The following is a 72,089-nucleotide window of genomic DNA, read 5'->3' as shown; positions in this document are numbered from 1 at the left end:
AAAGAACCAAAAATTGTTTACTTTGCAGGCAAATCCAATGATAAATAGCAATTTAATATCTGCTATGCGCATAAGCTATATTTACTTTAAAAGCATGGGTACTAGCAAATTTTCATACTAAGATACAGGGTTTAGGAATGAAGTTAAAGACACAGTACTATTTAATGCAAAGTTTTTTTGAAAGCTGCTAAGAAAAGAATATTCAAAATTCCTTTAGAAGTTCATCATCTTCTCATTTATTTTCATGAATAAAGTTTGTTCTTTAATATTTTATTTGAAGCTTGTTTCACACTTTTGTTTCTCAGGCTAGAGATCAAGGAGTTCAAGGAGAGGGTCACACACAAATTTGGTCTCTGAATCACAGAATCGCAGAGAGCTCTCAGTCTGAGCTTCTGTCCATGGCCACAAAGAGTTGCAGACTGGTGAGCAATGCAGGTTGAGAAAGCTCCATGAACACTGTCTGCAGAGATAATTTGTGGTATTTCAATTTCATTGCAGATATAAGATATGGAAATAATGGAAGAGAGAAAGAAAGAGAGAGAGGACAGAGAGAGAGACTGAGAGAGAGAGAGAGAGAGAGCAGCATAGGAACACCTACCCTCTGGGCTTAGTATATGCTTGCATAGGTCACAGTTTGACTTCAGGAATGTGATGGGAATGACAGCCATAACTTCTTTGGCACAGGATTAGGGTAGCTGCCTAATAAAGCATCAGGAGATTGACATGTAGCTAGCAGCCTCTCCAGGGCCCTGTGGTGAGCAGTATATACAGTTTGTGTGTAATGGTGTGCATACCTTGCAGTGGATAACCAATGGCAATAAAAGGGTGGCACTGTGTCAGTGAATGCAAGAACATCTCGGGGCAGCATAGGCAAGGAAAGGAGAAAACATGGACAACAGAACCCTGAACATGGATGGCTCATTTCTGCGTTGAAGGTAAAGCAATCATTGAAGACAAACTCACTCGTGCCAATCACAACGATATTTTTCAAGGAAAAAAAAATACATGCATGATGTGTGAAATCCCAAGGAACAAACAAGGGTCCTGAATATAACATTTCCCAAAAGGGTACAAAATTTACAAGATATAATCAGGATAATGAAATACAATCTCCAGCCCTCAGCCATTCACAGTAACAAACTCAGACATCACTGTGTGATTTCTCGTTTTAAAGAAGAATCGACACAGGGTATCAATGAAAGGAATATTTTGCTTAAGGTAAAAATCTTTCTAAACAAATAGCCTTTACGTACAACAAGTAGAAAAGCCATAAAAAACTGTTGCTAATTTATAACTTGGATCGGCAGGCATTCTTTTTTTTATAGTATCTGTCTCTAAATTGCACTTTCTAATTTCAGATAATCCTCATTAGCATCCTTCCCAGAGGAAACTCTTTGAACACAGTCATTAGTTTTTCCATATGTTTTCACCTTATAAATCTTCATGAAACCAGCAAATCACGCTCTTCCCTATTCTCCCACCCTTAGCTTCTGTCTGCCTCTATGTACCATGCTGACCTCTGTGCTGATCTGATTTTATTAAAACTGCAGACTCTTTCATGAGATGAAGAAAAATGCATAAGGAGAAGACACGCATTTTTCCTACCTCTAAACTCACCTCATCATATAGGAGCATCAACAGATTAGAATGGCTATCATAAAAAAGATGAAATGTAACCAGTGTTAGCAAGGATGTGGAGAAAAGGGAACCCTTGCATACTGCACTACTGGTGAGAATGTAAATTCATGCAGGCATTATGGGAAAAATAGAGTTACCACATGATCCAGCAATTCTACTTCTGGGTATGTATCCAACGGAACTGAAATCAGTATGTTGAAGAGATATCTGCATGCTCACGTGCATTGCAGCATCATTCACAATAGCCGAGATATAGAAACAAACTAAGTATCCATCAATGGATGAATAGATAAAGAAAATGTGGCATATGTACACAATGGAATACTGAGGGGGGAATCCTGTCCTTTGCAACAACATGGATGAACCTGGGGGACATTATGCTAAGTAAAACAAGCCAAGCACAAAAAGACAAATAGTCCTAGATCTCACTTGTAAATGGAATCCAAAAAAGCCAAACTCATGAAGTAGAGCTTAGAATAGTGGTTACTGGGGCTGGAGTGATGGGGCTGGGGATGGGGAGGGTGGATGGAGAAAGGAGAGGCGTTGGTTAAAGGATACAACGTTTCAGTTAGATAAGAGGAATAAATTTTCATAATGGAGTGACATGGTGACTATAGTTAATTATAACATATGTCAAATTCACTAAAAGAGTAGATTTTAAATGTTCTTACCACAAAGAAATGGGTAATTATGTGAGGTGATAAATATGTTAATTAGCTTGCTTTACTTTTCCACAGTGTCTACCTATATTGTAATACCACATTGTACTCCATAAGTATGTAGGATTACCATTTGTTGATTAAAAATAAAATAAATAAATTGGAAAGGATTATGGAGAAGATAAGAACACTGTCTCAGTGAGAACACATAATGACTAGGAAGTGTCTTTATTAGGATCTACAGAAAAAGAAAAGTCACTCACAAAACATCTCATCAGATTTTTGTAGATATCCTGGTTTCTACTTACTTTTGCTTGAAAGGAAACAAATCTCTCCAAGTATTTGAGAGTTTAAATAAATTTGGTCTTCTGTTGGAGATTTGTTTTTCCTCTAGTCATAGTTTCTATTATGGAAAGATTAATTGTTCTTATTATAAACTTTGGTGATAATAAGACTCTTAATTTTGGAATGAAACATGGTTATGATGTCTTTGTAAAATCAGTTTTAATTGGAGACCATGTTTGCTGTTGTCAGAGCTATTTAGTTGGCCTGTGTCGTAGTATAATAGTTATGATCATTTTATATAATTCTTTCTTGTCCTTCCAAGGCTAATTTCAAGTTGCTTTGTATCTCTGAAAGCACATAGATTAATTTTCTTTGGCATCATAGTTAATCAATAAATGTTTGTTAATTGACACTGGCCTATGAATGCATTTATTAGTAATATTTCATTACTTTATTGACTACTTATTATTGTACTAGGTGCTTAAGGCATTGTACTAGGTGCTTAAGATTTACAATTTCATTAAGAATCTCATAACCTAGCTAAGAAGGAGAGGGAATTAAATAAAATAATTAAAAATTACTGCTTTAGCTCTGAACCAGCATTGTGATGTACTTAATAGATATTACATCATCCTGCCAATATCCACAGGAGGGGAGGTGGGAGGTGTATTATTCAGAGCCAAAAGGGAGGAAACTGAGGCTCAGGGAGTTCAAGTAATAGGCCAATGCTATACAGTGAGTAAGAAGTGTTTCTGGGAATTCAACTCAGGTCTGCGTTCCCCACAGCCTCTAAAGTATGCTGCTGAAGGAATTCCATCAGTAACTCACAAGCTAGAGAGAAATGAAGGAGAAATCAACTTCTCCACTGGGATTATGGAAGAGACACCATTTGAGAGCAGTCTAGATTGAAGAGTTTAGTAGAGGTTTATCAAACATTCTTGATCCCACAGCACAGTGTGTTTGAGAAGCCACAACTCAGTTTCATACACGGGCATGTGAACAGAAAGGCCTGCAGGATCTGGTGATAAAGATTCTTACCCGATATGCTATAACATTTGTACTTCATCCTCCAGGCTGTGAAGAGTCACCGGTGAACAATGTAATCAGATGGTGTTTTAAAAATGTGTTATATGAATCAGTGTAGTGGCTAGGATTCCTTTTAAGAGGACATCAGGGTGTGATCAAGGTGTGAAACAAAGTGGGAGCAATTGATAGGGAGACTGGATGATAATACAAAAAAGATTAAAACTTAGAGTAATGGAACTGAATGGATGATCGGCCGAGTGGAGTGTGGAAAGGTAGAGGTGTGCTCTTAGCTTCTGACTTGGGCATCTCAGCATGATGTAAAGTCATTATTCTAAAGATGGAAGACAGAAGGGAAATGCTAATTTATCGCAGGCAGTGGCACATCTTGAGCCTCATTAAGAGGCTCTGACAACTGATAGATTACCTTCTTTGTAGTGTGTTCAACATGAAGCTTAGGTTGGTATGCACTTTAGAAAGTATTTGTGATGCTTCATTATACATATGAGGTTGAGGTTAGGAAGAAATTTAAACATGGTTACTGAATTCTAGTTCATAAATCCATTCACTTACCTATAAGCAACTTGGACTGTGGGAAGCACCATAGCAACCTGGGAATAGAATGATGCTATAACGTATGCTGAGGGAGCCTAATCAGTCACCTTTCTGCCCACTTCCTCATCTCTGTGTACCAAATATTGATGAATAGAAATAAAGATCCAATTGGATCAAAATGTTAGTATCATTAATGATAAAACTGGATTAAGAATGCAAGGGAAAATCCTATCTCTCTTCTTCTAAAGCCTTGGAACCAGCAGCATCTCAGATTGCCTTCTCCACTGCTGGGGGAAGAGCACGACTCTGACTTCAGCCAGCTTGTTGCCAGGCAACCCAGGGAGAGCTGCGGGAATCAGCCAGCAGGATGCCCTGCTTGGCTGTCTTCAGAACACAGTGTACATTGATTTAATATCAAGGACACACTTCACTCTCAGCCAAAACTGCATTCTCTAATCTATTTCTCATCACAAATTGTCTAGTCACAGCATTCAATATAGCCCAAAAGAAAAAACAGTAAAATGAACATTCACAAGTGTTAAAATATGCCAAATAATATAATGCCAACAAAAACTGCACACAAATATAAATTCTAAGTATGAATTTTTCGTATTAAATTTTCAGAAAGTAAATACAAATATGAAATATCCTTTTGTCGCATATTAAAGTCCAAAGAATTACAAGTCCAACATTTCTCCCTCCACAATTTTATATTCATGTTACTCTAAGGCTGAGTGCCTTATTTGAGGCCACAGGTCCTTCTTCTGTGGCTAACCTCTAGGCTTTCTCTTCATGAAATAGGGTGCTAACCTCTAGGCTTTCTCTTCATGAAATAGGGTGGGGCTCCTTTTAGTACTTCCAAATTTGAATGCTCCAACTCAAAGGCTGTTTGTTAGTTTCCGCTTTCCCAAGTGGAAATATATAATTTCACAATACCAACCTAATATCTAAAATAGTAAAAAACAATAAAAAAATTCCTAGCCATGTAGTAACATTTCAAGCAAAATAATATTCCCAGGACCCAGTACGTGGTATAATTTCAACCAACGGCTACTGCAAAAATTATATGAGAGAACTAGTGGTCTGGAAGTTAGGAGTGTAACTTCTAGAGACAATATGAGAGAAAGGAGAAAAATCTTGATGTCATCCTGTCCGGATACTAGTCAGTCTGTGCAGGTTGCCTGGAACCCATAAACAGTGAGTCTGGATTTAGAATTCAACTGCCCGTAATATCTTATTGAGAGATTCATATGGTATTAGCCTGCCATATCCTGGGAAATAATTTACCTATAGATACTTCTTTCTCTCTTTGGTAAATAAATGTCAAGTATTCCTGTTTTTATGAAATATTTAGATATTTACAGCGGTGACATCATAGTCTCCAAGTTTTACTGAAGGCTCCCTTCTTCCTTTGATGTGAGTTTCTTAAAGGTAGGGCCCGTGTTCATTTTATTCACCTCTGTACTCGAAGATCCTAACTATGGTACAGAGTATGTCAACAAATAAGTGCTGAATAATAACATGCAATTCAGTATATGCTTAACCTATTAATTTCCAGTCCTTTTGAGCCTTGTGTTTCTGACACACCAATTATAAAGGAAGTACAGTTATTCTAACTCATAATCAGGGGACCCTACATTTATAACTCTGCAAGCCATGTTTATGGTTTTGTATTCTCTCCAGACAAAATCTCCTTCATTCTACAGAGGTGATTTGCTCTACGCTCAGTTGTATCACACCCTCTTCAGTGCTCATCTCCTACAAATGTCCAAAAACTGTTTAGGGGTCTGCCATTTAACTTATTGCCCACTTAAGTGAGTTTTAGACAAGGTTATTTCGTATCATGTGCTGAAGGTGATAATTTACAGAAAACCTTGAAAGTAAGATTTTAATGAACAAGTAAATCACGTTTTAAAAATGTTCTGGGCCGGGCGCGGTGGCTCACGCCTGTAATCCCAGCACTTTGGGAGACCGAGGCGGGCAGATCACGAGGTCAGGAGATCGAGAGCATCCTGGCCAACATGGTGAAACCCCATCTCTACTAAAAATACAAAAAACTTAGCCGGGCGTGGTGGTGGGCGCCTGCAGTCCCAGCTACTCGGGTGGCTGAGGCAGGAGAATGGCGTTAACCCGGGAGGCGGAGCTTGCAGTGAGCCGAGATTGCGCCACTGCCCTCCAGCCTGGGCGACAGAGCGAGACTCCGTCTCAAAACAAAACAAAACAACAAAAAAAAGTTTTCTATTCCCAGTGCACTTGACTTAGGCCTTTTGACTAGTATAGAGTGCAAGGCAATTATGTTTTGTAGAAACTGAAATTTTTAAACAGCTTTGGGTGATGTAAAGGTATAGATTGAAATAAAGTCCTGATTGAGATGGACATTGGAATTCTTGATGTGATTTCCCAAGAACTCTGGGAAACGGATTCATTTTCTAATTCTGCAGCACCTAATTCAGAAATGTTTTCATAGCAAATGCTGTAGACTGCAGAGACTGAAAGCAGTGGTTTAGGACTTTGTGACGGCGTGAGTTTACTGTGCACTCTATTCTGTAATCATATTGTGTACTTGTATAATGCTGAGATTGACGAGGTATAACTGCTTCTGGCTGAGGTATTTGGCAACACGTACGTACAGGAATGGTCAAGCCATATATTCTAATGTACAGTCTGAGGGGAGTGAATGATGTTTCCAGATACTCTAATGTAAACTTATTCATTCCTCTATTCTCATGAACAGCCCTGTGTTCAATGGTGAGATTTGGGTCCAGGGAACTTGCATCTCCTGTCTTGAAAAATGTTGGTGATCTCTCTATAATACCGTGTCTCTTCTTAAATAAATCCTGTTATTTGCTTGACTGTCGTTATTGCCTAGTATTTAATATTTAATATTTACAACTGGCGGGTACCAAACAAGTGAAAGAGGAATTTTTTTTATCTGTTGGCTGATTTACAAAGGCTTCCTAACCCCCCTCCCTCCCAGGCTTCCCATAGGCCATTTCTTCCTCTGTCTATGCTTCCATTTTTCCAACGATGTAAGTGATTCTACAGTTATGAGACAGCCATATGGAATCACAGAATTAGTATTTCAGCGTTGGAAGGTAACTTGAAAGTCATCTATTTTAGTGGAAGGATGTCCCTTTAATATTTTTTACATCTCCTCTCTTGAAAAGGGATATTCCTCCTCCGATGAGAGATAATATCCTAGTATAATCATCTTCTCCCATGATTCCAGCCGACAGAGCAAAAAGATTGGTATCACGTGGTTTATTCAATTAGTTACAGTGTCATTTTGATATAAATAGAGGGAGAGATAGAGATCTTCTTTATAGTAGAAAACCAATGACCAAATGTGGTAAGAATAATTAATTTGGAAAGTTATTATTTGGCAATTATAATAATAATTCAGACAAGAATCATCTATGGACGCTAAAACCAGCAGATAAAATTGAGAAGTAATAGGATACGTACATAATTGCAAAGTTTCCATCCCTCCAAAAAATCATTATTAATTAGGAAGGTAAAATAACAACTTTGTGCTTGAGTAGTCTGACAGACACTACCTTATCCAAACGATAAAAATTAACCTCACTAGTAATGGAACAAATTCACAGCAAGCAGCTCCTGATATAATATACTAGAAAGAACACAGCGTCATTTCGGAGTTGGTTCTGTCAAAAGCGTATTACCTGAATCTAATCAGGAGGAAACATTAGACAAACTCAAACTGATGTATGTTGTACAAAGTACCCATCTTAAAATATTCAAAAACAGTAATGTCCTGGAATACAAAGGACTCAGGAACTATTCCAGATTTAAAAAAAAGATAAATAACATTATGCAATATATAATCCTGGACATTTTGTGCTATAAAAACATTATTAGAATAATTGGGGAAAGCTAAAGAATACCTGTAGATTAGATGATAGTATTGTATTCATATTCATTTCCTGGTTTTGATAACTATATTATAGTTATATAAGGGGACACCCTTTGTTTTAGGAAATAACCTTTAAGTAAGATATGGGGAAAAGGATCACATGATTGCAACTCACACACACACACATACACACACACACATAATATTGGAGGAAGGGGTAGAGAGAGAATGAGAGAGAGAAGGAATAAAACAAATACAATATGCTGATAACATTGGGAATCTGAGTAACAAATATACATGGACTATATTACCTTTTCAGCTTTTCTGTAAGTCTGAAATTGTTTAAATTTTTAAAAGTCAATTTGATGAAACGTGTAGGAATACTTTAACAGAAAAACTAGAAATTATTCCTTTTGTGTTAAATTTTTTATTTTTAAAAACTTTCAGTGTTTTATATTAGAATAAATAAATATTCTGACTCAACAAATACATTCTTACAATAAAATATTTATTTTTATTTAGTATATTTATTGCTGTTATGACTTGTGCAAAGATTAATTAAACTTATGTTGCATCAAGGTTATTCATAAATTTCTCACTTGGCATTATAAGTTTGTGAAGTAAAATGAGAACTGAACCGAAAATCAGAAGACCTGGATTCTACTTTTGGTTCTTCCATTAACTAAAGAAATTTCTGAATCCAGGTGCTTCACCTGTAAACCTGAGCCTTGGATGGAAAGTGAAGTAACTGGGAGAGAAGAGCTGGAATGACATTTTAATGCACATTAGAGGAAACTGTCAGGGAAAAATTCAAAGAGATTTTCTAAGCCATTGTAACTTTACAAGTGATTATTATTTTTTAGTATTGCCATCTGTTTCTTTGTAGTGACAAGTGGCAACATGCTTAAAACAGAAGTGTGTATGTGTTCATGTGTGCATGTTAAAAGACAGAAGAGTGGAGGTTGTGAAACATATGGCTGTTTCAGCACTTGCCTGCCAAAAAGAGAAGACCAGGAAAGAAAACATGGATATTAAAGACAGGAGTGACTGTTATGTGTCTTGGTTAACAGAACATTGAAAATTACAACAACTTTGCTGTAATGGATAGTTACTACCTGTTTTGATGTCTATATTAGAGAGATAAAAGGAAATAAAGCCATTATTTGCATTTTATCTTTTAACATTTGACATGTTTAATATTACAATCCAACTATTACTTATCTGGAAGGAACGTCAGTGTTACAAAGACTTCTTGAAATTGAATAAATAAGTCTATTTTATTTCTAGATAGAGTAACTATCTAGATTATAAATAAAATAAGTCTATTTTATTTCTAGATAGAGTAACTGACTACCTGATTGCTTGTGAGGTACACTTATGGTTATCTCATCTTAGAGGCTCTTACATAGCACATCACAAATCACCGGTCACCAATGTGCCTTCACTGGGGCTCATTTAATATCTTTTAATAGCTCACTGCAGGCTCAGTGTGGTGACTTATAGTTTCCACTTGGAGAACTGATGTTCAATCACCTGTGTTGATAGGAATTGAAGGTAAGAGGGGGAAGGTAATAATCATTCCATTATGAAGTACTATTTTAGCTCTAAATACAGCTTTCTTTCTATTTACTTTTCTCTTTCTTTCTTTCTTTCTTTCTTTCTTTCCTTCCTTCCTTTCTTTTTTCTCCCTTTCTTTCTTTCTCTTTCTTTTCTTTCCTTTTTCTTTCCCTCCCTCCTTTCTTTCTTTCCCTTTCTTCCTTCCTTCTTTTCTTTCTTTCTTTCTTTCTTTCTTTCTTTCTTTCTCTCTCTCTCTCTCTCTCTCTCTCTTTCTTTCTTTCTTTCTTTCTCCCTCTCTCTCCCTCTCCTCTCTCCCTCTCTTCCTTCCTTCCTTCCTCCTTCCATCTTTCTTTTTGTCTATCCTTTGCTTCTTTACAAAAAGGACTTCATGTAGCTTAAAAGAAAAGGCAGACAACTTGGAAGTAAAATATAAAAAGAAACAGAAAACAAAATCAGGAAAAGAGAAACTTTCATTATAAAATGTAACATTATTTCCATAAGCAAAATTTACCTACTTTTTCCCCAGCATTATGGAACACAGAGATTAGAAGAAAAATAAGGTATACAGATTGTATTATGAGAAAAAAAGAAATGTACTCTTTCTCAGGTGGACAAATTTATTATTGCTACCTGAATTTCAATGAAAATTCTAATATGGGCTTTCTATGACAGACACAGAAATACATCTACCTTCCTTTTTAAATTAAATTTAATTTTTTTTTGAGAAAACAGTACACATAACCTTCCAGGGATTTAATAATACAAGGAAAATATATATATTCCAAAGGAATCCGTATGATAGAAAAATCTTGAAATCACACAAGACTGAATACTAGAAGGATTACCTTAAACAGTACTTAAGTTACTTTGAGTTTTAATATTGATTGGCAGAAAATTAAATATTATAATCTGCAGTAAAGTAGGATTTTCTGATTTCTTTCATTCCTTTATATATATATATATGTATATATATATATATATAAATGCACTTTTAACAGGGACTATGATAGGAGAAAGCAAATGTGTTCTCTTAACTCTTTCAAAGGTTTAAAGAACAAAGAAATGTTTGGAGTGAAGGTGTGTGTCAGTGGTGTTAACAGAATCCTTACTACAAAAGAATTGAGCCCATGGAGGTTGCAGTGAGCTATTATTGCACCACTGCAATCCAGACTGGGTTACAGAGCAAGACCCTGTCAAAAAAGAAAAAGAAAGAAAGAAAGAAAAGAAACAAAGGAAAGAAAGAGAGAGGGAGAGAGAAGGAAAGAAAGAAAGAAAGAAAGAAAGAAAGAAAGAAAGAAAGAAAGAAAGAAAGAAAAGAAAGGTGCAATGTCTGCTAAATTACTCTATTAATTATGTTTAATTATAGGCCGGGCTTAGTGGCTCATGCCTGTAATCCCAGCACTTTGGAAGGCCGAGGCGGGCAGATCACTTGAGGCCAGGAGTTTGAGACCAGCTTGGCCAACATGGTGAAACCCTGGCCCTACTAAAAATACAAAAATTAGCCAGGTGTGGTCCCAGCTACTCGGGAGGCTGAGGCAGGAGAATCACTTGAGCCCGGGAGGCAGAGGTTGCCATGAGCCAAGATCACACAACTGCACTCCAGCCTGGAGTGCAGCAATTACACATTATTCCTTATTACTATCTTTAAGCCCTCCAAAAGTCAAAAAAATTTAATTCTAAAGTATAGGGAAATATACCAACAGACAGATATTTTAAAAGAGCGAGATTAAGTAGTAGATTGATTCAGAGTACATTTCATTTCAACATGCCTTGGCAGCAGCAGATGGGAAATTTTCTTAGGGTGTGGACAATCAAACTTTAAAATGAAATCAAAGTCTTAAATCCAGCAAAGCTTTAAATGTTCTCATTTATTTCCCAGAGCAAAGCTTTTCTTGGGAAATACATTCCTCAGGGCTGATTTTACATCCTTATTCCTAAGGCTATAGATTAGTGGATTCAACATTGGGGTTACCAGATTATTCAATATCTGAATTATGGCACCAAGCAAGGCACTGGGATTGGGTTGTAGATAGATAATGATGACTGGCCCATAAGCACAACGGATTGCAGTGAGGTGAGCGCTGCAGGTGGAGAAGGCTCGCTCCCTGCCCTCTGCTGAGCGGATTTTTGATATGGAAATCCCAGTGCAAGTATAGGAAACAAGGATGAGAAAAAAGCAAATGAGAGACAAAAGACCAACATTTGTAAAACCTATCCTCCGGGCTAAGGATGTGTCCTTACAGGCTAGGGGTAACACTGAAGGAATATCACAGAAGTAATAGCCCACCTTGTTAGAGCCACAGTAAGGTAACTGGAAGGTGAGGGACGTTAGGATCATGGCATGGACACAGCCACCCATCCAGGTCCCTGTGGCCAACATAAAGCACACCCTGTGGTTCATGATGACCGTGTATCTCAAAGGAAAACATATGGCAACAAAGCGGTCACAGGCCATCACTGTGTAGAGGAGACACTTAGTACAGCCTAGGAAATGGTAGAAGAAAAGCTGGGACACGCAGCCTGCATATGAGATAGCATGGCTGTTCCCTGAAAGGTAGAACAGTATCTTGGGGGCAGTTGTCGAAGAGAAACCCAGGTCAAAGATGGAGAGGTTTCCCAAGAAAAAATACATAGGAGTGTGAAGTCGAGTGGAGGAGATGATAGCTGTAAGAATAAGCACGTTTCCCAAGAGGGTGCATAAATAAAATGAGGAGAACAGGAATAAAAGGGCTGTCTCTAGGCTCTCTGTCTCAGGGATTCCCAGAAGGATGAATTCAGTCACCATTGTGTGATTTCTCATTCTTGGGGAGGAATCAACTCTTGGGTGTCTGTGAAAAGAAATATGTAGTTAAATTTAATATGCATGTAAATTACCTGCGTTTAGATCAATGAAATGGAAAAGAAGCAAGAGATCTAGATAGTTACAGAGGAATGCTTCCTGGTAGAATCATCTTGATCTGCCTGCTTTGCTCTGTACTGGATGTCATTCTGCAGTGGTTTCTTTTCTTGTTTATAACTTTTTATTTTTACAGATTTAAGAGGCACAAGTGGATTTTTGTTACATGGATACATTTTGTTACATGGATATATTGCCAAGTACTGAAGCCTGGGTTTATAGCATACTCATCACCCAAATGGTGTACATTGCACCCAATAGGTAATTTTTCTTTCCTCACCACCCCTTCCCACCCAAATCGACTTTTAGTTATTCCACTCTGTACGTCCACTTGTGCCCATTGTTTAGCTCCCACTTATAAGTTAGAAGACTGCAGTGCAGTTTCTAATTGCAGATGCCTCTCATTTAATAATTTTACCAAGAAGCCTTGCACAACTAGTCTTGTAGCTGCCATTCTTCATATTTACCATTAAATAGCATAAATTATATATGCTCTAAAAGGGCAAATGTAAATACTTAATGTCTTCATAACAAACAAGGTCTCATCCAAATTTCTTACATTCATCTGAGAAAATTTTATTACAGTAATTCTCCAAAAGTTATTTATAATTCTGTAAGACATATACAAAATATAAAGTATCTTTCCCTCATTGTCTCCCTGGCCATGAGGGTCAACAGTGAGCAATTATTCAAAAGAAGGATCTCAGATAGCTCTTAATGAACAGAAAATTGCAATAACAAGTTCCTTATCCTCTGCAGTCACGTGAATTCAGTGCACGTGAGTAATCGGTAGACTTCATTTCTGTCTCCAAAGTCTGTAATTGTCTAACCAGACCCAAGTTAAGCCACATCCTAATTTTGTGGCAGCAGAAGGTACAGGGGTAGCAGTAGTAAAGACTCCTTTCCAAGTTTCATACTTTAAAAAAATCTAATATATTTTTCTACTTGTTTTAATTTTTTTGACGGTGAGATCTATAAATTATAGATCAACCCATATATTCTATTACCTAAGATGATTCCCTTTCTCTCTCTTTCTTTCTCTCTCTCTCTCTCTCTCGTTTTTCCTGGAGATTGTGAAGGGAGGACGACAGTGAAAGCCAAGATAAAAAGTGAACGGCAAAATGTGTGCACTTACGTGGCAAACAGGGAACATAATTGGCTGCTGCTTGTTGTCTTCCTTTCCTTCCCCAGCAGAAGGAAGGTTTGTGCCTAAATCCCCATCAGCCTAGAGTCTACAAGTAGGTGACTTGAATTCTTTTTTTTTCAATCACTTTCAAATAGAATGCCACAAATCTAAATATGCATCAGCTGCCTTACAGTAATTTCCTGTCTAACTCTAGGAACTGCAATCATTCCTCAAAACAGGACATTTTAAATAACCTTGGTCTTCCCTGGGGTATTAATCCCTCAACTCAAGGAACTTTTTAAGCAAGGGAGCAGTTAACTACTTGGTATAATTACACCTTAGAAATGAATGAGAGAAGAGAAGAGAGAGAGAGGGAGAGAGCGAGAAGGAGAGAGAGAGCCTGATTATTATCATTTCCTTTGTAAAATATACTTCTGTGGAAGAATATTTTTAAACATTCCTTTGACACATATATCCACGTATTTATTGTGTATTTTTATATTTACTGCTTTTCATGTGTATATACTATTTTTTTATAAATAAATTATACCTTATTTTCCTATATAGTATTGACAGAATTGACTATTGCAAGCAACAGTAACTGGGGTAGCTTAGAGGACTAAAGAAACTAAGGGAAAACTAGGCCCAGGAAGGGTGGGAAGTAGGCAGCTGGAGGAACCTTAGCTGTTAGAATTCATGGAGCAGCCTCAGGGTGCCGCCATCAGCTGGTTCTACCTCAGCTGCCTTTGCTTCTGTGTGCCTCACCCCAAGATTCGAATCTGACTTCCTTGGCTGAGTCACATGCCTATCTCTGTGAGCAGGGTACAGGCTACGGTGGGATGGAGATGGGCAGTTCTCCAGCGGGGAGTAAAAGGGGCTACTGCCAGAAGAAAGACGGAATAAATATGCTGGGGGTTCAAACATAATGATAAGCTATCACTTGAAGTATCTGTCCTTATACTACCTGACATCTATTAAAGCTTCTGAGTTAAATACTTTCCATACTCAATACCTATTAGGGGTTGAGGTGGAATACAAACTTCCTCATTGAATACATTCTTTCATTTGTTTATTTATATGTACATTTACCTTAACAAATGTCGAGTGCCAATCACCTGTCAGCATTGATTATTTGCCAGGAGAGAGAAAGGTTGGGGGTGGGTGAGGTGGGTTAGACATTGTCTGTTTGCTCAAAAAACATATAATCTATCTGGAAGAAAAGTCTATTTTACAGTTTTACTTAAACCTCAAAATTCTGGTGAAGTCCTCTACAGATGAGGAAAGTAAAGGTCAAAGAAGTTATCACTTTCTTAACTTGGAGGGAGTTTAGATTTGGTGTCTTCTTTAGGATTTTGGCTATAAAGTTTCAGTGTTTAAGGAATGTTTAGGTAGTTGCACTATTCCAAATACATCTGGAATTTTTATATGAAAAGAAAACTGTTTTGCTGCACATCTAGCAAATGATAAAAGAGTAGAAAATTCAATAATTCTGCCATTCTATTTATCTTTGATTATTTTTAATGTTTTGAAACATGACTAAATAGAAAAAATATTTTGTACAAAAAAAAGAGGAAATAAACTTTTAACTAGCAAGTAACATCTCATGAAATTTACTGGTCTGGTAAAAAATGTATTCAGGGAAGTCAAATGCCATGGACTATTTTAGATCTTCAAATAGAATGTTTTAGAATAAAAATGGCATGTGCTAAATTAATGGGATGGTCACAGCAAAAACACTCATGTTCTACGTTCCCAAAGGTCAAATGTTCTCAGTGACAATGCCTGTTACAGAAGAAATAGTGATCAGATCACGGCAGGAAAGACTTCAATACAGTAACTAAAATGTTTTCTGGTCAGTCGCGGTGGCTCACACTTGTAATCCGAGCACTTTGGGAGGCCAAGGAGGGTGGATTACCTGAGGTCAGGAGTTCAAGACCAGCCTGGCCAACATGGTGAAACCCTGTCTCTACTAAAAATACAAAAAGTAGCTGAGTGTAATGGCGCGTGTCTGTAATCCCAGCTACATGGGAAGCTGGGGCAGGAGAATTGCTTGCACCAGGGAGGTGGAGGTTGCAGTGAGCAAAGATGGCACCATTGCACTCCAGCCTGGGCAACAAGAGAGAAACTGTCTAAAAAAAAAACAACAACAACAACAAAAAACCCCACAAGTTTTCTTATTACTGCTTACAGTTCAATTATCATAAGTAACAAAAGTATCATTGCAAGTTGTATTTTGTCTGCATTTTAAAGCAAAGGTTCAATGTTTGATCAATTTTCGTGTTAAAAGTGGATTCTATATGTGTCTTGAGTATGTTAAATATTTATATTTAATAAAATTTAGCTTTATTTTAATTGACAAATAAAACTGGTATATACTTATGGTGTACAACATGATGGTTTGAAATATGTATACATTGTGGAATGGTTGAATCAAGCTAATTAACATGTATTACCTCACATACTTTTTTTGTGGTAAGAACACTTAAAATCGATTCCCTTAGCAACTTTTAAGTATACATTATTAACTATAATCACCATGTTGTACATTAGATATCTTGAACTTATTCCTTTGGTTTAACTGAAATTTTGTATCTTTCACCAACATCTGCCCCATTGCACCTGATAACTATTATATCTTTCAACTCTTCTGTTTCTATGAATTTCGCTTTTTTAGTGTCCACATACAAGTGAGATCATGTGGTATTTGTCTTTCTGTACCTGGCTTATTTCACTTCTCATAATATCCTTCAGTTTCATCTACACTGTCACAAATGACAGGATTTCCTTCTTCTTAAAGGCTGAATCGGCCAGGCACGGTGGCTCACACCTGTAATCCCAGCACTTTGGGAGGCCAAGGTGGGTGGATCACGAGGTCAGGAGATCGAGACCATCCTGGCCAACATGGTGAAACCCCGTCTTTACTAAAAATACAAAAATTAGCCGGGCATGTTGGCGTGTGCCTGTAGTTCCAGCTACTCGGGAGGCTAGGGGAGGAGAATTGCTTGAACCCGGGAGGCAGAGGTTGCAGTGAGCCGAGATCATGCCACTGCATACCAGCCTGGGCGACAGAGTGAGACTCTGTCTCAAAAAAAAAAAAAAAAAAAAAGAAAGGCTGAATCATATTTCGTTATGTAGATATACCACAATTTCTGTATTTATTCATCCACTCATAGGCACTTAGAGATTGAAAGATTGGCTATTGTGAATAGTGCTGCAATGAAAGTGAGCAAGCAGATATCACTTCAATATACTGATTGCAAAGAAATACAAAATTTTAATTTTTGTTTCATTTAATTTTACACAGCAAAACCATGTACTCAGGATTTCAATTTTCTTCAACAGATGAAAGTTACGTTAGGAAAGTTATCATGCAAAAAAAATTATCCAGTAGGAAATTTAATTTTAGAAAAAACTAATATTCACAAAGCCTTGCAATGTATATAGCACTGTGCACAATAGTAAAGGTCATATAGACAACTAAATGATAACATGGTGTACTTGACCTAGGCTTTCAATATGGGACAGAGAAAGGGTAAATATTACAGAGAACTAGTGGGGGAAACCATCCTTCTTCCCTTCTCTCCTGGCTTCAGCTTCCCCCTGTGACAGGTGGAATAAATCAGGTAGCTCTTGGGCCACAGGTCCTGCTGTCTCCAATTCAGCCTAGAAAGAAGAGTCTCCACTTGGGCTTGGATTAAGCCACATTTTCCACTCAATTTCTGAGAGAACTTCATGATTGGGAATATTGAGATCTTGCTGACCTTTTCATTCTCCATTTGCTGGTGATTTCAATTTTCATTCTTTGTGAGTGAGAGCCTAGAAGTTAAGTAGAAGTTTGAGACCTCAAACTCGTGAATAGTCATTCCGGTAAGAAATAGGATCAATACTGTAGAAGAAAAGTATTAAAACTGCTAGAAAACACTAGAGGTAGACAATAATAAATTTGTAGGGTTGCTGACCTGCTTGGTTTGTGATTTTTCTCTAAAAGAGCATAACAGGGTGGGTGTGTGAATGGAACAGGCAGGTGAGCTCACTGAAGACTGGGCAGGAAGACATGATGGAGGGAAGGATTTTAGTAATTTAGAACTAATTATAATAATGTTTAAGACATCTGAAACAGATAAGAAGCTAAGCAAAGGCAAAGGCAAGAAAAGGCTACAAGAGGAGAAAAGTTTACGTGAACAAATTAGAGATTTTATTGAGGTCATTTTAGCCTTTATTAGGTCAAAAATTTATTAGAGCTACCATTATACACAAAAACAGCCATGTTCTGGTGAACAGGAACTAGCCATGGTCTCTGTCCTCAATGAACTTACAGTCTAGTAGAAAAAGAGAGGCATTGGTCAAATAATCCTACATATATAAATGATAATTATTTAAGGTGGTAAGGGCTAGGAAGAAGTGCTGCAGATTGAAAAGCTATCATGGTAGAGTATTTGTGTCCTATTCATGTTCCTCTTTCATATCAGTAAATTAAATATGTATTCACATCATGATTTATATGGCTAGCCAATGTTCCTTGAAGGTAGAAGAGGACTTCCCTGAGAAAATGTTATCCCAGCTGAGATCTGAAAGCGAAAACCTTTCTAGGCGGGGGTAATAGCATGTGCAAAGCCTTCATTGGAAAGATGTAAAGTATATTTGAAGAACTTGAGGAGAGAGAGGAAAAAAATTGAGATAAAGCTTGAGAGGCAGAAAAGCGAATGATGACTAAAGGCCCTGCTCTTTAGAGATTGCGGTCTCTACGTTAGGAGGCTTAAGAAAATGTAAGACAGTTTTAAGCAGCATTGAGTTTCAGTACATTGTGGAAGACAGAATGTGAAAGATAATTCTAGCTACAGTCAGGAGAGCAGTTGTGGGGAGCAAGAGCACCTTCAGGGCGACAAATAAGGAAGATCACTGGGCTATAGAATTTTGAGATATTTGGTCAGGAAAAAAAGAGGAAAGATAGTCACTAGGGCAAAGAAATGCTGTGGGGAATGTATGTGGATTAAGGCCCTGCTTTAGCCTCGTGTGACAATGTCAGAACAAAGCTTCATTTTCTGCTTACGTTTCTATACCTGAATGTGCAGTACGAACCATACTTTAATTATCAGGTAAAGCCCCACACAGGTATCTTCTGGGAATATCCAGAGGATTAGAACCAACAGAGGATACTAACAAGATAAGAATGAGCATAATCGCACCCCACTCTGTGGGATTAGAATATTTTATTACAAATGAGTTTTCTCTCAGATGAGCTTTCATGCATCTGAGAGATTGAAAGGAAAAAAAAAAAGTTGGGGTAAGTTTTTTTTTGAAGGGGGTGTGGAAGGCCAAATGTTTATTTCTGAAGTTTCATCAAATTTGCTGTATTGTGCATAGCTGCATGAAGATCTGAGATTCCCATTTACATCCACAAAGTAATTGTGTGGCTTAAAGAAAATCATCTAACATCCCTAAATCTCATTTCATCTTCTGTAAAATGATCTCACAGAACTCATATGTAAATTACATTAGATAATATATAAAAAGCAATTACGCAGTGCCTGGTGAGGAATAAGGACTCAATGAATGGTAGCTTATAATTATTACTCTAGGCAGATCTTCTGAAAAGCTACCTTAGACCACACTTCTCAAACTCTTTCTCTGCCCACACCAAATGGAGGTATAAAAAATAAAGAAACAGTGATTTGAGAGGGTTCAACTACAGTAGACGTAGTTACAGGAAAAAGGAGATAACTAACAAGCCACAGAATGTGCAAAAACTGCATAAGCAACTTTTAAAAAAAAAATGCAGGCCAGGTGTGGTAGCTCACGTCTGTAAGCCCAATACTTTGAAAGGCCAATATGAGAGGATCCCTTTAGCCCAGGAGTTTGAGACCAGCCTGGGGGCAACATGATGAGATTTCATTTCTAAAAGAAATTTCAAAAATTAGCTGAGTGTGGGGTGCACACCTATAGTCCCAGATACTCTGGAGGCTGAGGTGGGAGGATCTCTTCATTGGGGAAGTCCAGGCTATAGTGAACCATGATTGCACCACTGCACTCCAGCCTGGGTAACAGAGCAAGATTCTGTCTCAGAAAAAGAAAATTGTGGTAAAATACACAAAGGATAAAATTTAACATCTTAACCATTTTGAAATATATAGTACAGTAGTGTTAAGTATATTTACATTATTGCTGGACTATTTATCTCCTATACTTTTTCGTCTTCCAAACTGAAACTCTATAACCATTAAACAACTTCTCCATTTCCTTCCAACATCTGTGGCTCCTGGGAACCAACATTCTAGTTTCTTTTTCCATGAATGTGACTACCCTAGATACCTCATATTACTGGATTTAAACAGTCTTTTTGTGACTGGCTTATTTCACTTAGCATAATGTCCTTGAGGCTTATCCATGTTGTGGCACATGTCAGAACTTCCTTTGTTTTTAAGGCTGGATAATGTTTTGTTTTGTGTATATACCACATTTAGTGCATCCATTCATTGAATGAATACTGGGTTACTTTCAATTCTTGCCTATTGTGATTAATGCTGCTAGGAACGTGGGTGTACAAATGTGTCTTCAAGACCCTGCTTTTATTTCTTTTGTGTATATACCAAGAGCTGGAGTTGCTGGATCATATGGTAATTCTATTTTTACTCTTTTAAGAAAATACAATACGGTTTTCCATACCATCTGTACCATTTTACATTCTCGACATTAGTGTACAAGGGGTCCAGTTTATCACATCATAGCCAAAGCTTATTACTATTGTAATTTTTAAAATAGTAGCCATCCTTATTGAAGTGATATGTCATTGTGGTTTTAATTTGCATTTCCTTAATGCTCAGTGGTACTGAACATCTTTCCATATACTTATTTGCCATTCGTGTCTCTTCTTTGGATAAATGCCTATTTAAGTCCCTTACCCATTTTTCAATCAGTTTATTTGGTTTTGTTGCTGTTGTTGTTAATGAGGTAAGATTTTTAAAAGTGATTGTGTGTGTCTGTGTGTGTTTATGTATGTGTGCACATGTGTTTTAAATAAAAGCTCATGTTGTGTGCTTTTAGATACAGGAAAGATTTAAATGGTTAAAGTTTCTGTTTTCAGTGCCAGTCATTGCAAGACTAATTTAGAAACAGCCAAAAAGTTGGTCATTCAGATTTTGTTTTTTATATATCATCAGTTTTACCTAAACATGAATATATATTTAAATTCAGACATAATATTATTCTGTATCTTAATTATTTCACACGTTCCTCCATATCGATAAATATACAATTGCATCACAATTTGAATGGGTAAAGAGGTATCCATTCATTCATTCAGCAAACCTACACTGGAAGCTTACTATGTCACTGGGCTATGTCCTATGGATACAATGGTGAGCAAGACACACATAATCCCTACTTTTATGAAACTTTCCATTGTCTAGAAAAGAAATCTATTATAGAAGTATCAGTGTGTTGAACACCTGTCCCTAAACACTATTCAGGCTTTACCAGATATCATGACATGTAGATTCTTCTACAAATATCCTGCATTAGTAGAACAGCAAACTAACACTAGGGTTATTTGAATCCAGCACATCTTCTCTGATAGGCATCTCCAAAGTGTGGGAATAGGATGCTATGACATCTTGGATTTCTGCCAATCAAGTTAGGAGGAGCCATAGAATCCTCCTATTGCACGAAGGAGCTTCATTTCATCCTTTTTGCTTAATGCTATTTGTAAAGTAAGCATTTTTATTAGAGATTTTTGCTTGTTTTTGTTTACTGGTTTCAAATACGAAGGGAACTTTGGGGACTATAAATGGAATAGAAAAACTACAAAGAACTAAAATGTCATGGAAACTAGGAGCTGGTGTGTCTGTAGGATCCCCAATTAATAGTACCGTTTATTTCACTTTAGATTCTGAGAAAATCGAGAAACAGTTACCAACTCCAGTCTTGTTGGAAGTTAAGTTACAAAAAGTACCTTGCTGGGAGAATAAAATGAGCATGCTAATTAAGCCCCATAATTAGACAATCTTCTCTTCAACAACACTGAATGGAAAGACTTTCCCCTGCGTTTACACTAAAGAGTATTTTGACATATTGGCAGCATGATGCAGTGGGAAAACCATGACTCAGTAGGACTTAAGAGGGCTTGGGTCTAGGGCTGGCTTTAGCATAACTGAATGTAGTACACAAGAAAGACACTTATTGCTGTATCTCAGTGCCACCATCTACAGGTGGGAATATTGTGTAGTAGAATAGAGCAAGTGGAGATAACAATAAAGTCAATAGAGTTGTCCTTCAGTATCCTCAGAGGATTGGTTTTAGGACCCCCATAAACACCACAATCCAAGTATACTCATGTCCGTTATTTAAAATGGTGTAGTGTTTGCATATAACCTATGCACATCCTCCTGTATACTTTAAATCATCTCTAGATTACTTATAATACTTAATACAATGCCTACCACCATTTCATGCACATGAATTCAATGTAGTACTCAAGTGAGGCAAATTCAAGTTTTGCTTTTCGGAACTTTGTAAAATTTATTTTCTGAATATTTTTGATCCACAGTGGTTGAATTCACAAAGGCAGAACCCGTGAATATTGAGGGATGACTGTATATAGACATAACCTCTGTCAGTACTGATTTTACCAGTTATTTATCAGACAACTTCTTTGTATCATGAGCTCTGGAGAGAGGTAATTAGGATGAGTAAATTGCCAAGAAGGTCACTTAGGGTAGCTATGTGGTACAGGAATCTATAGCAGGGAGGTGATTTGGAGTTAACTGGAGCTGAGTTTGAGGTCTGATTTGCTGCTTAATGTGTAACCTTGGGTTCATTATTTGAAATATTTAATCCTCAAAACTCTTTTCTACATTATGTAAAATCTACTCTATAGGGGTGATGTGAAGATTTAATAAGATGATGTATGTGAAATATTCATCACAATGCCCAGAAGACAGATCATGCTCTATGAATGTTAGTTAATATTCTTCTTCACAAGGTGGAAGAACTGAAATTCTTATAGGCAGAAAAGGGGAACAATTACATTTTAATTGGAGCAAAACAATAAGGTAAAATTGAATGTTGATTTGGACAGAGAGGAACTATTGAAGGGTGCTTCTTGGACTGCTACAGATCCTCTTTATCCTCAGCCAGGACATATTGGCTACCTATTATAGGGGCAAGAAATCTATCTCCAAGTGCTTGCTATGCCCTTTGGATTCCTTATCCAGAATTAAGAGACAAATAATAATGTTAGTTATAACATTTATCCCCAATAATGACTCATAATTTATTCACAAACAGTAAGTAAAACATTTCGGAATACTCTTTTCAGGGACCTTTTCACTTCCTTGTTCCTTAAGGAATAGATTAACGAGTTCAGCATGGGTGAGACAACATTATTTAATATTTGCACCATGGCACCAAGCAAGGGGTTGGGTGTGGACTTCAGATAGATGATGATTACTGGTCCATAGGCACAGAGGATTGCAATGAGGTGAGCACTGCAGGTGGAGAAGGCTTTCTGCCTGCCCTCTGATGAGCGGATTCTCAAGATGGCAATCCCAATGCGAGTGTAGCAGACACAGACACTGATCAAAAGTGTTAAAGCCAGAAAGCCAACATTTGTGGAAGCCACCCTTTGGGCCAGGGCGCTGTCAGTACAAGCCAGGGGTAAAACAGCAGGAATGTCACAGAAGAAGTAGTCCACCTGATTAGGGCCACAGTAGGACAACTGAAAGGTAAAGGAGGTCAAAATGGTGGCGTGAAGACAACCCACCAACCCGGCTACCACGACCAAGCCGACACAGACTCCAGGCTTCATGATGAGCATATATCTCAGTGGGTGACATACGGCAACAAAGCGATCATAAGACATCAGAGAATAGAGGCAGCCTTCAGCAGAACCCAGCAAGTGATAGAAGAAGAGCTGTGAAGCACATCCCTTAAAAGAAATGACTGGGCTCTGGCCAGAGAGATACAGTAGCATCTTGGGACATGTTACAGATGGGAACAATATGTCAAAAGTAGACAGGAGTCCCAAGAAGAAATACATAGGAGTGTGAAGGGTAGAGGAAGAAACAATCGCTGTAAGGATGAGTAAATTTCCAAGTAGGGTGAAGAGGTAGATGAATGATAAGACAGCACAGAGTACAGCCTCCAGTCCCTCTGTCTGAGGTATTCCCCGTAGAATGAACTCATTCAGCAATGTGTTATTCCTCATGTTCGTGGAAGGGTAGTCTGGGTTTTCACAAAATATGTGACAATATGAATGTGGAGGCTGATTGGGATAATCAATACCAATACATTCATTGGCACCAATTTTTGTTTAAACATTAAGTTGATGTTGAAATTAAGAAATAGAAATTATTCCAAAGACATTTAGGGATTAGTAAAGCATGTATATGCCTTCGTATCTTGAGATCTATTGCTTCATGAATATAGACACAAAACAAAATGAAACATTAATACAGTGAAATGTTGGATGGGCTAAGAGAACGGAGAACATAATTAATGTCCACAACCAATTATACAATAAAGAATGCCCTAAAAAGACCAACTTGCAAGTCAGATCCTCCTGATTCCTCTTCAGAATATTTCTACAGTTACTCAAAGATGTGATCAGATGCCCTAATTATTCACCAAAAGTCAATTTGGTCATTGACATGTCTAATAAGAATGATGGATTGAGATACAATGCAATGAGCATTAAGATTTGGGTTGTGTTAGTATCATTCTAATTATAAATAAACTTTTTATTTTTGGCATGTTCTTATTTGGAAATATTCATTTGTTTGAAAAGAAACTAACAGTGACTAATTTGGTTATTACTCTGGGGTTTTAAATTGCTTAGAGATTAGCAGCTGAGATATACTATTATATCCTAGTTTTAGGTTTTAGTGAAGTCACATCATATATAAAGATGCAGATATGAAATATTTAATCTTTGCTAACAATTGGTATTTTTGAATCCTTAAAATAATGAAACTGAAATATTTCAATTCTGAAGCTTTTTGTGTGTTTTTATCTTTAAAATTTTTTTATTATTTTGTTGTGTAAGAGCACTTAACATGAGAAGTACTCTCTTACCAGATTTTCAGTATAGAATACAATATTATTATTAATAATATAGGGACAATATTGTACAGCAGATCTCTAGACTCATCTTGCATTACTAAAACTTTAGAGCCATTGATTAGTAACTCTCCATTTCCCTTTCTTCCCTGCCCATGACAACCATCATTTTGCTCACAGCTTCTATGAATTTGACTGTTTTATTTTAAGGAAAGAGGTAACTGTATATGCTGAGAATATGTAACTGCCGCTGGGGTATGACAATGCTTGAATATAAAGGTTCTTGTGAATCATCCAAGAAGGATGTTTTCGTTTTCAGTTTTTACTTTTTTGATTTTTTTTTGATATTCCCAAATATGAAAACAAATAATTGCCCTTATCTCTACTTACAATTCCTGGTCAATTTCTCTGATCCTCTTTATAAGCAAAAGTTATTGATTGTTAATTTTAGCCTCTAAAAATATGGAAGTGGTAAGACAGATCAATATCATCCATATATACACAGGAAGTACTGAAGGAATTGAGTTCAGGTTCTGTTAGACTTCCAGATCCCTCAGAGTAGTAGCTATAATTTGTCATTGAATCTGCAGCACGTGTCACAGTGCTTCTGAATAGCTGAAATTTAAATATTTGTTAGAGGAATTAATGAATGAAAAGTTGGAAATTAATTTATGGATATTATCTGACTGTGAGTTCTATGAAGAGACCATGTTTATTCTTGCTCATCATTGTATCACTAGGATTTAAGAAGTAGCAGCACCCAACAAGTGTGTTTATTTTGATCAAATTTTTGAATGCTCTAGAATTATTCCTTTGGTCCTTCGACTATTTTGTCTTTTTTCTTAACCCCAGCAAAAAATGGTTGTAGTCAGCCTACTTTTGTCTTCAGATACATGCCTAATAAAAGGAATTTAGATATTCATAGAAATGTAGAGTATCTAATTGCTGAACTAGGAGAGATAGGATGAGCCTTGAATATCTTCAAAATTGCTGTAACTCATAATTACCTCTTGCTGGAGGAGACTTAAGGAAGGCAAATGGACCTTTCTGAAGAGAAGGAAAAGAACAAAATTTTGATTGGTCGAAAGTTCTGTCAGAACAACAACTAAAGAATGTGAAAAGGAGTTATTGTAAACAATATCTTAAATAGGACAAAATTATTCACACAACCTTAGGTACCAGATTTAGATCCTATGTCTTAGATCATGTGATAATCAAATCTGGAAAAGTGTTATCACAACATATTAACAAAATTGATGTAATCTATTATTGTCTTAAGGCACCAAGTCTATAGAGATTCTGTTTATTGTATTGGGTTCTTTGAATTTTGGGGTCCTTTGGGGTTTCTTGTTGGGGGAAAGCTAGTATTCTTCATTCCCCTCCACTACCCCACCTCCTTACCCTAGGATCCTTTTGTCTTCTTCCTCTGGGGGATCATCTGGATCTGAAATCAGTTTGTATGTGTGCCTTAGAAGAACAAGTGCATGGCCACTGGGTGGCCTCTATGATCTGGATTAGTCATCTCTTCACATAGGTATCTTGGGAGGTTCCTGAACAATTTCAGTTAGGCTCAATGAACACAGGGCAAATAGAGTTAACTGCTATGTAGTTATTTTAACGCATTCCTAGAAAAAGATGTTTAATAACTCAGCACAGAAAAGTGGAGTGTAATATGTGACTTTTAAATTAAGAAAATGTAGGGGATAAATAGAAAAACTAGTTTGATGTTGGAAATCAAGATCAAGTCAATGGGAAAATATTGCCAAAATGTGGGATGTTCTTATAGTTGTGCTTGGTATATAGTGAGTATCCACTAATGTTTGTTTTTGATTAACTGAGATAATACCTCACAGAATTATGTAAGGATTACATATGATGATATTCCTGATATAACCTTGAAAAAGATAGAGAATTCTATTGTTCTCTGCTTGGATGAGAGGAGCCAATAAGGCAATGTTGATAAGGAAAGACAAGATTTTAAGCCAGGCAGGCTTACTAATTCTTACTAATTCTGTGACTCTGCTATGACTTCAATTTGCTTATCTCTAATGTAAGGATAGTATTACATTCTAAGGGTTCTTTGGTAGACTGAATGGGATAATGTAATACAAGGCATCTAGTAGGGTGTCTGATATATTTCAGATGCCCAGCAACTTTTACTTAGTCCTTTAGTCTGTCAAGGGTAAAAACACTCTTGTAATGTATTGACTTAATATCAGCATGAGTATAGCTAATGCTAAGTAACTCACAGTTTGGGGAAGTATTTAGAAAATACCCTTGAGCACTGATGGAGGTCGCCTCTGAATTATATGGAGGTGCAAAAATAATATATGTGATAGAGGAGATTGGAAACCATGGCTTAAATGCCTCCTGCATCCTCCACACCCCACACGCAAGAACCCCTCCCAATTGTTCAAAAATGAATTATGCTAATACATGGTATCAGTGATAGCCAAAGTGAAATGTGAGTTATTCAGCTGTTGACTCGAAAGCAGTACAATATAAACATGACTCTGTAAGATAAAAATTCAAAGAAAAGGAGATCTATGAGAAATAGCTCATGAAAACAATACCATTTCAGGTTGAGATTTTATTAACCATGACTTTAAAAAAATTCTGTCCTTATAACTTCAAATATTATTTTTTAAAATTTTAAACATTTAAGTTCCTCACCATTTCTAAACCCACAACCAGACAGGTTCACAGGCATCAAAGAAATGAGGAACTGAGAGTGATAATTTAAACAGTAATTTAGGGTTGCAACCATAATAGAAATAGATACAGCTTTCCTAGAAGATTCTATTCAAATCCAAACATTTGTCTAGAAAAGAGACATCATAGAATATTAAATAGAACTTAAATCAGAGGTTTAAGGATTCAAGCTCAAGTTCTGCTATTTGGTGGTGTGACTATGGGCCAGTAATTTATATTCTCTGAGCCTCGGCTTCTCACAGTTACAGAAGCAGAAAGTGTTCCTTGCACCAGTAGCCTAAACCTTAACTAGGCAGCTAAAAATTGTCATTCAAACTAGGACACTTTAAGAGCAAAGGGGAGCATGATTAATAATTAAGGCAGGGCAATAAGGGTAAAATAGGACCATTCTTTGTGTTTCACCAACCTGTATTTTGATATCTACATTATAATTGTGCTTCTTGAATATGTGGAATGTTCTTATAATTATGCTTGGTTTATACTAAGTACCCACTCATGTTTTTATTAACTGAGATATTTATCTTACAGAATCGCTGTAAAGATTAAATTTGGTGATGTTCATAAAAGAGTTTGATACCTAATAAGATGTTATATAATAGTTCATTATTATTATATTTACTGTGGGGAGTCCATATAATATATATAAAGAATGAATATGTAATATTCATTATTATTATATTTACTATGGCAAGTCCTATGCTAAAAAAGATTGGAAAACTCTTTAGCATGGGACTCCCCATAGTAAATATAATAATAATGAAGATGATATTCAATGTCTTAAGCCTGAATGAGAGCACTACGAGAGATTGGTGTAGTCAAGACAAAATAGTACTGGAGGCCAAACATTGAGAAATACTACATTTTAGGAAAAGGAGAAGGAAAGGGAGTCACTTAAGAAGAAATGTACATATTCTTCAGAGAACTGGGAAGAGAACCAGGAGAATGTCTGTTATATATATATTTGTCTGCTAAAGATTATTTATTTTCTCCATGTCAAGGAATATATCCAACTAAATTTTAATGCTAAGCAACTGTGTGGTGCTTGGAATGTGATAGATGCTGAATTCATTAGTAACAACAAAAGGAAAGGAATCAAGAAATGCATTCCTAAATGCTGTATGAGAAGGTGAGTGGAGGAAAAGACTCTGGCTGCCATATAGAATGAGAAAGAAGCCTTTCACAGTGATTTCTCCCAACAATTCTTGCTACTCAGGTCTTTGGAGTGAGGAAAACAAGTAAAAATTAAGGAAGTTGAGGAGAAGCTCTGAATACTTACGTAATCACAAGGATCGCGACCAGCTCAATTAAGGAACACAAATGTTTTTAACCCTTCTTTTGTCTTCAGTTTCTTCTATAGAGTATGAGGCTCTCCATCCCAAACATCTCTTTTCTCAGCGTTCCAAGGAGTTGGGTTTGAGTTCTCTAGTTGCAGACCCAAAATGGCTTTTTATTTTTCATTCAGAACCATGCAGAAGATATTATACATCTGATGGCTGCCCTATGGCCTAGGATGACTTCCTCAGAGTTAGCGAAAGTGAAAATATCCCCTACCTTTGTGGAATTTAAATGGTCTCATAGTCCCTTGGAGCCTCATCTATGATCTATCCTGAGATAGGGAGCAGGAGCCCTCTGAGCACAGGGATCAATTAAATGGCAGATATTGGAAGAGTTTAGGAGTTAGCAAATAGGATGCAGTAATCACGATACCCCTTCAAGGAATTGGGAATCAAAGAGCTGTGGATCCCTCCTGACCACCCTATTTTTCTGGTTTGGGTAGATATTTCATCAGTCTCTTTTGTTCCGTGTAGACTTCAGGGATTTGGCCTGCCAAATCTGTCATTTTTCCAGTTTCTACCCATCCCTATACCTCTTATGGCTGTGGAAGAAATTACAACATAATGAATAGAATACTCACTTTGGAGCCAGAAGGTTCTGAGTGTGAAGAACAAGTTTGTTTCTCATTAGCTATGTGCCCTTGAGCAGGTACACGGTGCTCTTCGAGCCTTCACATTGTATTGTGTAAAATGGAGTAATGATAGTATTTCACAGGGCGATTGTGAGTGTTTAGATAATGCTTGTAAACTTCCTGACACACTGTGTGCCCATGAGATTTATATTTCTTGAAATTGGATAAACAAAGATTTCTCACCTCTTTAATTTCATTGTTAGAATCCTTCCTTTTGTTCCCTGCCGCCGCTTGCTCTTTTCCTCTTTTCCTTCCCAATTTTAAGATGAGGGTTTTTTTAAAAACAATGTTTGGTGGTTTTGTTTTGTTTGTTTTAACGATGAGTAATTAAAACCAAAAGATGGTGAGCAGAAAAAACTACCAAACCAAAACTAGGATAATGTTGCCAGATTTAGAAAAAGTATAAGAAATCTCAGAATCCTTTTCATGAAAGTAGCCTTTCTATGTGGAAATCTAAATGGCATATAGTTTTCCAGATTCTCAAAATTCAGCTGGCCAGCCCAACAAAAGGTAAGTGGAACTAATATTTAGAGAATGCCAACTTGTGATATATGCCTTAAAACTCTTATTTCATTTAATGATTACAACATACATATAGACTAGGTATTATCAGTTCATTCTACAAATGATGACATGGACTCGGAGTAGTTAAATGCTTTCTCACGGTTATGCAACTATTAAGAACTAGATGTAGGACTCAAGCCCTAGACTGAATCTAAAGCTCACAGACTTAATTATGTGACACAGCCAAGTAGATCCTGATAAATTAGAACCTGGTTTCTTGTTTTCTCTACAATTTCCGAACCTCTGGATGAGCAATATATGTTCTTTACAAGCCCTCATAGATTTTTAGACCCTTGAGCTGCATCCTGCCTATCCCCTTTGGCATTTGTCTGTGCCTTGGGTTTGTCAGGAGCATATTTGCTTGTAATCGATGAAAACTGTTACCTTTAAGCAACGGTCACTATCATCCAAGAAATTTCTGACAAACTACTAAGTGATTTGTGATGACAGGCATTATTCCCGTCTGTAATTAATGTAGTTTGACATACTAGGTAAAACACTTAGCACTGGTTTCAAATAGGAACTCAATATATAGTACTATACATATTTTTAAGTTCACCCTATCTATCCATTCATTTATGATAAGTTTCTGCTGAGCCCAGGTTGGATGTGACATCTTCAAGCACTAAATTTCCAAGTTATCAGTGATCATATGAAAATTATACCTATTAATTATAATTGTTATCACCAGTATGTAATAAATGCTTATAAGATTTGTGCATATGTCTGAGCATTTGTTATTTGATCTTTTGAAATCTATTTTCCAGTATCTATAGAGGATTGCAATCACAAGATCTAAGCGTATATACAACCACTGGGATTTATATGTATTTATTCATTAATCAAATAACTTCATGCATTTTAAAAACTTATTTTCTTAAAGGTTTACAATTTTAAGAGCACAAAAAGGGCTCAAGTATGATAAAAACAGCAGGAAGTTTTAGATGAATTGCTGTGGAAACATCAGAGGAGAGAGAACAAGCAGAACTGGACACTTAAAACTCCATGATGATAGAGAACATTGAAGAAAAAGAATAACAGAAACGAGACAATGACCAAAACAACTTATTGAAAGCCTGTTCTGAACCAATGCTAAGCACTCTATGACAAACAGCCTTTTTATTTCAGGAAGGGAAGTGGCTCTCAGAAGAACTGAAGAAAAATAAGTAGCAAACTATGATAAACATAACACACACCGGTATAATTCAGGGTACATGTGTTACAGTGGTGGGTGCTAAAATAAATTGGATATTGTTGTCATAATATAAAGATTTCTATCTCCATTATAAGCAAATGTGCTTTTCATATTCCGAAGAAGATAGTTTCCTTAACAGTCTACTTTTTAATTAATCATAATCAAATGTATTAGGGTAGGATAAGGACCCAAAGAGCTGTTATAAACCATGGAGAAATTCGTTACTTTATCCTGTAAAATTTTGTGATGATACAGTGGCTTGCTCTATGACAGTCTCAGGGGCTCAGGATCTTTCTGTCTCCATTTTTAGGGGAAATGCTCTAGGCTTTATGGTCTAGTCTTTATGGTTCAAGCTGGCTCAGGATATACCTGCATTCACACCAGTGAGCAGGAAGAGGGTAAAGTGAATGCGAGGCCGTCCTCTTTTCTTTGAAAGGGCATGACAGGGTGTTGCACTTATTCCTTGTACTCTATTGGCCAGAGCTTAGTTACAAGGCCACACCAGCTTTAAGGGAGGCTGGGCAATGTTTTTATTCTGAATGGTCATAGACATTGTGAAACTTGGGGTTCCTGTTAGTATAAAAAAGAAGGTGAGAGTCAATCTTGAGGAATGCCTGGCAACACTAAGGCACAAGGACAGACTTTTAAGGGAAGATACCTCATCTATATAGGTTTACTTGTGTATATTGTGCTAGGTTATGGGAATTTTCACGTAGTTGTCTTTTCAACAACCAGCATCTTCTGTGTGTTTCCTGATTCAGTGCCCTCTAACCACCCTGCATGCCTGGTCTGTGGCAGACTTTTAGTGCTAAGCTCTAAGCCCAGCAGGATCAGATGATGAACTCTGCCCACATTTCCAGCTCCTCCCTTTTGTTGCTCAGGTGTTTCAGCCAATGGAAAGAAGGCACAGTCATAAGGAACAATACCAGACATGATTTCTCTCCAGAGAAAAGGATAATTTCCTCTCATAATTAGTTCAGTACATGTAAAAAACATGGTTGTAGGGCCCCGTACTGATAAAATAGAATTTGTGCTTACGTTGTGGTTTACTATATATGCATATATTACATTGCATGTAACTGTATATACATGTGTGGGTGTACATATATACACATATATACATGTATGCATGCACATGCATGTATATAAATGTGTATGTGTATGTCTGTATGTGTGTATATATATATATATATATAACTTTTGTGGCCACTAAGATTCATTCGATCTCATTCATATATATTATAACTTTCGTAGCCACTAAGATTCATTCGATCTCAAAAAAACAATCAGTGGAGGTATGTCATTATCCCCATGTTTCAGATGAGAGAACAAATAACTTGGGGAGAGTAAAATATCCACAAAAAATACATCACAGAGACCAAAATCAAGCTGTGTTTTCCATATGTATCATGTATTCTTTACCCTATAGATTCTCAACAGCAATATGACACTTTAAGTCCCAGATTTAACAGGTTGTTTTGAAATAGAGAAGCCATGGGGACCTTGATCACTTCTAATGTCCTTTAGCCACGTAAATGAGCATAGACATTCTCAGTTACTTACATCGTTAACCCAAACATTTGGTTTCAGCATCCCATAAGTGACCCATGACAGGAAGACTTGAGCTTCCCTGGCTGGAGCTTCTCTCATTAGAGCAGATGTGTGTGCCTTGCACTATCTCCTTATCTTTCCCCGTGCTGTAGGGGAGGTGCAACTTGGGGAAAAATGACTCACATTAGAGATAAGGTGTCAATGATATAATGTCCATAAAGCTTTGATTAACAGGGCCCAGGACACGGTAAGCCTTTGGCAATTGAGCTTTTACAGAAATATGCAGTTTTTAATGTCATTGTTGATGTTGTTCCTGTTGCAGCATTTTCCCTTTCCCTCTTTGCCTGTTCTGATTGTTCCTTAGCAAAGAGCAAAGAAAAAAACCAAACGTTCCAAAGTCGAAGACTTTTCCTTTGATACAAACAAGCCAAAGTTTGATTATTTGTTTAATAATTTTCCGTTGATCCCTTAGTCTTGTAGTCGCTACTTTATAACCAGTCCCTAGAAGGGGGCGGTTCTTTCCGGAAATTATGACTGCAGCTGTTTTCACTCTGCTGTGACTCAGAGCCCTCCGGACTGCAGGAGAAGAAGGTAGGGGACCAAGCTACCGGTGCAGGGCCTGGATCCAACCCCTGCTCTGGAAGACTGAGAGCTCCATATTCTAGCTCCCTTTCCCCAGTCCCCAAATTTGTAGGAGCTCCTTGAACTGCACGCCCCATGGGTGGAGGATTTCATCCAGATGTGTGATCCCCAGGAAGTTTCCTGCAAGTTTGGCAGTTTAGGGGAATCTTTTGGAGGTTAAAGGAGGGATTTAGCCATCTCCTAATCTCAAGGCCCTTCTTCCTACTTTCCTTCTCTTTTACTTTATTTTTTCCCCCCTTTCTTTCTTTGATATAGCCACTTGATGCTTTCTCAATTTCAGGATAGTGTAAGCTGCGGAAATGAGGCTGTAAGCCTCCATCTACTCTAATCAATTGCAGCCCCTAAGCCCTTCTCTATAGAAATGTAAGAGACCGACGCAGTCTCTTCTGTAAATACGTGGACATTGGAAATCTAGGACTGAATGGAAAGGTTAAATCAATCTCTGATTTTATCCAAGCCCCACTTCTTACCCCAAATCTCCTCCTTGTCTGGTTCCGAGTTCTCCACTTCACCCATGCCACAGGCTCCAGGGGTGTGTGTGGCCGGTGGTGCCACCCAGCTCCCCTCCCTCCCTCCTAGCTGCTGAGCGGCCAGTGCTGGGACTCTGCATTCCTGAAGCAGCTACCTGGCTAGGCCGGAAGCCTTGTATTCTCCCAGCTGCCTCAGATTCATGGCTTTCAGCTTGGTGGCCAGTCTCTACCTAAGCCTTGGGAGTTGCCTTTCTGAAGTACCATCCTGAGAGACAGAACTAATTCTGACCCAAAGTAATTTTGTTTGTACTGGGAAGAGTGGGGGCAAGAGTGCAGAATAGCAGTTTTCCTCAACGGAGGATTTGTTCTGAGCTTAGAATCAGGAAGCGAAGGCTATTCCCTTGTAGGGGACGCCTTTTGCGTCTCTCTCTTTTACTCAAGCTACCCTTGGTCAGTATTGCCCAGCCTGAGAGCTTCTCTTTCAGCTGTTTTACTCCTGTGTGAGTCTCCTGCTTTAGGCTCTCTGCATAATGTGTTATTAGAAATTCTTCCCTTCCCCAGCCCAGCCTGTTCTATGAGGGAGCTTGCCCAGGTCAGAAGTCTGCGTAGAAGCCCTTTTCTGAGCATCCTCTCCTCCTCACACTGCCACTGTCCTCTGCATTGCTTTTGAATTGTGAGTCATTTTGCCACACTCAGTTTTTATCCAATTTCTCAAAATAAAAACAGATATGGAATGAAAAACCTGATTTATTGGTGCTGTTTAGTGGGGGTGCAAATGTAGGCTATGTGCATATATAATATTTAAATATATTAGAATATCTTGGATGGATACAAACAAATATACTCGTATCTTTTAATTTTGGGTCCCAAAAGAAAAGCCACAAGGTAAATGGCCTGTGGCAGGAGTCCATCTTGGATCACACAGCTTCTCACATGCAGCGCGTCTCTGAATGCCATGATCCAAAGTGAATGGCAGCAGAGGTTTATTGATTAACAGTAACAACAATAATAGGGACAATAGTGATGTCTGTCATCATTGATTAAATGCTCCTATGGGCCGTGTGCTAATCTAGGGACTTCACATGTATTAATTCATATATGATGTGTGGATATTATGCTACTCATTGTAGAAAGAAAATACTGAGGCTCAGAGGGGTTAGTGACACCTATTCCATATGCCTAAGGAGTGGTGAATTAAATACACTTATGAGAAAGTGAAATTGGTATTTGAGCCAGCCTCAGGGTGTTTCAGCGATTTCCTGTTCAGTAGATACCAGTGAATCTTACACCTTCCCCACCTGAGACTGCCATTTAAAAGGAGCCTTATGATTGAAATCTTTGTCTCCTTTTTTTAAAGGTTCCAACTTCCTAACTCCAACATTAACCCTTTGAATGTATTCTTATGCCAGAGAAAGGCACATAAAGTACTGGTGTTTGAACAGATAACTTCCAACATGTCTCTCTGTTTGTGATATGTCTTTTCTGCAGAAATCTTGCATCACCATGGTGCACTTCTGTGGCCTACTCACCCTCCGACGGGAGCCAGGTAAGCCTAATTTGTGACTATTACTTGCCATTGAATCTTTGGCACCTAGCCCAAGGCTTGATCTACAAGGAGGCATTCTACTGAAGCTTGATGAACTTGAATTCTGGTCTGTCTCCAGTGCCACTGAAGAGTATCTCTGTGAGCGTTAACATTTACGAGTTTGTGGCTGGTGTGTCTGCAACTTTGAACTACGAGAATGAGGAGAAAGTTCCTTTGGAGGCCTTCTTTGTGTTCCCCATGGATGAAGACTCTGCTGTTTACAGCTTTGAGGCCTTGGTGGATGGGAAGAAAATTGTAGCAGAATTGCAAGACAAGATGAAGGTAGTAGAGATTACCTCCTCCCTTCTTATTACATTACATCCTCCCCTCTTATTTCCTTAATGCATACTCTTTATGATCTCTACTAAATGTACCTTCACAAAACATGCTGAAAGCTCTTTCTTCCACTCTTTTCTAACTGCCATTTTTCTTCATTTGGGGGAAAAATCAATCAGAGGCATTCGAAGTATAACCGTGATTAGACAAGACCAATCACACAGTCGCTCTGCACTACTCGTCTCTTTTTCAGCCATGTCACCTTGGATGTTCCCTTTCTTTCCCATCCCTCACCCTGTTCTTCTCAGGCCCGCACCAACTATGAGAAAGCCATCTCCCAGGGCCACCAGGCCTTCTTATTGGAGGGGGACAGCAGCTCCAGGGATGTCTTCTCTTGCAATGTGGGTAACCTTCAACCTGGGTCGAAGGTGGCAGTCACCCTGAAGTATGTGCAGGAGCTGCCTCTGGAAACAGATGGGGCTCTGCGCTTTGTGCTCCCAGCTGTCCTGAATCCTAGGTACCAGTTCTCTGGTGAGTACCTCTCCCCTTTGAATTTTAGTGGTGGGTGACATAAATGGGGAAATTTTCTTAAGGTTGAGGGTGTCATAAAAAGTGTTGGCAAGGAAAACAGAACTAAGGTCATCTTTTATAGGGTCGTCTAAGGACAGTTGCCTTAATGTGAAGACTCCTATAGTCCCTGTGGAGGACCTGCCCTACACCCTCAGCATGGTCGCCACCATAGATTCCCAGCATGGCATTGAGAAGGTCCAATCCAACTGCCCCTTGAGTCCTACTGAGTACCTAGGAGAGGACAAGACTTCTGCTCAGGTAGTTAATGAGAGAATACTGCTGTTGTCAGTACCTCTGTTGCTTGAGTCTTGACTTGGTCCCCACCCAGTTCTTCCCACATGGTAACTCAGAGGGGGTCCCACATGCTCCTTCCATATCCTCATTTAATCTCCAGGGCCTTCTCTCTAGCCTCACCTGCGTTCCTGGTCATGCTGTCTCATGGAGGAGGACTGTAGCCCTAACCTCAGCCCCAAGAAGCAAGAAGTTATGATTCTAATGTGGCTCCTTTACCTGTCCTCCACTCAGGTTTCCCTGGCTGCTGGACATAGGTTTGATCGGGACGTGGAACTCCTGATTTACTACGGTGAGGTGCATACCCCCAGCGTGGTTTTGGAGATGGGGCTGCCTAACGTGAAGCCAGGTATTTTCTTTCTTTCTTTGTAGTCATCCCCTAAGGGGCAACTCCCTGTCTTGGAATTACTGTCAAATTGCTCTCTTTTCTTTCCTTTCCTCCAGTGGTGGTTAATACATGTGAAACACTGAAATAGCTTACACTATGTCATGCAAAAATGGTTAGGTTTAATGACTGTCATGTGATATGTCTTGTAGGCAAATTTAAGTTGATCAGTAGATAATTGGGCAAAAGCCAGGAACAGATAATTTACAAGAGAAAACATAGCCAGTTTATAAACATGTGGCAATGATCAGTCTTGACAGAAATCCAAATAATCATGTGACATTTTCACCTTTCAAATTATCAACGATTTCCAAATCTGATGCCTCATGCTTTAAAAGGTTTTCTTAAGGTTGTGAGTGTGCTAAAAAGTGAATTAACCTTTTGAGGATAAATTTGGCCATATGTGTTAAATAAATGTTAACTTTGGTAATTTCACTTTTAGAAATCTTGCCTAGGGAAATAAATCCATATATAAGTAAAAATATGCACTGAGATGTCCCCCACCATTTTAATAATATCGAGTATTAGTAAGCAATCAAAATGTCTCTTATTGGCTAAATTTACTATGCTAGGTATACTTCATGAGTTATTATGCAGCTACTAAAATAGTGTACATTGACAGATTGAAGTAATTGGAAAAATGACCTCCAAAGAATGTTAAGTAAAAGAAAAGTAAGTTATAGACAGGTTACCACTATAAAATAATCTGTGCTTTAGGAAAAACATTTTAAAACACAGGAAGAATGCAAGTAGTAATTGTGATTAGGTTGACTAAGTTTAGTTCTTAATTTCTTTTTTATCTAATAAATAATTTTTATTGATTGATTCATCACAGCTACATGCAGTCTCAACTGAAGTTTTTTTCTCTTTTTTTGAGATATAATATATGTAACAAAATTGACCATTTTAACTGTTTTTAAGTGTACAGTTCTGTGGTCTTCAGGACATTCACCTTGTACAACCATCACCACCCTTCATCTCCAAAACCTTTTTGTTTTACCCTAGCTTCTTAATTTCTAAGACAAGTTTAGCTTCTTAATAACTTTAGTTTCTCAGTTTCTTTTAATGTTTATTACTTTTGAAATTTTCCTTAAATGTATACGCACTCTTTCTTGGAATTTAAATTGGTATAACCCATGTCAGTTTGCTGTGTTCTTAGGGGCTTCCTGAGCTGCCATGCTCCTGGGTTTCAATGACGAAGGACTGGAGTGCTATTGCCACTTCTGAAGCATTTACACATGGTGGAATGGACATGTCCTTGGTGACAATCATATTCAAAGTGGGACGGCTTGGGTTAGGCTCTTGCTTTTACAATTATAGCTGTTGTCAAGAAAATTCCCTGTAGTTGTTTTTCTACAGAGTACCCTACTCATTGTTAATGTTTGCTTCCAAAGTAGCTTCATACTTGAGCTCACAAGTTGAACTTTTTAGTTTTCCCTCACTTGTTCAACCACTCTTCCTCAGGGCCAGCTCTCCATGCTAAGGTCATTCAAGGGGCTCCCAGCTTCCACCGGATTTGCTGTAACCACCTCCTCTTCCACGAAGCTCCATGCTCTGTCTTTATACGTTAGTTATCTGCGCTTTCCTTTCCTTATGGTGACTATTTCCCTGGGTGTCCATGAAACATTCCCATAACAGTGACCTACTTGTCAGTTAAGATTATTTCAAAGGACTATTTTGACCAGAGAAAGTTCCATAATGTTGGATCTCAAAAGGTAAGGATTGAGACCTCACTCCCTGTTTTTCTAAGAAGTTCCCTTGGCCCCTATGCAGATTTTCTCATCTAGTCCTCATGACCAGCTCTGAAGGCCAAGGGGGGACATCAGGGACAGTCTTCACAGTCTTGTGAATCCCTTCCAGCAGGACTGCTCAAGTCTTGCTTCCCAGGTCATATATTTAGTCAAGACGACTTGCTGTTGTCATCTACACAAGGAAGCAAATGACAACTTTAAGCGGCAGCTTGGCTCACTAAAACCATTTAGAGTTCTGCCAAATGAAACCTACAGCTATATGACAAAAACACAGTATGTTATTTTTTTTACAAACTTAGAACGGATGTACTTACGATATTAAGAACATAATGTTTTTCTAAAATTAAATTTATAATTTAATTTAAAAATTGTATAAAAATAAAATTTACAAATAATTTTATAATATTGTTATTATGGGTTTAATCTGAGTTGAGCCCTAAACTGAGTTCCTTAAGTATTACTTAACTCTTAAAATCAAGCTTGTTCAACTCATGGTCTGTGGGCTGCATGTGGCTCAGGACAGCTTTGAATGCAGCCCAACACAAATTTGTAAACTTTCTTAAAACATTATGAAATTATTTTGTGATTTTCTTTTTAGCTCATCAGCTATTGTTAGTGTTAATGTATTTTACATGTGGCCCAAGACAATTCTTCTTCTTCTTATATGGCCCTGGGAAGCCAAAAGATTGGATACCCTTGCTTAAAATAATCTTGACGTAGGTGTTACTACCTTGATTTTTCAGAGGAAGACATAAAGCTAGCAAGCAGAGGAGCTAAAGTTTGAAATGCCTCATTTGAAAACAAAGAAGCTGAGACTCATGGAGGTGAAAATAATTTAAGCCAGGCTAAAATTATAGTAGATAATCCACATATAACACTTACAATTCATCTGGCATTGTTGTAAACAGGTTAAATATGTTACCCCATATCATACTCATGCCACCCTTTCTGACTCCTCAATATAGCACCAGCTCCATTTAAACCAGCTGTCTCTGAGAATGGAAAGGAACCTTGCTCATCACAAAAGCTGCTCCCCCATCATATATCCAGACATCTGGATTGTGTAAATGTTATTTTTTGAACTAGTGTCCTATCATATATTTGATTGGCAACACCCATCTTATTTAGAAGCCAGTTTGGTGTTTGGCATATCCTATGGAGAAGAAATTAAACTGAGCCAGATTCTATTGTCATACCAAATCCCGGGACTACTGAGAATATAAACTTATGATCCGGGACCTGCTTTGTAAAAATGGGTTAAAGGAATTTAATTATATAGCCCCTTATATTTTCTGTAAAGCTGGAGTTAACCTAGCCATTCTCATTGCATCTCTATCTCAATACTAGCATTTCAATTCCTGTATCAGCCCTCACTTTCTTCTAAAAATAGTCACAGCTATGGCTTTGACAACATGGCCAGATAGACTGGGCTCCTGTGGTCACCCCCACACCATTGTTTGGTTGATGATAATAGAATCCAACATGTATCTCAGTGTTTCCCTTTCTTTTGGGGACTATCAGTGAGTTATTCATACCCAAAGCAGACAGACTTACCTTGGTGGGTATAATACTTATACTCTCAATGCTTGTAAATTGTCAACCTAAAAATTGTCCATGTGAGTATCACTTTTTTCAAAGCTGTAATTAAAGACTTAAGGCCCATGTGATACATTTCCCATTTATTTGATTTGAAGAAAAGGTTTGATTCTGCAGACAAACTTGTCTGATTCTTTTGGCAAATGCTGGAACATTTTAACCTAATATGTTTCATTCATTTGCCTAGCTGCCAGGAAACTAGTAATCAGTGACAATATTTTAACTATTGCTTGTGTCTACTAACTTCTATCCTCTTTCTTCTCTTTCGTATCTGTTCTGTTTTTGTCTGTCTTATATATTTGTAACTCCCCTTGACCCCATTGCAAGCAGTTATGGTATATGAATCGTCACAGTGTTTTAGATTTGAGTTTTCTTAGCTCTTAATTGAATTCATTACCATTGATTCTTAGGTACTAGGATTCTTGAGTTCCTTTTTGTCTTACAGTGGCTTTATCCTTTCTGAACAGGTCATTTGATGGGAGATCCATCTGCAATGGTGAGTTTCTATCCAAATATCCCAGAAGATCAACCATCAAATACCTGTGGAGAGTTTATCTTCCTCATGGACCGCTCGGGAAGTATGCAGAGCCCCATGAGTAGCCACGATACATCTCAGCTGCGCATACAGGCAGCCAAGGTAAAGCTAATTTCTTTCCTCTTCTGGGTCACATGCTCAAGTGAGGATGAATCTGAGCGGTTAAATTAGGTCTATCTGGAGCCTGAGACAGCAGCACGACCACCCCGAGGCTAGCCTTGGAACTAAGAAGGCACAAGGTGGGGGGTGGCCCACATCCTCAAGGAGAGTCCATTGACAGGGCCCATGTGTTTTGGTGAGCCTCTCTCACTCCATCTCTTCATACTCTCCTACCTTCAGGAAACACTGATTTTGCTGCTGAAGAGTTTACCTATAGGCTGTTATTTCAACATCTACGGATTTGGCTCTTCCTATGAGGCATGCTTTCCGTAAGTTTCTGGAAAGACAATAGGGAGTACAAAATGAGACTGTAAAGAAAGGGACTAAATTGTTGAAGGGGTTACTGCAGAGTTGACTTCGGCATTGGGGGTTTCGGATAAGACTCTCTTTTAATGGGGGTTTTGCAATTCAGGGACTCTATACTGGGCAAGGTTAAGTAACCCTCATGTAACTGGGTGTGTTTGTCTTAGGGAGAGTGTGAAGTACACTCAGCAAACAATGGAGGAGGCTCTGGGGAGAGTGAAGCTTATGCAGGCCGACCTAGGGGGCACTGAAATCTTGGCACCACTCCAGAACATTTACAGGGGACCCTCCATCCCAGGCCACCCCCTACAGGTAAGAAATGGAACAGAGCTAACAGAAGAGACAGCAAGTGTGTAATCTCTAAGAATCTATGCCCCTGAGCTTTATGCAGTATGTTGAAATATAGTTTGCAATTCACAGTCTTCTATCATATAGTAAACAGAAAAAAAAAGATGATGCATTTTTCTTCTTCCTTAACTCCACGCGATGGACACCGGAAGGCCTTTTATGGAGTGCCACAATAACTTAGATGCAGCTAGGAGGGGAGGTGCTAAAAATTCCCAGGGTTCTGAACAGATCATGTGAGAATGTGGTGCTAGTGACTGAAACAATAGGGATTTCATGCCTCTTTGAAGAGGCACCAGAGCCTCTGCAATGAAATAGGTGGATTTTTCAAGGGCAAATTCTGGTTTCTTAAAATGAACTTGCCAAAGACCTGATGAACATTTTCTTTCTTTGTACAGCTTTTTGTCTTTACAGATGGAGAAGTTACAGACACATTTAGTGTAATTAAAGAAGTTAAGATCAACAGACAGAAACACAGGTAGGAAGAACATGTGATTTCTGGGTGGTTGGTGCTAAGTAGTGACACACAGAGTCTAGTGCTACATGATGCCAGTGTTGACATTCTTTGAAGAGGACCAAATGATTTCAGAATTTAGTTTTAGCAGCTGAAAATTTATTTCTCCCTATAAAAATTAAAAACAGTTTTCCAAATAACTTCAACAACACAACAAAACCATTGTTTCTTATTCTTTCTAAACTACAATGGACACAAGAATTGAATAGTAAGATGTTAATTTTTTTTACTATAAACATTTTTAGGGAAGTAAAACATGCAGAAAACTACACAAATTATAAGTATACAACTGGATAAATTATCACAGTGAATGCACTGGGTGATCGCCACATAGGTAAAAACTAGAATGGTAGTAGGCCTCTCCATCTGTACCCTTTTCCATCATGTCCTATTCCCTGTCACTACACACTACAACTTTCCTGACTTACAACACCATGGGTTATTTGTGCCTGTTTTTGAGTGAAAATAAATAAGTTATACAGTGTGCTTTAGTTTCTGTGTATATTGTTTCTTTCCTTTCAGTAGTGTGTTGAGAGATTCATATATATTTTGAGTATAGCCATAGTTAATTTTCACTGATGTATAGTATTCCACAAAATGACTATGCCATAATTTATCTATTGATTTTAATGCTGTTGGACTTTGATTTGGCTGTTAAAAATGACGCGGCTGTGGACAGTTTTGTATTCTTGTACATGTATTGTTTTGCATACACGTGTATATGCATACGTACATATTTATATACGTAGATTTTTCTCTGAGTAGACAGAGTTGTAGAGTTTCTAGGGAATGCCAAACATTTTTCCAAATGATTATACTCATTTAATTCATTAAATTGTAGGAGTGTTCCAATCGCCTCATTTCCTATCCAAAACATGATATTGTTTGTCTTTAAATTTTAGTTTGTGTGTGTGTCGCGGTGTCTTTTTTTTGAGACGGAGTCTCGCTCTTTCACCCAGGCCGGACTGCAGTGGCGCTATCTCGGCTCACTGCAACCTCCGCCTCCCGGGTTCACTCCATTCTCCTGCCTCAGCCTCCCGAGTAGCTGGGACTACAGGTGCCCGCCACCGTGCCCGGCTAATTTTTTTGTATTTTTAGTAGAGATGGGGTTTCACCGTGTTAGCCAGGATGGTCTTGATCTCCTGACCTCTTGATCCGCCTGCCTCAGCCTCCTGAAGTGCTGGGATTACAGGCGTGAGCCACTGCGCCCAGCCCCTTATTATGGTTTTAACTTACATTTTCCTGCTGATGAATGAAGTTTAGCACCACTTCATATTTATTCGCCAGTTGGATGTCCTCTTTTGTGATGTGCTTTCAAGTCTTTTTCCTGTTATTTATTTCTATTAGATTGATTTTCTTATTGATCTATAGTTCATTCTGTCATCTGGATACAAGCTCTTTGTTGACTGTATGTTCTAGAAATACTCTATAGTTTGCTCTTAGCTTCAAAATGTATTTCAGTAATAGTTGTTAATTTTAATGTAGTTCGATATTTTTCAGTCTTTTTCTTCATGTTTAGTGTTTTCTGTGTCCTGTTAAAAAGTCTTTCCCTATCCAAGGTTTCGTATATTTGTAATGTGGATATCAAATTGACCCTATTCCATTTATGGAAAAGTTTGACCTTTTCTCACTAATGCACAGTGTCATCTCTGTCATCAATAAGCACCTGTATACATGTACATTGTTTCTGGATCCTCTGTTCCATTGCATTGGTCTATTCATCTAGACGTGTGCTAGAACTACACCGTATAAATTAGCACAGGTTCACGATAAATCTTGATTTCCAATAGTGATAAGTCCTCAATTTTGTTCATTTCATAACCAAGACTGTCTTGATTACACTTGACTCTTAGTATTTGTATTTTAGCATTAGCTTGTCAGTTTTTACCAAAAAAAGAAACCTATTGGTATATTGGCTAGAATTGCATTGACTAGATCTATTTAAGCAGGACTTACTATTTACTATATTGAGCATTCCAATCTATTTACATAGTATATTCTTTCATTTACTTTGGTCTTTTCTGATTTCTTGAAGTGCTTGTTTCCAACATTTTATTGAGAAACCTTAAACATATAGAGATGTTGCAAAAATAGAACAATGGGGGCTGGCCGCAGTGATTCATGCCTGCAATCCCACCACTTTGGGAGGCCGAGGTGGGCAGACCATGAGGTCAGGAGTTTGAGACCAACCTGGCCAACATGGTGAAACCTTGTCTCTACTAAAAATACAAAAATTAGCCAGGGCATGATAGTGTGTGCATGTAAGCCCAGCTACTCAGGAGGCTGAAGCAGGAGAATTGCTTGAACCCGGGAGGTGGAGGTTGCAGTGAGCCGAGATCACACTGCTGCACTCCAGCCTGGGTGACAGAGCAAGAATCCGTCTTGAAAAAAAAAAAAAAAAAAAGAGCAATGGACACCATATGCCTTTCACCCTGGTCTACCAGTTGTCAACCTTTTACCACATTTGTTTCAGCTGTGTTTTTTGTCTGAAATATTTGAGGGCAAGCCACAGATATCATAACCCTTCATATATAAACACTTATGCACTCATCTTCTAAGAACAAGAACATTCTGCTGCATCACAATAAAGCTATTAAATTCAAGACATTTAAAGTTGAGATAACACCATTATCTAAATGCAGGCCATATTTGTCAATTTTTCTTTATGTTCTTTTTATTAAGTTCTGGGATACATGTGCAGAACATGCAGGTTTGTTACATAGGTATACATGTGCCATGGTGGTTTGCTGCACCAATCAACCCATCATCTACATTAGATATTTCTAATTCTATCCTTCCCCCAGCCCCCCACCCCATGACAGGCCCCAGTGAGTGATGTTCCCCTCTATGTGTCCATGTGTTCTCATTGTTCAACTCCCACATGTAAGTGAGAACATGCAGTGTTTGGTTTTCTGTTCCTGTGTTAGTTTGCTGAGAATGGTGGTTTCCAACTTCATCCATGTCCCTGCAAAGGACATGAACTCATCCTTTTTTATTGCTGCATAGTATTCCGTGGTGCATATGTGCCACATTTTCTTTATCCAGTCTAGATTGATGGGCATTTGGGTTGGTTCCAAGTCTTTGCTATTGTGAACAGTGCTGCAATAAACATATGTGTGCATGTGTCTTTATAGTAGAATGATTTCTGATCATTTGGGTGTATATCCAGTAATGGGATTGCTGGGTCAAATGATATTTCTGGTTCTAGATCCTTGAGGTATCCCCACACTGTCTTCCACAATGGTTGAACTAATTTACACTCCCACCAACAGTATAAAAGCATTCCTATTTCTGCACATTCTCTCCAGCATCTGTTGTTTCCTGACTTTTTAATGATAGCCCTTCTAACTGGTGTGAGATGGTATCTCATTGTGGTTTTGATTTGTGTTTCTCTAATGACCAGTGATGAGGAGCTTTTTTTCATATGTTTGTTGGCCACATAAATGTCTTCTTTTGAGAAGCATCTGTTCATATCCTTCACCCGCTTTTTGATGGGGTTGTTTGTTTCTTTATTGTAAATTTGTTTAAGTTCTTTGTAGATTCTGGACATTAACCCTTTGTGAGATGGACAGATTGCAAAACTTTTCTCCCATTTTGTAGGTTCCCTGTTCACTGTAATGATAATTCCTTTTGCTGTGCAGAAGTTCTTTAGTTTAATTAGATCCCATTTGTCAATTTTGACCTTTGTTGCCATTGCTTTTGGTGTTTTAGTCATGAAGTGTTTGCCCATGCCTATGTCCTGAATGGTATTGCCTAGGTTTACTTCTAGGGTTTTTATGGTTTTAGGTCTTATGTTTAAGTCTTTAATCCATCTTGAGTTAATTTTTGTATAAGGTGTAAGGAAGGGATCCAGTTTCAGTTTTCTGCATATGGCTAGCCGGCTTTCCCAACACAATTTATTAAATAGGAAATCCTTTCTCCATTGCTTGTTTTTGTCAGGTTTGTCAAAGATTAGATGGTTGTAGATGTGTGTCATTATTTCTGAGGCCTCTGTTCTGTTCCATTGGTCTATATATCTGTTTTGGTACCAGTACCTTGCCGTTTTGGTTACTGTGGCCTTGTAGTATAGTTTGAAGTCAGGTAGCGTGATGCCTCCAGCTTTGTTCTTTTTGGTTAGGATTGTCTTGGCTATATGGGCTCTTTTTTGGTTCCATATGTAATTTAAAGTAGTTTTTTCTAATTCTGTGAAGAAAGTCAATGGTAGCTTGATGGCAGTATGGCCATTTTCACAATATTGATTCTTCCTATCCATGAGCATGGAATGTTTTTCTATTTGTTTGTGTCCTCTCTTATTTCCTTGAACAGTGGTTTTTAGTTCTCCTTGAAGAGGTCCTTCACATCCCTTCTAAGTTGTATTCGTAGGTATTTCATTCCTTTGTAGCAATTGTAAACGGGAGTTCTCTCATGATTTGGCTCTCTGTTTGTCTATTACTGGTGTATAGGAATGTTTGTGATTTTTGCACATTGATTTTGTATCCTGAGACTTTATTAAAGTTGCTTATCAGCTTAAACAGATTTTGGGCTGAGACGATAAGGTTTTCTAAATATACAGTAATGTCAACTGCAAACAGAGAGCATTTGACTTCCTCTCTTCCTATTTGAATACCCTTTATTTCTTTCTCTTGCCTGATTGCCCTGGCCAGAACTTCCAATACTATGTTGAATAGTAGTGGTGAGAGAGGGCATCCTTGTCTTGTGCCAGTTTTCAAAGGGAATGCTTCCAGCTTTTGCCCATTTGGTATGATATTGGCTGTGGGTTTGTCATAAATAGCTCTTATTATTTTGAGATATGTTCCATCAATACCTAGTTTATTGAGAGTTCTTAGCACAAAGCGTTGTTGAATTTTATTGAAGGCCTTTTCTGCATCTATTGAGATAGTCATGTGGTTTTTGTCATTGGTTCTGTTTATGTGATGGTTACATTTATTGATTTGCATATGTTGAACTAGCCTTGCTTCCCAGGGATGAAGCTGACTTGATCATGGTGGATAAGCTTTTTGATGTGCTGCTGGATTCGGTTTGCCAGTATTTTATTGAGGATTTTCACATCCATGTTCATCGTGGGTATTGGCCTTAAATTTTCTTTTTTTGTTGTGTCTCAGCCAGGTTTTGGTATTAAGATGATGCTGGCCTCATAAAATGAGTTAGGGAGGATTCCCTCTTTTTCTTTTGTTTGGAATAGTTTCAGAAGGAATGGTACCAGCTCCTCTTTGTACCTCTGGTAGAATTCAGCTGTGAATCCTCCAGGCCCTGGGCTTTTTTTTGGTTGGTAGGCTATTAATTACTGCCTTAATTTCAGAACTGGTTATTGGTCTATTCAGGGATTCGACTTCTTCCTGGTTTAGTCTTGGGGTGGGGGGTGTATGTGTCCGGGAATTTATCCATTTCTTCTAGATTTTCTAGTTTATTTGCATACAGCTGTTTATAGTATTCTCTGATGGTAGTTTGTATTTCTGTGGGATCAGTGGTGATACTCCCTTTATCATTTTTTATTGTGTCTATTTGATTCTTCTCTCTTTTCTTCTTTATTAGTCTGGCTAGCGGTCTATCTACTTTGTTAATCTTTCAAAAAACCAGCTCCTGGATTCATTGATTTTTTGAAGGATTTTTTGTGTCTCTGTCTCCTTCAGTTCTGCTCTGATCTTAGTTATTTCTTGTCTTCTGCTAGCTTTTGAATGTGTTTGCCCTTGCTTCTCTAGTTCTATTTAATTGTGATGTTAGGGTGTCGATTTTAGATCTTTCCCGCTTTCTCCTATGGGCATTTAGTGCTATAAATTTCCCTCTGAACACTGCTTTAGCTGTGTCCAGAAATTTGGTGCATTGTGTCTTTGTTCTCATTAGTTTCAAAGAACTTATTTATTTCTGCCTTAATTTCGTTATTTACCCAGTGGTCATTCAGGAGCAGTTGTTCAGTTTCCATGTAGTTGTGTGATTTTGAATGACTTTCTTAATCCTAAGTTCTAATTTGATTGCACTGTGGTCTGAGAGACTGTTTGTTATGATTTCCGTTATTTTGCATTTGCTGAGAAGTGTTTTACTTCCAATTATGTGGTCAATTTTAGAGTAAGTGTGATGTGGTGCTGAGAAGAAGGTATATTCTGTTGATTAGGGGTGGAGAGTTCTGTGGATGTCTATTAGGTTCACTTGGTCTAGAGCTGAATTCAAGTCCTGAATATATTTGTTAGTTTTTTGTCTCATTGATCTAATATTGAAAGTGGGGTGTTAAAGTCTCCCACTATTATTGTGTGGGAGTCTAAGTCTCTTTGTAGGTCTCTAAGAATTTGCTTTATGAATCTGTGTGCTCCTGTATTAGGTGCATATATATTTAGGAGAGTTAGCTCTTCTTGTTGCATTAATCCCTTTACCATTATGTAATGCCCTTCTTTGTCGTTTTTGATCAAGAAGTCCTTGAAGAAATAGTTTTTAGTGAATACTGTTTTTAGTGAAAGCAATAAATGAAAATCAATATTTGAGTGTTACGTCTGTTCCTTACTCTTGGGCTGTTATTTATTCTTGGCATTTTCAACAGACAGAACTGGCAAATGTTTTTAAAAAATTCTGAAATTTTTACTTATGCCCCTGCTTCAAAGGTAGCAGTGTAGCATTCTTCCTCTTTTCTCCAATTCTGTATTTATGTCTTCTTTTCTATAGTGAGATAAACCTAGCTTCCAGCAAAATCAGTAAACTTACTCATTTCTTCAATCTACCTATAAGTAGTCCACCCTTATCCATCGGGTATACCTTCCAAGACTCCTAGTGGGTGCCTGAAACTGTGGATACTACCAAACCATATATGTACCATTTTTTCCTATACATACATACCTATGATGAAATTTAATTTATAAATTATAAATATCTATCTGATACCTGAGACTGCTACTAAGTGATTAACGGTAATATAGACAGCATGGAGATGCTGGGCAAAGAGGATTCATGTCCAGGGTGGGATTGAGCAGCATGGCACAAGATTTCATCATGCGACTCAGAATGGGATGCAATTTAAAATGTATGAATTGTCTATTTTTGGAATTTTTTTATTTAATATGTTTGGACTGCAGTGGACTGCACATAACTGAAACTATAGAATGTAAAACTGCAGATAAGGGAAGCCTTCTGTACACACAAAATCTCTCTGTAATATTTTATAATTCTCTGTGTAGAGAGCTTCATGCATTTTTTTATTAAATTGTTTCCCTAGGTGTTTGATGCTATTTTAAATAGTATTTTTTAATAATTTTATTTACTGGATGTTTATTTCTATATAGAAATGAATTTCAATAGCTTGTTTTACCTTGACTTGTATTTAATGATGTTAATAAATTTAGATATTAATTAAATTATATATTTGCAGACTCTTTTAGATATCCTATGAAGAATCACATTTGCAAAAAATATCAGTTTTATTTTTCTTATTTTTTTTAATTTTCTCTTTTTCTTTTTTTTTTTTTAAAATTTTCTCTTTTTCTTATTTAAAAAAAAAAATTTTTTTTTTCTTTCCTTCTGGATTAGCCTGGAGAGAACCTCTAATAGAAATCTGAATCAAAATGATCATATCCTTATTTTATTTTGGACCTCAAAGGGAACATTTCACCTTTGCACGATTAAGTATGGTGTTTGCTGTAAGGGTTTCTCTTTTTTTGTAGTTATCCTTTCTATGATTAAGGAAATTCCCTTTTATTTCTGTTTTGAGGGTTATTTTCTCTTTTTTCTTTCTTTTGTTTTGAATAATGAATGATTGTTAAATTTCATCAAATGTATTTTATGCATCTGTTTAGATGAATGTGTGATTTTATCCTTTATTATTTTAAAGTGTGAATTCTAATGATAATTCTTAAATGTTAGACCAACCTTGAATTTCTGGAATAAAACCAAAGTAGTTGTGATGTATTAATCTCTTTCATATATTTTTTCATTCAGTTGGATAATACTCTTTTCAGGATTTTGAATCTATTTTCATGGGAAATATTGACATATATTGTCTTATCTTGTCAGGTTTTGATATCAATTTTATGCTAGTATCATAAAATGAGCTGTGAAGGTTGCCTTTTTTCCTTGCTCCAAAAGGTTTTCTTTCATAAATACTTATTAGAATTTGCCAGCAAAGCTCTCTTGGCCTGGATTTTTTTGAGAAAATTTTTGTTTGGAACTATTCATATTTTATGTGTTCTTATTTTTTATAAAAGTTTGTATATTTTATTGAAGTTCTTTGCATGAAATTGTCTATGATATTGCCTAATAATGTTATTAAATTTTGTAGAGTATGTAGTGATATTACCTTTTCTTTCCTAATGTTGGTTATTTGTGCCTTTTCTATTAATATTTCTTTCCTTGCACTGGATATTTATCAATTTTAATAATAATTTCAAAACACCAGCACCTTTGGGTTTGTTGGTACTTTCTATCATATAAGTGTTTTCTGTTTCATTAATCTCTGCTCCTATATATCTTTATTATTTTCTTTCTTTTACATTCCTTGGGTTCATTGGCCATCCTTTTTTAACATCTTGAGACAGACGCTTGATAGTTGATTTTTAGACTTTCTTTTCTAATGTGTGTATTCAGAGCTATAGATCTAAGCACATCTGTAGCTGAATTTTAAATATGGATATGCCATTTGCCATTGTCATCCACTTAAGAATATTTTCCAATTATCATTATGATTTCTTTTTTAAGCTTGTATAATTCACAAGTACACCGCCTAATTTCCCAGTATTTGAGGATTTTCTATTTTTGTTAGTTGTCAAATAAAAAATTATAGAAATTAGATGATCCTCTAGATGACATCTTCCTTCTGAGAGGATTCATTCTTTTCATTCTTTGCTTCTGAATGGTCGCTGGATAGACTGGGAACAGACCATCTTAATCCATTCAGGGTCTGATGAACTTCAGTTGCGGTGATGGCTGGTCTATTTCTGATTCACCTCTGCCTCTGGGATGTAGTCCTTTAGGGTTGTATCCTAAATTCTTAGTTGTTTACAAGAACACCTTCGCTATGGAAAGCGCAAATTGATATTTCATTCCTCCCACCTGCGTGTAACCGCTTGGGTTTTAAGTCATCTGCTTTTGTACTTGGCACTTGCTTCAAAGGGTCAAGGAACATCAGATGCTGGGCTCATTTCTCCTGGCTTCTCTCTTCTCCCAGGTCTTGGCCTATAGATTTTTATCTTGGTAGACCTTTGATGTTTTCAAACAAATTATTGTAAATATTGTATACAGCTTTCCTAGTTCTCTGCTGGCTTGAAACAATTTACAGTGGCATTGCTGTGAGCAGAACTTTCCTAGGGTGTTATATTTTAAGTCAGAAGTCATTGATTTAAGTTACAGTTCTTCTGCTTGCCTGCAGAAGATAAATCAGCTAATCTCTCTATGCCTTAGTTTCCTCACATGAAAATTAGAAACCTAATAGTACTCACTTGACAGATTTATTGTTATGGTTAAAAGAGTATACTTAGGGAAAGTATTAGGAACTGTGCTAGATAAAAAGTAAGTGCTATATAAAATTTTGCTATTATTGAAATATTTTAATTTTTATTATCATCCACATGCAGCACTGTCGTGAGTTCTAGTCAGTCATCAATATATATATTTTTTGATTGTTTAGAGACAGGGTCTGTCACTTTGTTGCCTAGGCTGCTCTTGAACTCCTGGCACTGGCCTCCCAAAGTGTGAGCCACCACACCCAGCCAATATTGTTTAGTTTTGATTTTATACAAAAGACCTTAAAAAATATAACAGCACTTTATAACATAGGCTACAATTCAAAGATCATGTTAGAAATTTAAAGGTTGTGATATCAAGATGCTGTCATGCTGTAGTATTTAGGAAGTATTGTTACAGGTAGGTCCAGTTAGAAGCCTGTTCCTGAGTCTTACAAGTGTAGAGAGCATTGATCCTAATGCTGATGCCACTAGATTTGGGGATGATGGCTCACACTAATCTAAGAGAGACTGATACATAAACCAAAATTGCAGGGTATTAATTTACAATGAAAACTCTGTCTGTCATGCCTTCCAAAAGTGCCTGTGCTAGTACTACCAATATATTCTTTTTTTATCTATAATTCTATTTGGGAAATTGCATTATGTTTAAGAAGTTACTTGGTGCACATGGACTAGGGCAGGACAAGAACTCTCCATCTAGAAGTGCAGGAGGCACACTTCCATTATAGTCTTGCTAGGGGAGATATGGTACCAGCACATCATTAGGGAGGAACTGGTGTTACTTTCTATCTTTCTGTTAGTTTGCCAGAGGGATCCTGCAGTAAGACAGATCAGTGCTCCAGTGACATTGCTATCATTTAGTAGTTGCATGATCTTGGAAAGATTTCTTAAATGTCCTGGGCCTCCGTTTCTTATCTGCAAAGTGAAGCAGAAGCCTGCTTCTTAGGGGTCTTGTGATGATTAAATTGCATCATTGATTTAAGGCATTTTTATACCTCCTAAAATATAGAATATGCTCAGTAAATGGTAGCTGTTACACTTTTGGTCAAGAAAGTAGACTATTTCCTTATGTACTTTTGGCCATTATGTATTAATTTTATATTTTCACTGTTTAATGCCTGCCTCTAACCTCTGTCCTTTTACAATTGCAGGTGTTTCTCATTCGGTATTGGAGAAGGTGCCTCTACCAGCCTAATAAAAGGTATTGCCCGGGCATCAGGGGGCACCTCAGAATTTATCACAGGCAAAGACAGGATGCAGTCCAAGGTGAGGGACAGACTGACTGTGTCTGTCTGGAGGTGGCAATCCAGACCAAAGTGGAACGGGGTGGGGAACACTGTGCAAGGGCAGGGGTAGCAACTTTCCTCCAGGATACCTGTTCCTGTATCCCCAAGGTCTTAGGCTGTATACTTAGTTGGGCTACTTTTGGCCTCATGTAATAGAAGCCCACTGTAGTATCTGGAAATATGACATCTGGTCCCAGTAGCTGCAAGCTCAGAGACAAGATGCTGAAAGGCATCGGGGCCTTTGCATTTAAGACCAGACACAGACAAACTAAGAGCGTTGACTGTCAAGACTGCAATTCTAGGTCTGCGCTTTAGAACTTCTTTTTGTACTACATGCATCCTCCATGCAAAAGGTACAAAGAAAAAGGAGAAGGAATAATCATGATATGTCTAATGGATTGGAAGAGGTAGTAAATTGCTATTCCATTTCATCTTTCTGCAAAAGGAGAAGACCCATCTGGTGGTATTTCTAAGCTCCTCTTTCCCGGTAGGTGCCACCTCTTATCTAATCCCCTTCTCCAAGGGTCTTGTTACTCAAACATTTTCTTTATTTACAATTATGTCACTAAATATTTCAGCTTTGGCTTATTCATATGTAAATCTTCTTCATATGTAAAGCCCATCTCCTAGAATAGTATTGAGGGGTAGGCATGACATGTATTATGTATCACATCTGATACATAATAAATGTTCAGTTAATTGTAGCTGCCATTGTCTGTATCATTTGTGTTTATTCTGTTCTCTTCCCCCCATTAGGCTCTCAGGACTCTGAAACGCTCTCTGCAGCCTGTGGTAGAGGATGTCTCTCTGAGCTGGCATTTGCCTCCTGGTCTGTCTGCTAAAATGCTTTCCCCAGAACAGACTGTCATCTTTAGGGGTCAGAGATTAATCATCTATGCCCAACTGTCCGGGAGGATGCCAGTGAGTTCTCATTCTTATTTGTTCCTCTGGTCAAAGAGCTACCACATTGACCATTCCACTAAAGCTGGTAGGTGGATTTCAATCTCAGCCAGAGACGGCACTTGCCAAGTAGAGCTAGCCTACTTCCTTCCCATCATTTCAGGTCTCTGGTTTCCTAGGCTACCTGATTCTTCATCAGATATTTTAATACAGTGTTTTGGGTACCTGCCCCTGTTCTGATCCTTCCATGGATGATCTCTTTCTTCTGTCATTTCTACTCATCTCTAATTTGCAGGCAGCAGAGACAACAGGAGAAGTATGCCTCAAATACACACTCCAGGGCAAGACTTTTGAGGATAAGGTGACATTTCCTCTACAACCCAAGCCTGATGTCAAGTGAGAATTCAGTTTTCCCTCCCTTGCTTCCTTTCCTCCCTTCCTTTCTTCCTTCCTTCCTTCCTTCCTTCCTTCCTTCCTTCCTTCCCTCCCTCCCTCCCTCCTTCCTTCCTTCCCTCCCTTCCTCCCTCCCTCCCTCCTTCCTTCCTTCTTTCCTCTGCCATCTTTGGGGATTAGATTTCTTCTCTTAATTCTGGGCTCCATTGTAGTTGTTTTCCTACAATCATTTTTTATTTCTAAACCACCCAAGTCTTATCTCTCCCCTTATCTGCCTTTATCTTAATTCTTCTATTCCTAACTTTTAGGAGCCCTGAGAAACTGGTATATGGATGTCTTTCCCTACATTTCAGTACTTTTTTATTTTTTCCTTTCAGCCTCACCATTCACCGCCTTGCTGCCAAGTCCTTGCTCCAGACCAAGGACATGGGCCTCAGGGAGACTCCAGCAAGTGATAAAAAAGATGCATTGAACCTTAGCCTTGAGTCTGGTGTCATAAGCTCCTTCACAGCTTTCATTGCTATCAATAAGGAGCTCAACAAGCCAGTTCAGGGGCCTCTGGCTCATAGGGACATCCCGAGGCCAATTCTGTTGGGTGCTTCTGCCCCGCTGAAGATAAAATGCCAATCAGGTAATGAGTTTTATTACATTCAAACTCATATAGAATAAAAGATTCTGACTATCTGAGCACATTATTTAAAGGAAAAGGCTGTAAAATGTTCTTAAGTTACTTTGTTTTCCTTATACCTCCACATCTAGGATTTCTGGTTAGTGTTAAACTTTTCTGTCCCAGGGAACTAGAATGCATCCCATTGGCAAGGAGATTTAAAATAATCCAAGAGAAAACAAAAAAACAAACATTAAAATGTAGAAAGTTCAGGTAAACACTGAGTAACCAAACTGCCTAATCTGAAGCTGATTTATCTTTTTTGTTGAGATATAATTCAAATATCATACAATTCACCCATTTAAAGTGTACAATCCAATGGGTTTTAGTATGTTCACAGAGTTGTGCAACCATTGATTGCCACAATCAATTTTAGAGCATTTTCATCACCCAAGAAATAAACTTCATAACTATTAACAGATATTTCCCATTTCTCTCCCTGACCCCACCTATCTTCTCCTCCACTCCCCTCTCCACCAGTCCCAGTAATCACTTACCTACTTTCTATCTCTATATATTTGCCTATCCTGTCTTTATATATTTGTTCTGGACTTATTTTCCTTCTTTGTTTTTGAGACAGGGTCTCACTCTGTTGCCCAGGCTGGAGTGCAGTGGCACAATCATGGCTTACTGCAGCCTCAACCTCCCAGGCTCAAGCAATCCTCCCACCTCAGCCTCCTGAGTGGCTGGGACTACAGGTGCATGCCACCATGCCCAGCTAATTTTTTTGTATTTTTCGTAGAGATGGGGTTTTGCCATTTTACCCAGGCTGTGGCTGGCTTATTTCACTTAACATAATGTTCTCCAAGTTCATCTATGTTGTTGCAAATAACAGAATTTTGTTCTTCTTTATGGCTGAATAATGTTACATTGTGTATATATAGTACATTTTCATCATTCATTCATCCACTGATGGATACCTAGGTTGATTCCATGACTTGGCTATTGTGAATGGTGCTGATATCTCTTTGATATTACTGATTTCCTTTCTTTGGGGTATATATCCAGCAGTGGGGTTGCTGGATCATGTAGTAGCTCCATTTTTAACATTTTAAGGAGCCACAGTTTTCCACAATGGCTATACTAATTTACATTCTCACCATGGTATGCAAACATTCCCTTTTCCCCATATCCTCGCCAGTACTTGTTACCTTTTGTCTTTTCGATGATAGCCATTCTGACAGGTATGAAGTGATATCTCATCATGGTTTTGATTTGCAATTTCCTGATAATTGGTAATGCTGAAATTTTTTCATATACCTATTGGCCATTTGTATGCCTTCTTTTGAGAAGTATCTATTCAAGTCTTTTGTCCATTTTTAAATAAGGTTATTTGCTTTCTTGGTTTTGAGTTAAATTCCTTCTGTACTTTGTATATATTAAACCCTTATCAGATGTTTGGTTTGCAAATATTTTCTCCCATTCCATAAGTTGTCTCTTTACCCTCTTGATTGTTTTCTTTGCTATACACAAGAGATAACTTTGCTTTTGTTGCCCATGCTTTTGAGGTCATGTCCAAAAATCATTGCCCAGACCAATGTCATAGATATTTTCCCTTATGTTTTCTTCTAGTTGTTTCATAGTTTCACCTCTTACACTTAAAACTTTAGTTCATTTGAGTTGGTTTTTCTATGTGATGAGAGATAAGGGTCTAATGTTATTCTTTCATATGTGTATATCCAGTTTTCCCAATGCCATTTATTGAAGAGATGATCTTTTACCTATTGTGTTCTTAGCACTTTTGTCAAAAATTAGTTGGCTATAAATGTGTGGATTTATTTCTGGGCTCTCCATTTCTGTTGCATTGGTCAGTGTCTGTTTTTATGCAAGTACCATGCTGTTTTGGTTACTATAGCTTTGTAGTATATTTTGAAGTCAGATAGTATGATATCTCCAGCATTTTGTGTGTGTGTGTGTGTGTGTGTGTGTTTTCTCAAAGTTACTTTGACTATGTTTTTATAATTCCATACAAATTTACGATTTTTTAATTCTGTGAAGAATGTCTTTGATATTTTCATAGGTATTGCATTGAATCTGTAAATTGCTTTGGGTATTATGGCCATTTTAGCAATATTTATTCTTCCAATCCAAGAGCGTGAGATATCTTTACATTTATTTGTGTCTTCTTCAATTTCCTTCATCAATATCTTACAATTTTCAGTATAGAGATGTTTTACCTCCTCAGTTAAATTTATTCCTAAATGTTTTAATTATTTCGTAGCCATTGCAGATGAGATCGTTTTCTTGATTTCTGTTTCAGAGAGCTTGCTGTTTGTGTATAGAAACACTAATGACTTTTGTATGTTGATTTTATGTCCTTCAACTTTGCTGAGTTTGTTTATTCTATTTAACAGTTTTTTTTTTTTTTTTGGTAGAGTCTTGAGGGTTTTCTATGTTTAAGATCATGTCATCTGCAAACAGGGGTAGTTTAACTTCCTCTTTTCCAATCTAGATTCTTTTTATTTATTTCTCTTGCCTAATTGCACTGGCTAGGACTTCCAGTACTATATTGAATAGAAGTGGTGAAAGTGAGCGTCCTGGTCTTGTTTCTGATTTTAGAGGAAATGCTTTCAACTTTTCCCTCTTCAATATGATATTAGCTGTGAGTTTGCCATAATTGTCTTTATTATGTTGAGGTACCTTTCATCTATACCTAATTTGTTGAGTTTTTATCGTGATGTTGCATTTGTTTAATACTTTTTCTGCATCTATTGAAATGATCATATGTTTTTGTCCTTTTTTCTGTTAGTGTGATCCATGTTTATCAATTTATGTTTATTGAACCAACTTTTCGTCTCTTGGATGAATCCCATTTGATAATGATGCATGATCATTTTAATGTACTGCTGAATGTGGTTTGCTAATATTTTGTTGAGGATTGTGCATCTATGTTAATCAAGGATATTGGCCTCTAATTTTACTTTTGTTGTTGTATCTGGTTTTGGTGTCAGGGTAATGCTAGGAAGCTTGTTTTTAGGGTAACACTAGAGAGCTTGATGGAAGCAAGCTGACATATAGGAAAAAAAGTAGAGAAGTCAAGAACTTAGTAGTCCAGATGAGGTCAAAGATCAGGTAAAACAGAAATCTCTAAGTTAGAAAACTGGAAAAATCAGATACTGTATTTTAAAACTAGGAATTTTTAAAAAATTTTTTTTTTTTTGAGTCAGGATCTCACTCTGCTGCCCAGGTTGTAGTGCAGTGGTGTGATTGTAGTTCACTGCAGCCTCGATCTCTTGGGCTAAAGTGATTCTCCCACCTCAGCCTCCTGAGTAGGTAGGACTCTAGACTCGCACCACCATGCCTAGCTAATTTTTAATTTTTATATTATTTAGAGATGAGGTCTCACTACATTGTCTAGGCTGGTCTCAAACTTCTGGCCTTGCGTGATCCTTCTGCCTGGGACTCTAGGCACATGTCACCATGCCCAGATAATTTTTAAAACTTTTTATAAAGATGAGGTCTTGCTACTTTGTCCAGGCTGGTATCAAGCTTGTAGGCTCAAGTGATCTTCCCACCTCAGCCTCCCGAAGTGTTAGGATTACAAGCATGAACCACTGTGCCCAGCTTCAATTTATTTTCTACTAGTGGAAGAATTCTGCATAATAACAAGGTCTTCATGGCTTGGGAGGAAGTGGCAGAAGTAGAATGAAGTGGAAGTCATTGGATTTGATGAAGTCAAAGGAGCTTTGCATTAGGGTGTTTTATAGGCTATCTACATGGGTGATGAAATCTCTCAAGATGATGGTAGGCCTTTCAATGGAGTGGAAGTCTATGGTCTAGTTTTCAGATACTTTAGTGAATGATCGGAAGTAACAAAGAGATTGGAAGTAGACAATAGTGACAACATGTGGAAGGTAAACCACATTTAATGATCTGGATGCAGCATCAGGGACTGAAGAGGTTGCCAACCCTACCTCCCTACTTGAAGTGTGGTACATTGAGCAACAACCATTTGAGAGTGACGGAGGGAGAATAGTTTTTTGGGAGGATAAATTCAGTTTTAAGTTGAGACTTAGCTGGCAGAAGCCTCCTGTGGTAAAACTAAAGATGCAGGAAAAATTGTTTAGCATGTATCAGGGGTTCCAGAGGACACAGTGGAAGGAGAGCTCAGAGGGTGAGGGTTTGTGCAGGAGGTGGGCATATGAGAGAAAAATAGCCCAGTAAGGGTGGTGACTGAAGCCAATGTGGATGGGAGGGTATGTATCTCGAATTGTCAGGATCCTTTGCCCACTGCAGAGAGCAGGGAGTGCCACTGTCTTAATGTTTGGATTTTTTCAGGTTTTCGAAAGGCCTTACCCTCTGACCGTCCTCCTTCTGCATCTCAGCCCAGAGGGGAAGTTATGTGTTATAAGGCCAAGACATTCCAGGTGGACGATTACAGTCTCTGTGGGTTGATAAGTCACAAGGACCAGCACAGTCCAGGTGAGCACCTTTATAGGAACATTTTCTCAACAATGTTTTTCTGTCACATATATAAGACTAGGCAAGCTAAAAGCTCGTAGTTACAGCTATGACAAGAGATGGATGTTTCTCAAAGAGACCCCCCATGCATTGGAAAAGATTCACTCCTCCACCCACAGAACCAACTTGGAAACTTACCATGCAGGCCTACAATGTGGCCTCCACCCACAGAACCAACTTGGAAACTTACCGAGGCAGGCCTCGGTTCACCCCTACAATCTATAGGGACTGACAAACTAACCTTCGATGTTCTGCTGCCTGTGGCTTTCTTTACCCAGGAGGTCATCTGTTTGAAAAGCACCGGGCAGAAGGTCAGATTTGTTCTGCCCCTATGTTTCCCAGGGTCAGCCCATCTAGGTTCATTAGCATATCATATAGAACCCTGAAACCTTCTATCCCAGTGGAGTCTAGGGCGACCCCTAGTCGAACAAACCCCCTTGGCCATCTCAGCTCACACAGCTTGCCTGCGGGCTGCCCCCACCCCCCGGCAGAGCCCCGCTGCCACCTTCTGTGAGCCCCTGTTCCGCTGGTCATCCTTTCACAAGTAGGGTTTGAAGACCAATCTTCTGGATGTTGTCTGATGACTTTCTATTGCATGCTTGCTATGGCCTGTCTCTGAATTTAGCAGCCCTAAATTCAAGTGTGCTGAGGTGCCGATAGCTCCACAATTTCTCATCCTTCCCTTTTCTTTCTCCTCAAAGGCTTTGGAGAGAATCATCTTGTGCAGCTGATTTACCACCAAAATGCAAATGGTTCCTGGGATCTGAATGAAGATCTAGCCAAGGTCCTAGGTATGAGTTTGGAAGAAATAACGGCTGCACACCCTGCCGAGGTAAGATTCAATGGAAAAAGGAGTATGTATGTTTTTGAGAGAGAGAGGTCATCATTGAGAATTGAGGTGATTCAGGACCTACCTAAGGAAGGAAAATATAGGGGGCCATAGACTAAATTAATTTGTAATAAATAGAGGCTGAAAATTTTTCCAGTCATGTTAGAGCAGAAAGAGCAAGGGATTAATGGGGAAGCTAGTAGGAATTGATGGTTTTTTGTTAGTGGATGACAAAGGGAAAGCAAAATTCCTCTTCCACTTTAATCATATTCCCTGCCAATCATCTTGGTTATATAACTAATATTTAGTGAGCAATTACTGTGTGCCAAGCACTGTGCTAAGCAGTTAATATTCGTGAGCTTATTTATTTCACACATTAATTTAATAAGGTAGATCCCATTTGTGTTGCTGTTTATAGATGAAGAAACTGAAGTTTAGAGAGGTCTAAAAATGTGTCTGAGTTTACCTAGCCCATCAGTGGCAGAGCCAGATTCAGTTCTAAGACTATCTGTCTTGAGAACCCCCAATAACCTCATTATTGCTCCTCTTCATACGGATGACAGTGGTCCAGACATTGGCAAAAGTTAACTGAAGTCAGGATAGGTAAAGTGTTGTTAATAGGAACCACCTAGTTGTTTCAGATGTATTTAAATATGCTGATAAGGATAAATTGCATTCCAGAATTTCAAGGTAACTTGCAAAATCTTCTAACACTCTTTGAGAAGTTGTTAGGCATGAGACAGGTGCAAAAAGCCTGAAGGACAAATATCATTCTAAACTTTCAAAATGTGGAAGGAGATCAAATAAATTTCAGATATTCTGCAATTCCACTGTCCAATACAGTATCCACTAGTCACACGTGGCTATTGTGCCTTTGAAACATGGCTAATACAAATGAGGAACTAAATTTTTTATTGAATAGAGGTGTGCTATGGTGGGAAATACATACTAATTGCAAAGACTTTATATAAAAAGGAATAAAACATTTCATCAATAATTATTTTCATATTGATTGCATATTAAAATGACTTTTTAATAGATTGGGTTAAATAAAATATATCAGTAAAATAATTACACCTCTTTATTTTTACTTTTTAAAATTTGGCTACTAGAAAATTTAAAATTACATATGTGTTTAGCATTATATTTTTATTGGAAAATGCTGTTCTAGAAAAAGTAATTAAAATAATAATTCATACACACTTGGAAGAGGATACAGGGATTATTAGATGCACTGGCAACAAAAAACATCAGACTGACATTTCCTTCTTTGGAATGGTAACCAGGCCAATGAATCAAGTGAACCAACAGACCTGGTATATCTGAATTTCAGTAAGGAATTTGATTTTTTTTTTAATGATGAGAACGTGGACCAAGTACAAACTAGTTGAAAACCCATGGCACTGAATGATGAATTGATTTAAGATTTTTAGACCCACCAGGCTCTGAATTCTCTGGAGGTCCACAGTTTCAATGATGATTCAGATGAAGTTAAAGACCAAGACTTTCCTATTTGTAGATGACAAAACTGGGAGATAAACTATCAGTCAAAAGAATCAGGATCCCAAAAAACCTCTGAATAATGAGTTGCAATTTTTCATTTAAAAAAAAAGAAAAACAACATAGTAGGAATAAAAGCTAAGGACTGTTTTGGGTTCCAAATTCCCAACTCTACAGGTAGAGAAGAGAGCATTTGCACATGAAAGTCAGAGGTTTTATTTATTTATTTATTTATTTATTTTTATTTTAATTTTTTTTTTTGAGATGGAGTCTCGCTCTGTCGCCCAGGCTGGAGTGCAGTGGCGCAATCTCGGCTCACTGCAAGCTCTGCCTTCCAGGTTCACGCCATTCTCCTGCCTCAGCCTCTCTGAGTAGCTGGGACTACAGGCGCCCACCACCACGCCCGGCTAATTTCTTTGTATTTTTAGTAGAGACGGGGTTTCACGGTGGTCTCGATCTCCTGACCTCGTGATCCGCCCACCTCGGCCCCCCAAAGTGCTGGGATTACAAGCGTGAGCCACCGCGCCAGGCCCAGAGGTTTTAGATGACTACAACTATGTGAATCAGAATATTTAACTAAGAAATGGAGGACAACAGGGTTACCTGAAATGGGCTGTGATTGTAGAATTCTATAAGTACATTTACCTCCAGATAGACCATTTAAGGAGATATATTTTTAAAGTCATTACGCTGTTTGTTTTTAGACTAGGAGAACAAGCATGGGGATGCTTACTGCTTTGACATAAGCAGTCCTCTTAAGGAAGAGATGGAGGAATTGAGAATTCTAATCTGAAATAAGACCACTCAGAGAGGACATGATAGCCATTTCCAAATTTTAAAAGTCATGATATAAAATAGGAATTTCCCTTGATCTCCTGACTCTAAAAGCTGAAGCTGGGAGCAGTGGGTGAAAACTCATGGGAGACAATTTTCTGCTGTATGGCTGAGATTTTCTATTGAGAAATAAGAGCAGTATAACTAGAATCAGAATATTTGGCCTTTAGTCTCACTTCTGTCATTTGCTAGATGGCTAAGTTTGAGCAAATCATTTTGTTAATACTTCGATATAAAATCAGTTTTCTTTCTGAAAAATGTTTATTGATATTTTTTCATGATTTCTTTGGTGGGGGGGGTATAAGGGTTACAATTAAAAAAACTCATGAAGGTACTTTATAAACTATAAAGCAATTTCGCCTGTGTTTCTCTTACTAGAGCTGGGTAAGATTTGTCTTAGGGGTTTCCAGAACTGTCCTGGTGGTTACACTGGATTTAAAACTTAGGATTTTCTATTTCGAGATTCAATGGATTGCTGCCCTGAGGTTTAAGGCCTGACATTATGCCTTGCAAGTAGTATCTGGAGGTAAAGAAAGACCAGGTAACTCCATCTAGTAGCATTTAGAAGGATGCTAAGTGAGGAGGGAGTGAAGCTTTTTGCATCCTTTTGAGGGACTTCCTTCACCAACTGGAGCTCTCTATCTACTGTGCAGCTTGTGGATTCCTCAGGCTGGGCCACCATCCTGGCCGTGATCTGGCTGCATAGCAATGGTAAGGACTTGAAGTGTGAATGGGAGCTTCTGGAAAGGAAGGCCATGGCCTGGATGCGTGCCCATGCAGGTAGGAGCACAATCCTAAGGCCTGTCTCCTTCCCCTTCCCTGGCCTGGCAGAAAGTGACCACAAGAGAGTCCCATTGTCACCTGCCTCCACCATCCTGCTTCAGATCCTTAATAATCTTCCTGCTAGTTCTTTTCTTGGGAGGACAAGGGTGAAATATTAAATTGGGGACAAGGTAGGTGGGTGAGTAGGGAGGGAGAGGGACACGAATGGGGAGTGTGAACTGTGAGAAGGACAAGTGGCATTGATTCTCCTTACTGTCTCAGTACCAAGCTGAGTAGAAGACTAGACTTGGTGCGTGTTCTCCTGGCTGTCTATTATCTCACTGCAGCTGAGGGTATCTGGGGCCAAAGAAGATTCAAGGAGAATCTGGGCAGTAAGAAGAGAAAAAGCAGGGATACTGAGGACAGATAAAAGCACAACTCAGGGTAGATGATCTGGGAGGTTTGGAGGAGCCTCTTATTGCAATCCTTCATCCCTGATTCTTGTTTTTCCTCACCACAGGCTCCACCATGCCTTCGGTTGTGAAAGCTGCTATTACTTTCCTGAAGTCATCTGTGGATCCTGCTATCTTTTCCTTTTGAAGATACCATCCAGGAAAAGAAGTGCCTTTAATTTGCTACAGTCATTTCCTCTATTATCACTTTCGCTGTGATGATGTGTTCCTGTGTTTTATAACTCTTTATTTTTTGCCATAAAAGTAAAGGATGCTTACTCCACTTTGCTTCTCTGCTCCAGGTTCACTTTGGATATGATCTTTCTTTTCCCAACATATGCCCTCAGAAAAGTGACAGTGGTCCCAGAACCTATTCCCTTTCTTGAAGGAGTTCAAAACATTCATAGGCAGTAATGTTCTTTCCAGAGTTTCCAGGGAAACAACATGAAAAACAGGTGACATGAACTATGGACTAAAGATTGTAGCACTTATGTTAGGGAATGCTTGAATTAGAGAATTTTCTGCATTATCTTTGTTTTTTCACTTTCTATCTTACATACTTATCAGGACCATACTGGTAAGCTTGTGGAGGAGGAGTTACAGGGAAGTTGAAAGCCAACATCTGGATCAATGTAATGTCAAGATCACAAAGAGAGAGACTCCAGGGGTCCACTGTGAGAGGTGACACTGTTGGGGACCTTCCTGATTCATTCTGCTTGGGCTTTGCTAGCTTGTACAATCTACATGCTTTTTCTTCCACTGCCTGAAAGACTTGGGTTGAACTATAACGATTGGAGAGAGATGTTCCTCCTTAATCATGAAACACCTTAAGAAGAAGTCTATAATGCAATCCTCAGTCCTACCCTGAACCTATGAGTCCTCTAAGTCGGGCCCTGATCTAGTGCAGTAAAGGGAAGGGTGGGCTTAATGGGAACTTTGCCTGGGACCTGAATCTGGAGCACTTACCGCATTAGGAAGAAAGGAGCTCCCTGTAATCACTCCTGACCCTTGTGTCTCATATGCCCTATCCTAGTGGAAATGACCCTATTTGATATGCTGTCCCTTAAAATAACTTGTATCAATATTAAAATAGCTATTTCTACCCTTCGATGAGTAAATGCAGTGGTTCTTAAAGTGGTCTCGTCTCCCTACCCCACAAATCTTTTGGTACTGCCATTTTGGGAAGCCAAGCTAGGATAGTAAATTGACCAGGACACAGTTGTGGAAATTTGAACTGAAGTTAGTGAAATAAAACTCAGTAGGGAAAAAAAGCTTAGTAAGAGGTCTACTCTCCCATAGATTCATTTATTGAACTTACGTTGGTTTTATTATCCCTTGTTTTCTGTCCCAGCTTTTCTGATGCCTCCACTGTTCCCATGGTATCCTGACCCTCTATCTTCTGTTGTAGGCTGACTTCTCTTATATGAAGCAAGTAAAGGATACTAATAAGAATACCACTGTGGAATCCTGACCATACCCTTAAATAGTTATGTGATGATGGGCAAATGATTTCACCCTCAGGCACTAAATACCCTCATCTGTAAAACTAAGGGATTAAACTAGAACTTTTTTAACACTTTCGAATTCCACTCAATTCCTAGAGGAACATCAGTGCATTTTCACTCAGAAAGTGGGTGGACTAGGCCTGAGTTAATCTTTAAGTTGTTGAGTTACCTGGTATTAGGAAGACTTGTGTGACTTGCATAGTGGAGTCTAATCTCTCAGTCTTTCTTCCAAGTTTGTTTATGCTGAATGTGATCTGTGGAACAGGGTTGTTAGAAATGCAGCTTGTTAGAAATGCAGAATTTTAGTCAATACCAGGAACTACTTTATTTAACAAGGCTCCCAGGTAGCATGCATGCACATTGAAGTTTGAAAAGTAAAGGCTTAATATTTTCATGAAATAGGCTTATATCCAAGTCTGCCATCTAGATAGGCCCTACCTATGTAACCTCAGAAAATAGTTTCTTAAGGACCATGAAACTTGTATAGTTAACTTCTGTGCACACAATGCTGTAACTTTACATTTATTACACAGAGTGTTTATTGTTTATCTCCTTTTTTCTCACCCTTCAGCTTCCAGACTGGGGCTTGCGGACTTAGTGCAGGGCTTTCTAAAACAAAAAACAAAATGAACCAAAAGAAACAAGAAAAAAATTATCAACCTGTCTTTTGACCTCTTTAAAATAAGACAACTACAGTTTTAAAGTGGCATGGTTTTATTTTTCCATTTGGGCTCCTGCACAGTGAAATGTTGTGCCAACTGTAAATTCCTCGAATCTAAACAAGTGTCAGTCTTCATAATCAGCAAATGGCATTTTGGCACATTTGTTGAAACCCCATTTCAAGCCTGATGCTTTATGTTTTGGGAAAGTATAAAGAACCATCTGTAATTTCAGAAACTGGTGGTCCAGGCAAGGAGCCCAGGAGAGAAGCTGTTCTCATCTCCCATTAGTTGCCTTTATCTAGTACTTGTTTCCCCACAGCAGCAGACTTGGCCACAGGAAAAGTGGCAGATACCATTCCTTCAAGATTCTTCCACTCAAACAGCCCAGGAGCTCCCCTGGAGGGTTCTCTGTTCTACATAGACTTCTTAATGAAATCCATCCCGTGTCTTCCCCAACTCTAACACAGTCCCACTCAGGGTCACTAAGCATCTGCTCTTCCTCTCCCAACTCACAGCAATTGCTTCCTTAAAAACAGTCCATCTGCTTTCTGGAGTATCTGATTGACCAGGAGAAAACCAAGAAAAAAACCCATTCAATCAACTATGTATTTTATCAGTTTTTGCCTCATATATTTGATATTCTCGTAAGTGCATACACATTTAAAATTATTATACATCCTTGGAAAATTGACTCTTTTATCATTATTTAATGCTCAACTTTATTCCTGATTTTTGTTGTTGTTCTGAAGTTGGCTTTGTCTGAAATTTACGTTACTACTGCAGCTTTCTGCTGATTGGTTTTGGCAGGGTATATCTTTCTCCATCCCTTCACTTTTAGCCTATATGAGTCTTTTTATTTAAAGTGGATTTTTGGAAACAACATGTGGTTGGATCTTATTTATTTGTTTTTGTTTGTTTTTAATCCACTCTGGTAATCACTACCTTTAAATTTTCTACCCATATCATTTATATTTAGAGTAATTATTGATAAAATTAGGTTAATATCTACCATGTTTGTCAACTGTTTACTATTTATTGCATTTTTTTCTTTTATTTTTTCCTTTTATTTTTGCCTTTTGTAACTTTAACCAGGCATTTTGTGTGATTTCATTTTATCTCCACTCAGTATGTCCATCATATTTCTTAAGAATTTTTTTAGTTGTAGCTCTGGGGTTTGCAATATGCATTTATCACTAATTTAAGCCCACCTTCAAGTTACACTATATCACTTTACATGTAGTGTGGTTACCTTATAACAGAGTATTCCTAATTCCTTCTTCCCATCCACTATGACATTGCTGCCATTCATTTCACTTATGTCTATATTTTAACTACCCAATTGTTACTATTATAACTTTAAACAGTTATCTTTCCGATCAATTAATAAGAAAATGAAAATATGTATTTCACTTTTATTTATTTCTTCCCTGACATTTCCTTTCTTTGCATAGATCTGAGTTTCTTACCTGTATCCTTTTTCTTCTTCCTGAAGAATTTGTCTTAATACTTCTTGTAGAACAGATCTGTGGGCAATGGATTCCCTTAGTTTTTCTTTTTGTCTGGGGAAGTCCTTATTTCTTCTTCACTTGAAGCATAATTGTGCTGAACATATAGCTCCGTGTGTGTGTGTGTGTGTGTGTGTGTGTGTGTGTGTGTGTGTGTGTCTTTTTTTTTTTTTTTTTTTGAGACAGAGTCTTGCTTTGTCACCCAGGCTGGAGTGCAATGGCGCAATCTTGGCTCACTGCAACTTCCACCTCCTGGGTTCAAGTGATTCTCCTGCCTCAACCTCCCGAGTAGCTGGGACTACAGGCACATGCCACCACACCTGGCTAATTTTTTGTATTTTTAGTAGAGACGAGTTTCACCATGGTAGCCAGAATGATCTCGATCTCCTGACCTTGTGATCCACCTGCCTTGGCCTCCCAAAGTGCTGGGATTACAGGCATGAGCCACTGCATCTGGCCGTGTTGTCTTTTAACACTTTAAATATTTTACTTCAATGTCTTTTAGCATGAATAGTTTTTGGCATGAAATATGCTGTTATTGTTTTTTTTTTTTTTTTTTTTTTTTGAGATGGAGTCTCGCTCTGTCGCCCAGGCTGGACTGCAGTGGTGCGATCTTGGCTCACTGCAAGCTCTGCCTCCCAGGTTCACACCTATCTCCTGCCTCAGCCTCCCGAGTAGCTGGGACTACAGGCACCCGCCACCACACCCGGCTTATTTTTTGTATTTTTAGTAGAGATGGGTTTTCACCATGTTTGCCAGGATGGTCTCAATCTCCTGACCTTGTGATCCACCCACCTCAGCCTCCCAATATTCTTTTTCCTCTATAAGTAAAGTGTTCTCCCCCTCCTGCCCCGCAGACTTCTTTTGGGATTTTCTTTTTGTCTTTGGTTTTCTGCAATTTGAATATTATATTCGTAAATGTAGGGCCTTTTGTATTTATCCTTTTGGTGTTATTTGAACATTCTGAATCTGTAATTTTGTGCTTTTCATTAATTTTGGAAAATTTTTGCTATAACTTCAACTATTTTTCTGCTTAGTTTTATCTTGTATTTCAATTGCACGTTACACCTTTTGAGATTATCCTGTAAATTTTGAATGTTCTGCTCTGTTTTTCCTATGTGTTTGTTTTTTATTTTGTTTTTGTTTTTATCTTTACATTTAAGTTTAGGAAGTTTCTATTGGTCTATCTTCCATTCCAAAGATTCTTTATATAACCATGCAAATGTGTGTTTATTTTTTATTTGGTTTTTGTTTTTATCTTTACATTTAAGTTTAGGAAGTTTCTATTTGTCTATCTTCCATTCCAAAGATTCTCTTCCGGGTTTGTAAATGTCAGCAGTGACTCTGAAGTCACCTGTCTCTCAGGATTTCAGGATGACTATTTGCCTGTGTTCTCAGTTTCTAAAGGGTACAGAGAAATTAGTTTTGTATTATTCCATTCTTGCATTGCTATAAAAAGAAAACCTGAGACTGGGTAATTTATAAATAAAAAGTTTAATTGGTTCACAATTCTGCAGGCTATACCAGAAGCATAGCAGCTTTTTGGGGAGGCCGCAGGAAACTTAGAATCATGGTGGAAGGCAAAGCAGCAGGTGTCTTTACATGGCCGACGCAGGAAGACGAGAAAGAGGAAGGAGATGCTAGACACTTTTAAACAACCAGATCTCATGAGCACTGTATCACAAGAACAGCACCAAATGGGAAAATCCACCCCCATCATCCAATCACCTCCCACCAGGCCTACCTCCCACACTGGGGATTACAATTCGACCTGAGATTTGGGTGGGGACACAAATCCAAACCATATCATGTTTGTTCAGCTTTTTCTTGTGGTAATGATGAGAGTGATGATTTCCAAACTCTTTGCATGTTATAGTTGAAACTGGCTTCCATGTAGTCTGATCTACCAAATCTGCACACTTCACTGACCTTTCATTTACAGAATTGTACTTTTTGGAATTTCAGGGGTAGAAAACATTCTTTTTTCTATTGTGGTCTATCCAAAGTTAAAAGTTTGTGTTTGTTTGTTTTGCACATAAACCAGTTTTTATTACTAAGTGATGTGACAAACAGACATCCTTATTGGTGAGATATGAAAATGAGGTGAGGTGTGGGGAAGAATTCAGTAATGCAGTGAGGGCCCATAAATAGACAGAATCTCAGGGAGGGATGAGGGTATAATGTTAGGCAATTCTTCTTAAATAATAATAAGCATAGTCATAAAGCTGAAAGTGGAATTGTATAGGAATATAGTCAGGCTTACATGAGATTATATATATATATTTAAAACCTTTGTCAGATATCAAGCTCTGTATAGAGTTTGGAATCCATGCCTTTTTTAGTCTTTATTTCACTTTTTAAAAAAGCAGCTTAATGAAGTGTAGTTTATGTACTGTAAAATCCATTCATTCACTTTAATTCTTTTTTGAGGTATTGTAATTAACAGTTTAACATTCAGTGGATTTTTAGGGTAAAGATGCTTAAGCTTACAAGTATGCTTTCTGCTTTACTGAGGTATGATAGACAAAAATGATCACTCTGTGTCTTTTGATTGGAGAATTTATTTCATTTACATTTAAAATAACTATTGATAAGTGAGGACTTATCACTGCCATTTTAATTGTTATCTGTTTGTTTTGCAGTTGGCTTCTTCTTCTCTTGCCTTCTTCCTTTATTTGATTACCTTTTTTGGTAGCAATTTGCTTTGATTATTTTCTCTTTATCTTTTGAGACTTTGTGGTTATCTTAAGGCTTTCATAAAAATATCTTGTAGTTATAACTATCTATTTGAAGTTAATAACAACTTCAACTGCATACAGAGACTCTATGATTGAAAGCATTACTATTTTTTACTTTTAAAAATAAAAAATATGAAATAGCTACTTGTTTTGAATAAGAGCAAAGATTATAATACTTTATTAATAAATTAGCTGAATTATCTGGTTTTGGGAGAATCTGTAATCACTAATAGATAAAACCATTAAAATGAATGTCACAGATACAATTAATACACAGCTATATATTTTCCATTTTGTACCAAATCTTTATACAATAATCATTTTATAATAATGTTCAGGTATAAATAAATATATGAATAACACTACCAGCTTGGTTCAAGATACATAGAGTTTCACACATTCAAAATTATCAATTATGATAGATTAAAAATTAGCACATCTGCTGCTGTGATTTCTTAATGTCCATGGCTAAATAGACACACATTAAACACAGAAGATACTGTAAAATGAAGCTGTAGTTCAAGCGGATCAGATTTATCTGAGGAATAGAGAGAAATACTCTTTTATAACTATCTATTAGAATGCATGCTCAAAGGACATGGTGTGATGTTTAAAGGCAGAGATTCTGAATTTGGGTTCAATAATTTCTAAAGCTCCAAGAACTGATAGTTGGTTCCAAATGGCCTTAATATTGATTGAGACACCAAATACTTTCAGGCTCACATTTCCATTGAGAGATGGAAACTAGCGATTCATTTTAGACATCGAACTGCTCCATCTGATTCCAAGGACTGGTCCAGTATTCTAGCCTGTTATGGTTACCTGACTTATATCCCAAGAGGTTACAGGCTTTGAAAGTGGGAGTGGGATCATATAGAAGCATGAATTTTTGTTCAGGAATTAGTGATGACTGAGGATTTCAGATCACTCAAGAGAGTTTCCAAGGATTCAAGTCCCTGATATTGCTTTCATTCCCATCTCTCCCCAATAAAAATGCAGAACATTTTCAGTTCTATATTCCCCCACTAGGTGGATCACACCTCTTCCATAGAAACCATCAAATTTTTAGGATGCCAAGAACTTTTCCACCAGGAAAAAAAAAAAAAAGATAGGAAGGGAGGAAGAACAAAAGGAAGAAAAGGAAATAGCAGCTTCAGATATGTGTCACCCAGTAAATAGCCATCATTATACTCCTTTCCATTTTTGGGCTTACAGCCTAATTCTTCTCCACTGGGCTATCGCAGATAAAGGAAGAAACATGATTGACAATCCACCGCAGACCCTTATCCTGCCAAGAAACAACAAAGCACCTGTCATTGGATCAAGAATGCCTAGACTTAAGCTTGCTATTTATAAACAGAAAATTTTGCTGAAGGATTAGTTGAGGAATCAGTTGCTGCTAGACTATGTCATGACTTACTTGAATACCTGAAGCAGGAGAAAAAAAAAAGGACTCAAATTAGGCAGACTAAAACAAAAATGATGCAAATATAATGCAAATTTCCCCACAAGTCATACCATAGAAAGTGACCTCTTCTGAGAAATATGTAGTAAACTTTCCAGTGGGACTTTTCCCCTAGGAAACAGAACATGAGCTAAATAAGTGTATCTCTCTCTCTCTGCTTGTTTCTCTGATGCTTTATCTTATGATTATGATGATGATGATTATTATTATTATTATTTTTATTATTGAGACAGACTCTCTGTCACCCAGGTGGGAGGGCAGTGGTGTGATCTTGGCTCACTGCAACCTCTGCCCCCCTAGTTTAAGCAATTTTCCGAACTCAGCCTCCGAGTAGCTGGCATTACAGACATGTGCCACCATGCCAGGCTAATTTTTGCACTTTTAGTAGAGATGTGGTTTCACCATTTTGGCCAGGCTGGTCTCAAACTCCTGTCCTCAAGTGATATGTCTGCCTCGGCCTCCCAAAGTGCTGGGATTACAGGTATGAGCCACAGTGCCCAGCCTATCTCATTATATTTTGATGCCATAATCTTGTCGGGGAATCTGTGATAAAAACAGTAATAACCATAAGGTTATACAGAAGGCTTAACCAAATAGCCAAATGAATCTATTAAT

The 72,089-nt window shown here is 37.9% G+C and overlaps 3 protein-coding genes across 4 annotated transcripts; 1 reads left to right on the top strand and 2 right to left on the bottom strand.

Moving 5' to 3' along the window:
• Positions 1–11,455: 11,455 nt before the first annotated feature.
• LOC100584187 (putative olfactory receptor 10D4) lies at positions 11,456–12,391 on the bottom strand. Its single transcript, XM_012495756.2, has one exon. The coding sequence runs from the start codon at positions 12,389–12,391 to the stop codon at positions 11,456–11,458; it is 936 nt and encodes a 311-aa protein (XP_012351210.2).
• A 10,490-nt stretch (positions 12,392–22,881) lies between these two features.
• Positions 22,882–23,814, bottom strand: LOC100584524 (olfactory receptor 148-like). Its single transcript, XM_003253507.1, has one exon. The coding sequence runs from the start codon at positions 23,812–23,814 to the stop codon at positions 22,882–22,884; it is 933 nt and encodes a 310-aa protein (XP_003253555.1).
• Positions 23,815–33,165: 9,351 nt separating this feature from the next.
• On the top strand, positions 33,166–64,717 carry VWA5A (von Willebrand factor A domain containing 5A). 2 transcript variants are annotated; one of them, XM_003253314.2, is made up of 19 exons: positions 33,166–33,244; positions 34,327–34,438; positions 35,254–35,311; positions 35,430–35,632; positions 35,935–36,157; positions 36,279–36,454; positions 36,722–36,836; positions 40,687–40,856; positions 41,094–41,182; positions 41,384–41,528; positions 41,960–42,039; positions 52,667–52,781; positions 53,558–53,722; positions 53,997–54,097; positions 54,472–54,725; positions 59,040–59,183; positions 59,924–60,054; positions 63,039–63,165; positions 63,668–64,717. In XM_003253314.2, the coding sequence occupies exons 3-19, from the start codon at positions 35,269–35,271 to the stop codon at positions 63,745–63,747; spliced, it is 2,361 nt and encodes a 786-aa protein (XP_003253362.1). In that variant the 5' UTR covers positions 33,166–33,244; positions 34,327–34,438; positions 35,254–35,268; the 3' UTR covers positions 63,748–64,717. The 2 variants fall into 2 exon arrangements, with proteins under 2 accessions (XP_003253362.1, XP_003253361.1); XM_003253313.1 differs by lacking the exon at positions 34,327–34,438.
• Positions 64,718–72,089: the final 7,372 nt, after the last annotated feature.

This window comes from Nomascus leucogenys, chromosome 15 (assembly GCF_006542625.1).
Source record: "Nomascus leucogenys isolate Asia chromosome 15, Asia_NLE_v1, whole genome shotgun sequence".
NCBI lineage: Eukaryota > Metazoa > Chordata > Mammalia > Primates > Hylobatidae > Nomascus > Nomascus leucogenys.
The sequence above is the reverse complement of the archived record's forward strand: the minus strand, read 5'-3'. Positions and strand labels throughout refer to the sequence as shown.

Excerpts from the sequence above, each read along its gene's own strand:
- LOC100584524 (XM_003253507.1), bottom strand. The coding sequence starts at position 23,814 with ATGAGGAATAACACATTGCTGAATGAGTTCATTCTACGGGGAATACCT.
- VWA5A (XM_003253313.1), top strand. The coding sequence starts at position 35,269 with ATGGTGCACTTCTGTGGCCTACTCACCCTCCGACGGGAGCCAG. Across the intron at positions 54,098-54,471 it reads CAACCCAAGCCTGATGTCAA|CCTCACCATTCACCGCCTTG; the intron begins GTGAGAATTCAG and ends TTTTCCTTTCAG. Across the intron at positions 59,184-59,923 it reads CAAGGACCAGCACAGTCCAG|GCTTTGGAGAGAATCATCTT; the intron begins GTGAGCACCTTT and ends TTCTCCTCAAAG.
- LOC100584187 (XM_012495756.2), bottom strand. The coding sequence starts at position 12,391 with ATGAGAAATCACACAATGGTGACTGAATTCATCCTTCTGGGAATCCCT.